The sequence below is a fragment of the Lactuca serriola genome, chromosome 5 (genome assembly GCF_051521515.1).
Source record: "Lactuca serriola cultivar US96UC23 chromosome 5, Lser_US96UC23_V15, whole genome shotgun sequence".
NCBI lineage: Eukaryota > Viridiplantae > Streptophyta > Magnoliopsida > Asterales > Asteraceae > Lactuca > Lactuca serriola.
Genome location: NC_136412.1, coordinates 363,423,516 through 363,495,604, shown reverse-complemented (window position 1 = coordinate 363,495,604; position 72,089 = coordinate 363,423,516). Strand labels below are relative to the sequence as shown.

Below are 72,089 nucleotides of genomic sequence, written 5' to 3'. Positions count from 1 at the left end.
GGCCCATATGTCATCCATGCACACCATAAGCCACTACCATGTGGACCAATGGCCCATATGTCATCCATGGACACCATTATACACTAACATGTTGACCAATGGCGCATATGTCATCCATATGTCAACCATGGACACCATAAGCCATTACTATGTGGACCAATCAACCATATGTCATCCATGGACACCATAAGCCATTACCATATGGACCAATGGCCCATATGTCATCCATACACACCATAAGCGCACTACCATGTCGACCAATGACCCATATGTCATCCATGGACACCATAAGCCACTACCATATATATTAACATGACCCGTACATCTTTAGTATATAAATTTCGGTTTAAACAAAAAAGCATAAAGATGTATAGTCTATTAATGTTTAGTCCTCGTATATAATTTTAAGTTAAAATTATACTATGAACACATCGTTAGTCTATGTTCTTTATTGACGTTATTTATATGTATATACCCTATCTATCAATCTGTAACTACTTTAAATAAATGTGGATTACTAAATATTTAGCGGTAATTAGCACAGTTCGAATTATTTATTAGCGGAGGTTCAAAGTATTTCACAATTCATCTCCCTCCAACCTACACACGTTTATGCTGCATATTAGGGTAATTAAGTTTATGGATTAGAAATAGGGTTTACATTTTCTGTAATCATCATCTACGACGGCTTATTGATCAAAATCTTTTTTCGTTATACGTTTGTGCACTGAATTTGGTGATATAGGTTGTCACCCATCTAAAATTTATATTTATTTAGTTTAGTGTTGTCGTGATGATCGATTGTTTTTTGTTCTCTGATCATCTTCATGTAAATTGGTTTTGATTGTATTCAATAGTTTGCATGCAAAGTAATGCCTTCATATATAATTTATTTTTATTGTTTGTGTCAGAAAGATGTCGACCTCGAAAGCAAAAGGAGCATCCGGTGTGAAGCCAACTAAATTCATTGCACCACAAGTTATGAAACGCAACAGGATTTTTGCTGTAAAATTCGTAAACAGACAGTTACAAGATGAAGAAATAGACTTCCCAATACCAACAGCCACATCCAAATCAATTGAGAAGTAGTTGTCAGATTTCACCTTCTTATGAGTTTCTAGATCAGTTAGCACATGTTCGTATCAAATTTCTTGCAAGTATTACTTCTACTTTGCGTTTTTTTGCTCAATTGATTTATTTTCTGTATTGAAATTCTTTTTCATATGTTTTGCGTGTTGTTATACAGGTTGTATTTTTGTGCTGCCCTATTTTGCATTTTTCATGTACTTCATGTTTCTATGACTCGATTAGAATACATCTAATTACACGGGTTCATTGAAGGTACTACTTTCATATGTACCTTTTGGAACATTGATATGCATACAACCTGTTTGTTTAAATGCCTAAGCGAGGGTACAGGGGCCATGACATCTTTATTAGTATTGTTATGATTTATCTGTATTAATATTGTTATGATTTATCTGTATTAATGTATTACATCTTTCATGTCATGTTTGTGTTAGTGCGTGTAGAGAAAGGGAGTGATGGAATGAGTCAATTATTTAACTTTCTATAGACATGAATGTTAATGAGATAATTATGGAGTTTATATATTTATTTTTCTTAATGCAGGTGCTTGCTGCTTTTTTTAGTTTCAAATGTTGGTGGAGTCAACAATTTACAATACCATTGAAAGGGTCAATGGTATTGTATATTAGCATGTAGGGATATCATTCTTAATTGGTTTCATTGGAGATGTTTGGATATTTTTTTGCTAAGGTGGTTTCATCAAAATTTGTGGGTTTTGATTGGATCGTATATTAAATTTGTTTGTTGTTCTATGCAGGTAATTTTTTTATTGGTTTGATGCTTTTTTGGTGAAGCCCTAAAAGTTAATGTCGTTTTGCTATATGTCCCCAACATGGAGTAGGTTTGGTTGCTATTAAATTTAGAAGTGTCAATTGATTTTTAGGTGGTTGCTATTAGTTTGATTCCATTTACATTCCTGCTACATGCTAATTGTATTTTATTTGTATTTGGCTCATTTGTAAAGGTGATTTTGATGATTAACGGTACAATGAAATTATGTTATATTTCAGAAAAAATGATGAAATAGAAGAATTGAGAGAGTTTCCAAGTAAACATAAAGAGGAAAACGAAGAACTTATGGAAATAATGAAAGTCAAAGATCAACAACACAACACAAAATTCAAGCAGCTTGAATGACAACTACAATCGGCAAATAAAATTGTTAAGACTTTTAAAGAACTGCAAAAATAGTAGATAATAGAGTGTTGATTTGTTTATCGCAAAATATTAATTTTAGATTAACCGCTTTTCATTTTCCATGTAATACATATTTATTGTTTTATTTTATGATATAAATGTTATTTGATTTTTTTTAATTTTTGTTTATATATATTATTACAAAATAATTAGGATTTAATTTGTAAATTAACTATCCATTCGTAGCTATTCAGCTTTGCAACGAAAATATTTCGACGTTATTTTCTATGGAATCTGCTATGGAATATAAACCGTGGATTTTGTTAGGAATTCATTACAATGGGCTAGAGATTTATCACTATGAATTTTGCTAGGGATTCCTCACAACATATTTAGCTAGGGATTCATCACCACGGATTTAGCTAGGGATTCATCACCATGGATTTTGCTAGGGATTCATCACCACAGATTTTGCTAGGGATTAACTACAACAGAATTTGTGACGAAATAACTACCACATAATTTGTGATGGAAACCTACTATGGAATACATGACGGAATACCATCTACCACAGATTTCATTTCGTTGTCACAATTGCGACGGAATTATCGTTTCCGTTGCAAACCCCTTGCTATGGCATTTTTAGGGACATAAATAGTACGTTGCAAATTCCGTCGCTATTCGTCTTTTGCAACAGAATTTTAGCTTTTCGAAACAGATTCCTTCCGTAGCAAAATTGCATTTTTCTTGTAATGATTATGTTTCAAAATGGGCGGAAGCATAATCGTTATCTACAAATAATGCTCGAGTGGTAGTAAAATTCTTAAAAAGATTGTTTTCTCGTTTGGTGTATCAAAGACACTAATAAGTGATCGGAGGACTCACTTTGCAACTGAACAACTCGATAAAGTATTACAAAAATATGGTGTACATCATAGGTTTGCAACACCATACCATCTTCAAACAAGTGAGCAAAACAAAGTCAGAAAAATGGGCATTAAAAAAGATTCTAGAATGATCGGCCGGGAGTAACAAGGAGTGGTCGGAAAAACTTGATGATGCATTGTGGGCATTTCGAACCGCCTTCAAAACACCAATTGGTATCGCACCCTATAGGTTAGTATTTGGTATAAATTGTCATTTACCGATGGAAATTGAACACAAGGCATATTGGGCTTTGAAGGCATGTAACTTTGAATTGACCGAATTGTGCACCAATCGCCTAATGCAATTGAATGCCTTAGATGAGTTGAGAAATGAGTCATACATAAACTCATTGATCTACAAATACAAGATGAAAACATGGCATGATGCTAGGTTGAAAGGAAACAAGGAGTGTCACACCCCCGACCACCGACGGAATCGCCGAGGTGCACGACGTAAACCGATAATCACAGTTATTGAACATACATTGAACAATACATAATAAAATCTTCTATTATTACCGAAATAAAAATTATATTGACAATTACTATGTTAATCGTGACACACGCCTGACAATCCGACATTTACAAAGGTATAATATAAATAACAGAGAGTCTTCCTAGCGAACTTTTCTGACCTGCTAAATGACTTGAGAATACATGCATTAAAATACATCAACAAAATTGTTGGTGAGTTCTACAGGTTTTGACATAAGTATTTTTATATCCAAAAGTGTTTTATAATTTTTTTTGGTTGACTAGCTGTTATAAATACTTACTTTTCTATCAAAATTATAAAATAAATGAGTTATAAAAGTGTATTTGGTCTCATTTAGAAACATCATGCGTTCAAATCCAAAAGTACAAAATTTAGCAAGATACATATAAGTAAGTTAAACTTATATCGAAAATACATTGTATATAAAGCTTTTGAATACCAAGTTATATAAAAATAGGGTATATTACCCTTGTGAAAACATAAAACAACCAATTTTACTCTTGAAGTCTCGTACAAGAAATGTTATAGTTTATATGTAAAACTCATAGGTTTCGAATTTATAAACTTTGTAAAATTGTGTCCTGGTATTATTTAAGTATTATCTTACGTAATTTGGGAACCGACACTTAACTAGTGGGGCAAACTCCTCCCACATACATATTGTGTTTTCGCACAAGAACAAACAGTTTAAATAAAGAACTTATTAGTTGTAAGTTATTAAACCTTAATCAATTGTGCCGTGATATTAATTAAGTGTTATAAAACTTAATTTCTGGTATTGACACTTATCGTTTTGGGTCACAAACTATTGTACCTACAATCTCTTTCAACTAGTATAAATGAATAAAACCACCGTATAAACCAAATGTCGATTCTATATAGTAACGAAACAAAACTGAGATTTTATGATGAACTTATAATCGAACTAATGACACCTACACTTTTTGCACCCTCTCTACAGGAGGGCATGCTTAAGTCCCTTACCCCGTTATAACACGTGGTAATATACAATGGTACTAACGTCAACGCCAACATTCGTCTCTTCATAAAAAGTTGTAGTTAGCAACTCCAGGCAAGCGGTCTAACCATACAAGATCAATAGGATGACACTTATACATGTCGTTAGTCATTCTCTGCGGATTAACGGTTATGAAAATAAAGGGTTTTCCACCATGACACAGTCTTAGTATACCCAACAACAAAACCCAAATGGCTTAGGAAACGAACCTAACTCATATGGCTCTAGAAACAACGTGGCACCTATAAGGAGATCCTAGTGTGTTGGATCCTAACAATGTGTCTAGGAATCCTAGTTCTAAGCTTCCTGTTATATGTTTGTTGAATACTTATAATTTTGTTGTTTATGAACAATATATGCTTGAATTCTTTTAGTATTTGAGATATGTAAGACTTAATGGATTTTCAAATTTCTGTTGTCCGTTATGACAAAATTTGGGTAGCATAACAAGTGCTTTTATAATATTTTTTAGGTTTCAATCAATGTGAAACCAACAATTCCCAAGATAATTTATAATTCGCGTGATCAGTATAATACAATATTTCACAAATAACGACTCTTAAGACTTTAAGTCGATGATGTGATTTAGTGCAATAAAAATCCATAACTTAGTAAATTGAGTTATATTTTTATAACTAATATAAAAATATATTAATAAATTCTCCATTCATTTTTACAAAACCTTATATATATATATATATATATATATATATATATATATATATATATATATATATATATATATATATATATAGACAAAACTAAAAAATTGGTCCTTGTGGTTTCATAAAAACTTTGGATAAGGTCCAAAAAGTTTTCAACTTGCATGGAAGGTCCAAAATAAAGAATTTTCTGTGATTTTGGTCCAAAAAAACTTAAAATGACTTTTTTGCCCTTTTAATTTCTTTTTTATATTTTTTTAATATTTATTTTAGTATTTTATTAATTAAAAATTAAAAACAAAAACCTTGGGCCCACCAACCAACCCCCTACCTACCTTCCGTTCTCTATCGTTTCCCTATGTATCTCTATTTCTCTCCAACCTAACCCACCAGTCTTCATCTTCAAAAATATCTCTGACGAGACCATCTTCCACCTCTGTCTAAGCCTTCACCGGCGACATCGGCTCAATATCCGGTTCCTCAGCCACCTATTTGCTTCCAGTAGATCTCTTATCAGTGATTTCTCCGGCCGACAATAGCTCAATATCCGATTTCTCTAAACGTTGCCATGATTACCGAAAGCTTTGTGATGAACGATGATTTCCTATGCTCCATTAGGTACGAACGCTTCAAATATGTTCATCAGTGGAATTGAGGTGGTGGAAGGAGAACTTCATTGGTGAAGTCTGGTCCAACGAAGGTATATAAACACATATATGTGATATTCCCCATTGCCACCTGTGATCTTCTTCCCTTTACCAGATGAACAAAAAAACCCCATCAAACTCCCTCTCAACCTCACTCAGTCGTAGGCAAGAAAAAAGCAAGCCAAAAACTCTGAACATTATTAAGAAGACACATCACCAGAGAGGTTAGATTGATTAGAAATTGGTGTATTCTTAGGTATCAGTGTATATGTGGTTCTGTGATTAAATTTTGTTAGGCTATATAATGTTAATCTATAGATTCAGGTACATATGATTCTGTGAAAAGGGTTTGGACGAATATGTAGTTGGTAACATTATGTTTAAATTGGTGATTTTGATAGGGTTTGATAAGAATTTGGTGTCTTTTTCCAGATAAGGGTTTATTGTTTCGGTAAGATGTAAGGTTGTGGTAATGGTTCCGAGTATAGTTATGTTGCTAGAAACTTTGAGTTGTCTACATGAAAGTGGTGCAGGTGTGTTTCAAATTTAAGTGCCTTTATGTATGTATAGTTTCAGTTGCAGGTCCACCAAGGAAGAAGAAGATGGGGGTTCGATTACTTTTCATTGCCTGATGCATTTGAGAGAGAGAGAGAGAGGTGCTTTTTTATTGGTGGGGTATGGTGTGATGGGGTAATGTTGGGTTGATTATTCATTTTGAATTATTTAAATACTTAGAAAAATATAAAATTAATTTAAAAGAGATTAAAATGGCAAAATTGTCTTTTCAAGTCTTTTAAGGACTAAAATCATAGGAATTGTTTTATTTTGGACTTTCTATGCAAGTGAGAAAGCTTTTGGACCCTATCCAAAGTTTTTTGGATACCACAGGGACCAATCTTACAGTTTTGTCATATATATATATATATATATATATATATATATATATATATATATATATATATATATATATATATATATATATATTAAAAGTTAAATTTAATAATTTTAACTAATAATTATGTAATTTCATAAACTTGGTCTTTCCATCAAATATGACAACGTACTTTCGTTTTATACGCGAATAATATTTTTTTGTCATTTTTATATCTTTCCATGCTCCCATAAGATACTTTAACTTGTACATATAAAATCAACATTTTTGTGACTTATAATATCAACGTGTGTTATTATAGCAATCTACTTATAATTTTGTATTTTTCTTAATAATTACATTCGTATTTCACGTAAAGTATAAATATATCATCTTTTAACAATCTACTTGAACTTAATTGATTTATTGGTGATTTATCAAATTTTTAGATTGTTGTTTCATAAACTTTTGAGCAATAATAAAGTATGATGCTATTTTGTATATGAAACTTGAAAATCATCAAACTTTAATAGTCACGCATATATTCACCCTCAAATATTAAAACCGTAAAAGAGGGGTCGTAGAAACTCACATTCGATGCGTGATCTCGATCCAGGTTCGTTTTGTGAAACTTATCGTTAAATACCACAATTCAACCCTTCTTGAGTTTAGGACAAACCACCGGGACAGTTTTGTAATATTTTAAACTAGAGGAATGGTTTGTGATAATTTAAATTCCAAGGAAACTACTTTTGAAACAACTTAAATTAAATGGGACTGTTTTGGTCTAAAAACAAGGAAGAAGGGTTGATTTGATTAAATAACTTAGACAATGGTTGATTTGGTAATTTAAAACAAACAAGGGCTGATTTGGATTAATTTATATTAATGGGGAAATTATTTGGGTCAAACTGATACAATCGATTTGGGGAAAGGGTCTTCCTCCTCGTCTGATCATAGCAAAAAGAAAGAAACATGAATGCAAGCAGATCAAGGAGGTAGGAGGGTGGTTCGATGGTGGCAATATTGTTATGCAAGGGAGGAAGCATCACCAGTGATTGATTGTTTTGGAGGAGAAAAAAAGAAAGAAACGAGAGCAGCAAGGGCTGTCATCGACTGTCGCAACCCAAAACCGATGACGGAAACGTTCCGGGGCGGAGGACGTCATGTAAAGTATCACAACCAATGTACATAGTAAGCATAGTAAACACAACCATTACATTACATAGGAATATTTACATTTGTTTGAAAGCAAAGTAATACATGTTTTATATATACATCAATATATCAAAAGTAAAGACGAGACTTCTATACGCTCCATCTTCTCCAAAAGAAAGGGGGTTACTTGTCTAATGTGAACCTGAGAATACAAGCAGTTTTAGAAATATCAACATAAAGCTGGTGAGTTCATAAGCAATTTGTTTCTGTGAAAGAAAATGTTCCTTTAAGTTTACGAAAAGTTGTATCCCAAGAAAATCCCATATTTTCTTATAAAAGAAGTTTGGTTATCCATTTGTTAAACAGTCTGTTTATGAAAAGTTAAGTTATCCCATGAAAAACCCTTATTTTCCTTAAAAGTAGGTGGTTGGTTATCGATCCGGAATGAAAAGTACAAGTATCTACCATACTTGCAATGTTAGTAAAGTTTCCCTGAAAGTTTGGTTATCCTTGGAAAGTGTATTAGTTTTAACACGTATATAAAACTAACAAGTAGGTTATGAACTAATACCTAAGGTTATTACTAATACCCTCTAGTAATCAAAAAAATTATTACTTTGAGGTTAGTTAACTAGGTTCATTATTACTTAAGAGTAAATCTCCATTATCTAAGTTGCGAGTTTCATAACCATACGATAAACTAGATATGGCGCGTAACGTGGCCAGTATCATTTATGACTTTTGTCACCCGTAGACCTGTCGGTCCCACTGTTGCTAGCAGCAAGGTGCGGGGTAGTCAGCCCCGTATAGATCTATACACTCAAGTCACGCTCTCCTTCTAAGAGATTCTGGTTATAGGGGCGGTCCTCCACTCGCGTATCTCTGTGGAGTGTTTCAGAGGACGTGTCTCCAATCTTAAGAATAACGAATTTACAAGTAATAATATGGAAAAATCCAGTTTTATGAATGGCATGAAATCCTTCGTGAAATATAAAATATAACATTTTATAATAAGTTTCACAATTAGTTTGAAAACTAGCTCTGCAAGTTAAACGGTTGGTTAATACGGATTTCAGTGTAAAAAGTATACTAAACATGTAACATTTCATAGGAAATAATAAGTTTTGAGTACAAGTTTCCTTGTACTTTTGCTTGTATTCTCCCCCTGAAAACATGAAAAACACGGAAAATGGTGTAGGGGTATGAACTCACCAGACGAGAAATGTGCCGGTTAGGATGCTAAGTATCAGTTTAGGGCTTGAACACGCACGAGGATCCTATGTAACATGAGGAGATACATAATTGTATCTAATTAGACTTTGAACTACTAATTAAGTAAGAAAATACTCTCCGAGGCACGAAAACACTTTATCTCAAGTGTTAGGAATGATCCGGGTTGCATCAAAGGGTGTGTAGGGCCTAAATAAGGAGTTTACTCTTCGAGTGTAAACCCTTAGGGGTTTTACGGCCCAAAGACAATATCTCCATGAGTTTAAGGCCGTAAACTCATGGGTGGTGTGTTCTTGGATGTTTAAAGGTCTTACAATTCACAAAGGAAGGTTCTAAGGTTGCATCAAAGGCTTAGGAAGTGATCGGGACTTGAATTGACCTTAGAAAAGGGGTTTACGGTTCTTGAAGGACCCTTGGGGAGTTTACTACGGTAAACACATGAGTTTACGGCCGTAAACTCATGCTTGGTCCATTCTTCATGTGTTTTGGTGGTTGCAGGTTAAGCATACAAAGTTCTAGACCCAAATATAATCAATTCAAGGTGTTAAGGGCACTTAAACACCCTTTGGAGGTGTTTACGGTTTTGGGAGACCTTCCCAAACCGTAAAATCAAGTGTTGCTCATTTGTGCATGGATTGGTGCATCACATGAAGAAATACAAGGTTCTAGGCTCTCATGGAAGCTTTTGGAGGTGTTTAAGGGGCAAATTAACACCTTAAAAGGTGTTTACGGTCTATGAAGGTGTGTTTACGGTCCAAGAATGTTCTTGGGCTGTAAACTCATGTTTGCTACTCAAATGACATGATTTTGGTGTTCGAAGCTCGTACATGCAAGTCCTTAAGTCTTTGCTAAACACTAGAAAGGATTTGGAAGAGTTTTGGGGCTTCAAAACCCTCTTATAGGAGTTTACGGTTTTGGGAGATGTTCCCAAACCGTAAACACAAGTTCTTGAGTGTTTTGGATGATTTAAACACAGATTTTTCATGCTTAACAAGTTAAACAACAAGCTAGGATAGATTACTTACGATTTTGGAGCTTGAAGGGGGGTTTTTGGATCAAAACTCGAGTTTTAGAGAGAGAGTAGAGAGAGAAAGTTATAAGGAGGTGGGAAAAAGCTTAAATGAAAGCCACTCATCCTTTATATAAGGCTTGAGATTGTGGCCAAGTGGGAATCCACCCAATACCGACGTTAAACGGGTTTTAAAATTTTACCCGATTAAATTGTCGTAACCCGACTTAGTTGTAACTAAAACTTTTCCAAATGAATATCGAGGGTGTTTTAACATGTTTCTAATGTGTTCCGACGCTTATGAAGTCAAAATAAAAGTACCATTCTAATTAACTTAATCCAAAAGTTAACGGAAAATTTTAATAAAACTAAATTTTATTAACGGAAATGGGATACAGTGACGGAATAAATTTAGGGTTGTGACATTATCCCCCGTTAGAGGGAATTTCATCCCGAAATTCAAAATTAAGATACAACTTATGGAATCGGAAAGAGATGAGGATATTTCTGTTTCACTGAGTCTTCGCGCTCCCAAGTGAATTCAGGTCCCCGCTTGGCATTCCAGCGAACCTTCACTATCGGGATGCGACTCTGTTTCGTACGTTTGATCTCTCTATCCATGATTTCGATTGGTTCTTCCATGAAGTTCAGACTTTCGTTGATCTCGATCTCATCAAGAGGGATTACAAGGGTTTCATCAGATAGACACTTTTTAAGGTTAGAGACGTGGAACACAGGATGGACGTTGCTAAGTTCTTGAGGTAGTCGGAGTTTGTAGGCTACAGGACCGATCCTAGCGAGTATCTCGAAAGGTCCTACGTACCTCGGGTTAAGTTTTCCACGCTTTCCAAATCGTATCATGCCTTTCCAGGGCGAGACCTTTAACATGACACGATCTCCAACCTGGAATTCCAGAGGTTTCCGTCGTTTATCGGCGTAACTCTTTTGTCTGTCTCGTGAAGCTTTCAGTAGTTCTCGGATTTGAATTATCTTCTCGATGGTTTCGCGGATGATTTCGGGACCAGTGAGAGCACTGTCGGGGACTTGACTCTTAGCTAGCTGCGTGTCCCCTACCTCGGCCCAGCAGAGAGGGGATCTGCACTTACGACCATAGAGGGCTTCGAACGGGGCAGCCTTGATGCTGGTGTGGTAGCTGTTGTTATATGAGAACTCGATCAAGGGTAGATGAGTATCCCACGACTTTCCGAAATCAATGACACATGCTCTCAGCATGTCTTCCAGGGTCTGGATAGTTCTCTCACTCTGCTCGTCTGTCTGAGGATGATAAGTTGTACTCATATCCAGTTTAGTTCCAAGAGTTTTCTGAAGGGACTGCCAAAACCTTGAGGTAAACATGCTATCTTGATAGGAGATAATGGACACAGGTACACCGTGCAGTCGGACTATCTCTTGGATGTAGATTCGCGTGAGTCTTTCCATCTTGAACGATTCTTTAATCGGGAGAAAGTGAGCGGATTTTGTCAATCGGTCGACAATAACCCAAATGGTATCGTACCCACTCGGAGATTTGGGTAATTTGGTGATGAAATCCATAGTGATCATGTCCCATTTCCACTTAGGTATTTCGGGCTGCTGGAGCAGACCGAGGGTTTCTGGTATTCAACCTTCACCTTGGCGCAAGTCAGACACTTGCCCACGAAGGTAGCGATTTCGACCTTCATGTTTGGCCACCAGTATAGTTTCTTGAGATCCAAGTACACCTTGTTCGAACCCGGGTGCACAGAGTATCTGGTCTTGTGAGCTTCGTTCATGACAACTTCCCTGAAACCTCCGAACTTTGGGGTCCAGATTCGATCCATGAAATAGTAGATTCTGTCACCTCTGATCTCAAGATTCTTATCCATTCCTCTCAAGGCTTCACTCAATACGTTCTCTAGTTTTAAGGCTTCCAACTGGGCCTCTTGGATTTGTGCGGATAATTGGGAATGGATGGTCATTGTCAATGTCTTCGCCTTGTTGCTTGAGCTTTCCTTTCGGCTAAGGGCATCTGCTATCACATTGGCCTTGCCGGGATGGTAGCGGATTTCGCACTCATAATCACTGAGCAACTCTACCCATCGCCGTTGTCTCATGTTTATGTCTTTCTGATCGAAGACATGTTGCAGGCTCTTATGGTCAGTGAAGATCGTGCACTTGGTTCCGTAGAGATAATGTCTCCAAATCTTCAGTGTGAAGACCACTGCTCCTAACTCCAAGTCGTGAGTCGTATAGTTAACTTCGTGTGCCTTCAGTTGTCTCGAGGCATAAGCAATAAATTTTCCTCTCTGCATAAGCACACAACCTAAGCCCTGATTAGACGCATCGCAATAGACAACGAAATCCCCTGTCCCTTCGGGCAGGGACAGAATAGGTGCGCTTCACAAGGCTCGCTTCAACATTTCGAATGTAGTGTCCTGCTTTTCACTCCAACAAAAGGGTACACCTTTCTGTGTCAAAGTGGTTAGGGGTTTGGCGATTCTGGAAAATTCTGAATGAATCTGCGATAATAGCCGGCGAGACCCAAGAATTGACGAATTTCTGTGGGTGTCTTCGGTGCCGACCAATTTTCTATCGCCTTGATTTTAGACGGGTCCACGTGTATACCCTCCTTGCTTACCAAGTGGCCAAGGAAAGCTACCTTCCGAATCCAGAATTCGCACTTGGAGAATTTCGCGTACAACTTTTCCGATCTAAGAGTTTCCAACACTATCCTCAAGTGTTGTTTGTGGTCTTCTTCGCTTCTGGAATAGACATGTATGTCGTCAATGAACACTATGACGAACTAGTCCAGAAAGGGGCGACACACCCAGTTCATCAGGTCCATGAACACTGCCAGTTTGTTGGTTAGACCGAAGGGCATCACTACGAACTCGTAGTGACCATATCGAGTCCTGAATGATGTCTTGGAAACATCATTCTCGTGAACTCGTAGCTGATGGTACCCTGATCTAAGGTTTATCTTTGAGAAGTAACTGGCTCCCTGAAGTTGATCGAAGAGGTCATCTATTCGAGGAAGAGGATAACGTTTTTTGAGGGTCAATTTGTTCAACTCGCGGTAGTCTATACACATCCGAAAGGATCCATCTTTCTTCTTCACAAACAATACCGGGGCTCCCCAGGGTGAGGAAATCGGTCTGATGAACCCTTTATTAAGTAGCTCATTGAGTTGGCTGGATAACTCCTGCATTTCTGCTGGAGCTAAGTGATATGGAGACTTGGCTACAGGATTTGCTTTGGGAATTAGGTCGATGCGAAACTCGACTTGGCATTCGGGAGGAATTCCCGGGAGCTCTTTGGGAAAGTCATCAGGAAAGTTGCAGACTTCGCGGATGCTCTCGAGGTCTTTAACTTCCTGTTTCTCATTGATTACATGAGCTAGAAATGCATAGCACTCCTTTCGCAGAAGCTTTTGTGTAACATCCCAAAAATACGAGCCACAAATTTCATTTTTAAAACATATACTTTGCAAAACATTAGAAGGAAAACATTCACCGATCATATCATTTCATAAAGATGTTGCGTGTCTGGAAATCATTTTATAAAACATAATAATGTCAGAGTACAAATCCCCAGGAAGATCTCATAGTGCGGAATACAAAGCATGTATGTGATGTGACGCTACCGCGCCAACTCCTTCCCCTTCGAAGAAGAGGTACCTGAAACCAAAACTGAAAACTGTAAGCACGAAGCTTAGTGAGTTCCCCCAACATACCACATACCATACAATCATATAACATACATATATTGTCAGGCATATCTGGGTGCCCGACCTACCCCTTCGGTCCTCTCGACTGGATACAGACTAGTCTGTCTGGGAGCTGCCCTCCCCTTCGGTCCTCTCGACCGGATACTGACTAGCATATCTGGGTGCTGGTCTCCCCTTTGGTCCTCTCGACCGGATGCTGACTAGCATGTCTGGGAGATGGCCTCCCCTTCGGTCCTCTCGATCGGATACTGGGGACTATTTCACCCCTACTACTACCACATAACACATGTATCACATAATCTATCTAGCATGGTTGGGCATGACCGCCCCTTCGGCCCTATCGACCGGTATTCTGGGGGACTACCCCCTACTGTCACTAGCACATAGCATCATATCATACTAGCACAATAACATATCACAGGTAGTAACAACCCTAGATGAATATCACAGAGACAAACATCTATCATACAATTCCTACTGGTGGGTCGGCATTGTGGCCGTAGACCCACCGCTACTGGAAGGTAACTCACCTCAAAGTAGCTGCCGATCTGCGTGGGAACTGACTGTCTTCTGCTGCTGCTGCCCCGGAAATCCTCTGGCTATAATTCCCACAAAACACTCAGTCAAATACTGCTAATCAACTTCAGGGTAAAATGACCATATACCCCTAACCAAGCCAAAAGTCAAAGTCAACTTCCAGTTGACCCGACTCGCCGAGTTGGCTCGCCCACTCGTCGAGCCCCTATCCATTCGATTGACCATAATCCCGTCTCTACTCATCGAGTTAGGCATTGACTCGACGAGTTTTCTTTCTAAACCGAAGTCCAATAGTCCTTCATCCTACTTGTCGAGTTGTATGAACACCTCGTCGAGTTCATCTTCATCCGAAGAACATTCTATGCTGAGACTCGCCGAGTTGTATGAACAACTCGCTGAGTCTGTTCTTGAGGCAAGAAGATTTTCTTGGACTCGCCGAGTCAGGGCATTGACTCGCCGAGTTCCTTCATGAGTGAGTCTAGCTCCCGACTCACTGAGCCACCCCCTCCCCCCCAAGACTCATGACTCCACTCAGTAAGCACAAAAAGGGGAAAACTGGGGGACTCGCGACTCGACTCGCCGAGTCCGATGAACGTCTCGCCGAGTCTACCACATGCAACTACTATATACTCGATTTTGCTTGGATCCAGCTCATTCCATACGTAGATCTGGGTTCTTAGGGCTTGATTAACACGTAAAGTTTCCAACTTTACATGTAAATAAACACCAATGAAGGTTTTAGGGCTCAAAATGCACTAAAAGAGCAGATCTAGGGCTTTCATGCAATATGGCTCCATAAAGGTAGTAGATCTGAGCTCCTGGAGCTCAATTATGCCTAGATCTAAAGGTTAATCAACTTATTACAAACCCTAATTCATAAACAAGCTTGGAAATGGCTCAAGAAGGACTTTAATGGAGCTATAAGGGACTATAAGAATGAAAACAGAGGGAAACTGAGTTATACCTCAAGGAAACCACTGACATAACACCAAGATGTCTGGCCTCCTTCTTCTCTTCATGATCTACTCTTCTTTTCTCTCAAAATATTCAAGAAAACACACCAAAGCACTTCAATCTCACAAGGAACAAGGGTTGGACGATATAGGGAGCTCTGAGGGTGAAGGGGGCGAGCTTGGGGGCGCATAAGGTGACTTAAATAGGGTGCAAACCCTTGAAATTAGGGTTTCATCAGACAGCGGGGACTCGCCGAGTCCAGAATATGGACTCGCCGAGTCGCAAACTTAAAAGTGCTCCATCTCCCGTCTCTACTCGGCGATTCGGGCCTACAACTCGCCGAGTCCAAGGCTAAAAATGCAAAACACTTAGATAAATTTTACATACCAGGAACCAGGTACTACATTTTGAGCTTTGATGCACGAAATGATGCGAAGATCGGAACTGAGTTTATCGCCGTAGATCATGAGAGTCTGGCCAGAGGGGAGATTGAGACGGATGGCTTTCTTGTAACAAAGGATATCAGCATGATTGGGACTCAACCAATCCATGCCGATGATAACATCAAAGCTCTTTATGGAAACTGGCATAAGGTCGATGGGAAAAGAATGATCGTTAAGGGTAAGGGTATAGCCTATGAATATATTGTTAGCGTTCTCTTTCTCACCGTTAGTCATCTCGACGGTAAACGTTTCGGTAAATGGTTGGGGATTATGTTTAAGGAGACGTTTGAATGAATGGCTAACAAAACTTCGCTCAACACTAGAATCGAAAAGGATACTAGCATAAGAGTTGTCGAGAAGGAACGTACCCGTGACGACAGTGGGATCGGCGACTCCCTCATCTCGCCCCATAGATAGGACTCTCCCAGTGTTGCCAGTTGTTGCTACCTTGGGGTAGTTCCTCTTGAAATGCCCGACTTCACCGCAACCGTAGTAGGCCTGACTGACACCCATTCTAGAATTTTGATTGGTTGATTGGGTTGGTGCTTTGCAGAATCGAATTGTATGCCCCTTTTTACCACATTTGGAGCACGACAGTTCACGACGTCGACCGGGGTTATGGTGGAAGTTACACTTGTCACATCGAGGAAGGGTACCAACATACCTACTGGTAGGTGTTTGAGCTGTAGAAGCGACGACAGAAACAGCAGCATGAGTAGTAGCAGCGTGGACTGCCACATATTGCTGCTTCTTTGAGGGCTCTTGGGAAGATTGACCCTTTTTCTTCTTCCAAAATTTTCTTTTCTCACCACTCCTTTTTGCCGGATCAGGAGCGGTGGCCACTTCATCAAGATCATCCCCATGGTCGATCAGGGTTTGCGCCAGGCATTTTGCGCTGTCGTATGTGTTTGGCTTCGTAGCCAAAACATTACCCTTGGTTGGCTGGGTCAATCCCCATATGAGTCTTTCAATCTTTTTACTTTCCGAGGTAACCATTCCCGGACAGAGAAGCGCTAGGTCTTCGAATCTGGAGGTGTAAGCGGCGACATCGGAACCCTTCATCTTAAGGTTCCATAGTTCATGTTCCAGCTTCTGCATTTTGCCCCGTGGGCAGTATTCGGCAAGTAGAAGCTCTTTCATGCTCTCCCAACCCATAACATTGGCTACAGGTAGGGTTAAGGATTTGACTCGGCCATTCCACCAAGTCAAGGCTTTATCGGTGAAAGTACAGGCGGCGAACTTCACCTTGTCAGTTTCAGAACAGGCACAGATTTCGAAAATAGACTCGATCTTCTCAAACCATCGAGTTAGAGCAATAACACCTCCAGTGCCATTGAAAGGTTTGGGTTTCACATTCATAAAATCTTTGTAGGAACACTCCTTTCGGTGTCCCTGACTACCTTCCTGGTTTTGAGGCTGAGTACCACCTCCTGGCCCGCCTGAACCACAGGGGTTCATTTGTGACATAGCAGCAACCACAACAACAGTAACGGCTGCTTGGAACATGGCGGGATCAAATGGAGAGGGAGGTGGTGGAGGAGGATTGTTGTTCTTTGAGTTAGGTCTTTTCCTTGGAAGCATCTTGATCTAAAATGATCAGGAAAGAGAGGATGGTAAGTCCTCTGAATTGAATCAAGAGATATGGAACAAGAGATATCTCATTATGACAGATAGAGTGTTCTACTATGCGATAATATATAGAAAAGCTACCAAAGCAAGGGAATTTATCGCTAAGGGGAAGGAGTAGTAACACTTGAACGGGGATTTCTATAACAAAGTTGGCTCTAGAAAATACTCCCATAGTATTTTATGTTTAGCTGCGACGATGACTCATTTCTTGGATATTAGGTAAGTTTTAGGCCTGCTGCACACCACAGTCACTCCCAAGCACATGTTGGCCATGTATCGAATGAATATAGTTGATCAGGCTATATAGACCCTAGACACGACTACATAACTGCCCAGGTTTAACCGCAGTGTACAACACCCAATTACTTATGTTTTGTTCTACTCAGGGTTACGGTTTCTGGCGTTTAGGTATTCTTGTATACTTGGAGTAAAAATACTTATATTTTTAAGGTATACTTTTAGTTCAGAGCACTTCGGCCCTTTAGTGTTTATAGTTATATACCATGTAAGGTTCGGTATACTTAGTTCACTATAAACAAGGGCTCTGATACCAATCTGTCGCACCCCGAAACCGATGACGGAAACGTTCCGGGGCGGAGGACGTCATGTAAAGTATCACAAACAATGTACATAGTAAGCATAGTAAACACAACCATTACATTACATAGGAATATTTACATTTGTTTGAAAGCAAAGTAATACATGTTTTATATATACATCAATATATCAAAAGTAAAGACGAGACTTCTATACGCTCCATCTTCTCCAAAAGAAAGCGGGTTACCTGTCTAATGTGAACCTGAGAATACAAGTAGTTTTAGAAATATCAGCATAAAGCTGGTGAGTTCACAAGCAATTTTTTTATGTGAAAGAAAATGTTCCTTTAAGTTTACGAAAAGTTTTATCCCAAGAAAATCCCATATTTCTTATTAAAGAAGTTTAGTTATCCATTTGTTAAACAGTCTGTTTATGAAAAGTTAAGTTATCCCAGGAAAAACCCTTATTGTCCTTAAAAGTAGGTGGTTGGTTATCAATCCGGAATGAAAAGTACAAGTGTCTACCATACTTGCAATGTTAAGTAAAGTTTCCCTAAAAGTTTGGTTATCCTTGGAAAGTGTATTAGTTTTAACACGTATATAAAACTAACAAGTAGGTTATGAACTAATACCTAAGGGTATTACTAATACCCTCTAGTAATCAAAACATTTATTAGTTTGAGGTTAGTTAACTAGGTTCATTATTACTTAAGAGTAAATCTCCATTATCTAAGTTGCGAGCTCCATAACCATATGATAAACTAGATATGGCGCGTAACGGGGCCAATATCATTTATGACTTTTGTCACCCGTAGACCTGTCGGTCCCACTGTAGCTAGCAGCAAGGTGCGGGGTAGTCATACCCGTATAGATCTATACACTCAAGTCACGCTCTCCTTCTAAGAGATTCTGGTTACAGGGGCGGTCCTCCACTCGCGTATCTCTGTGGAGTGTTTCAGAGGACGTGTCTCCAATCTTAAGAATAACGAATTTACAAGTAATAATACGGAAAAATCCAGTTTTATGAATGGCATGAAATCCTTCGTGAAATATAAAATATAACATTTTATAATAAGTTTCACAATTAGTTTGAAAACTAGCTCTGCAAGTTAAACGGTTGGTTAATACAGATTTCAGTGTAAAAAGTATACTAAACATGTAACATTTCATACGAAATAATAAGTTTTGAGTACAATTTTCCTTGTACTTTTTCTTGTATTCTCCCCCTGAAAACATGAAAAACACGGAAAATGGTGTAGGGGTATGAACTCACCAGATGAGAAATGTGCCGGTTAGGATGCTAAGTATCAGTTTAGGGCTTGAACACGCGTGAGGATCCTATGTAACATGAGGATATACATAATTGTATCTAATTAGACTTTAAACTACTAATTAAGTAAGAAAATACTCTCCGAGGCGCGAAAACACTTTATCTCAAGTGTTAGGAATGATTCGGGTTGCATCTAAGGGTGTGTAGGGCCTAGATAAGGAGTTTACTCTTCGAGTGTAAACCCTTAGGGGTGTTTACGGTCTTAAACTCATGGGTGGTGTGTTCTTGGATGTTTAAAGGTCTTACAATGCACAAGGGAAGGTTCTAAGGTTGCATCAAAGGCTTAGGAAGTGATCGGGACTTCAATTGACCTTGGAAAAAGGGTTTACGGTTCTTGAAGGACCCTTGGGGAGTTTACTACTGTAAACACATGATTTTATGGCCGTAAACTCATGCTTGGTCCATTCTTCATGTGTGTTGGTGGTTGCAGGTTAAGCATACAAAGTTCTAGACCCAAATATAATCAATTCAAGGTGTTAAGGGCACTTAAACACCCTTTGGAGGTGTTTACGGTTTTGGGAGACCTTCCCTAACCGTAAACTCAAGTGTTGCTCATTTGTGCATGGATTGGTGCATCACATGAAGAAATACAAGGTTCTAGGCTCTCATGGAAGCTTTTGGAGGTGTTTAAGGGGCAATTTAACACCTTAAAAGGTGTTTACGGTCTATGAAGGTGTGTTTACGGTCCAATAATGTTCTTGGGCTGTAAACTCATGTTTGCTACTCAAATGACATGATTTTGGTGTTCTAAGCTTGTACATGCAAGTCCTTAAGTCTTTGCTAAACACTAGAAAGGATTTGGAAGGGTTTTGGGGCTTCAAAACCCTCGTATAGGAGTTTACGGTTTTGGGAGGTGTTCCCAAACCGTAAACACAAGTTCTTGAGTGTTTTGGATGATTTAAACACATATTTTCATGCTTAACAAGTTAAACAACAAGCTAGGATAGATTACTTACGATTTGGAGCTTGAAGGGGCATTTTTGGATCAAAACTGGAGTTTTAGAGAGAGAGAGTAGAGAGAGAAAGTTATAAGGAGGTGGAAAAAAACTTAAATGAAAGCCACTCATCCTTTATATAAGGCTTGAGTTTGTGGCCAAGTGGGAATCCACCCAATACCGACGTTAAACGGGGTTTAAAATTTTACCCGATTAAATTGTCGTAACCCGACTTAGTTGTAACTAAAACTTTTCCAAATGAATATCGAGGGTGTTTTAACGTGTTTCTAATGTGTTCCAATGCTTATGAAGTCAAAATAAAAGTCCCATTTTAATTAACTTAATCCAAAAGTTAACGGAAAATTTTAATAAAACTAAATTTTATTAACAGAAATGGGATACCGTGACGGAATAAATTTAGGTTTGTCACATCGACGATCGCGGATAGGGGCTGATCCAACGGCCTCTTAGCTATTCCTCCCTAGTCCAATCAGCAGAAAACATGAAGGGAAGTAGGCAAAAGGGGGCAGAGACCCTTTGAGGGTGTTTGTGTTGGATTAGGTGTCTAAGCCCATAACTATAATTGGTATGTACTTGACCCGAGAGTAGCATGGTCCATTTGGGTTGCCTTCACCAGAGCAATTTGATAGGATGGACTTTTGAGAAGAGGTTATTTATGATTTATTAATATATTACAAGTATAATATATTAATATGAAACCACGTTATTTAATTAGTATTGATCAAGAATTAATTTAGTGATCAAAAGAGACTAATTAAATTAATGGGGACTAATTGTGTAAAGGAGTTATATATATGGTTTGGGCTTATGGACTAAGTTTATGTAAGGATCCATACAGAGTTAGTCAACATGGATCATGGATCATGGATAATAAGCCCAAGTGTATGGATTAGGGTTTACACCCTTGGATTCCTACACTATATATATCATACCTCTTTGGCCTAAAATTGGTTGAACATGTATTCTTGGAGAAGCATAGCCGAATTTTAGTGCTCCATATTCTCTCTCAAAAGTACTCCATTTGTTCATGGTGTTTGTGAACCATTTGAGGCATCACATTTGAGGTGCTAAGTTCTTAAAGGCCAAAACTACAAGCTACAACAAGAGGTAATTCTATAACTCATTTATATGTCGTTTATGTCAATTGTATGCTAGTTGTAGGCTTAATGCTTTGGAAACAATATTGCATGTATAATTAGAGAAAACATAGATTCAAAGCATTTAGGGTTGTATGTGCACCATAGGATGTTGTAGTATAAAAAACCCAACAATTTAGTTGTTGTTGTTTGATAGAAAGAACGAGGGAGGAAGGAGATGCAAACATCGACATGGAGGGGCAACAATTAGCGTGTCCGACGAGCCCTTCACGCCTCGTTCTTTGTATTTGGTGGCTGTACGAACAAAGGAGAAGTAGCAGCGAGCAAGGGGGTTTTGGTAGCTCCGATCGACAGGAAAAGATAGAAGAAGGTGGTGGTTTTCCAATGGTGATTCATGAAGGGAAAAGGAAGCCTGAGATAACGAGCACTGCCGTCTGTTGTGGTGAGGGTGGTTGCTCCGACAACTCCCTTGTGGTTTCTTCTTTCTGATCTGATGGCACACCCATAGAGGGAAAGCAACATCAGTAAAAAGGGTGTTCGTGGTTGCTAGCTTTCTTAAATGAATTTGGAAAGGGGATGTGAGGATGGTGGTCAGTAGCCTCTTGGCTTCACTGGAAGATAACACCTCCTTGTGTGTTTTATTGGCAGCTAATCGGAGAAGAGGAAGAGGGGGAATTGAGAGTTTTGAGTGGGGAAGAAGATGTGAAGGACTAAGAGAGGGACATATGAGTGTATCAAATTATTGACCAAATATAAAATCTGATTTTCAAGGATTTTATTAGATTGTAATTGATTTTGGTAAAAACAAAATCAGATTTTAAAGATATTTTATGTAAAATCAAATGCATTGCATTTTTGTGATGTAAATCCCGTTTCTCGATTCGTGTGCCATCAAACCGTTTCGTGAAATTTTTCTAAAAATTCCTGCTTGTTGTCTCTGTCGTTGTGATTCCCGAAACGCAGACAAAATTCAATTTCGATTTACCAAACTCCGGGAAACAGCTTTTACAGTTTCGTGATTAATTGGCTCAGATTCGACAAATTTTTATGAATCTGATTTTGGTCGAGATGAAAAATATTATAAAAATGAAACAAAATAATAGATCGTAGTCTGAATTCAAAAACATGCTCAGAAATAATTTACGAGGCTTGTAGCTATCTCAAACGAAGTAGTGCAAAGTTCGTTTCAGGAAAATCAAATAAATACTGATGTTTATAACTTCAAAGTGGCGTAACTTTCTCATACGATCTCCGTTTTGGACATTCTTTATATCCACGAAATTAGGAGAACATAATTTATCCAAATTTCTTATCCATAACTATCAAATATACTTAATGCAAAAACTTGTTTTTAACATCACAAATAAATTTAATTTTTGGTGATATTCGATTCAATCTTCAACGATAGATGGTTTGAACAGTTTGAGATGTTCCAAAACTAATTATGAATATAATATCTTTAATATACATTATAAATATATACTTACACACAAATGATCATTAATACATAGTGGTTCGTGGTGGTTTGACCGTCGAACTCTGACCGATTTTTACCAATTGTTACAAGGAGTTTGAAGCGGGTAAAAAGGTCCTCCTTTTCAATTCAAGGATGAAACTTTTTCCCGGAAAATTAAAGACATGATGATACGGTCCGTTTGTGGTAAAGCAAGTATTTCTCCATGGAGCTATCGAGCTAATCAAAGAAGATGGTACCACTTTCAAGGTTAATGGACATCAGGTGAAACATTATGAAGAAGGAATGCCAAGTGAGGAGAAAGAAGGATAATATGTGTACTTGGGGCTAGTCGCCACAACGTAAGGTGGGAGGGAGTCTGGCTCATGACTCCTCAAAAAAAGAAGCGCTTCCGGGAGGCAATCCGTGATATTGAGTTTGCATTTTTCTTTCCCTTTTTTATTTTGCTTTTTGTTTTCTTTTGTTTTGTTAAAAAAGGACTTTCACTCTTGTCTTTCTGTTACTAATTAATATTGTGAGCGCAAGCATGGAAATAAGTGTGGGGGCGTGGTGGTATTTCATGAAAAAAAAATTAAAAATATGGATAAAGCCAGCACCACGGTGTGCATGAGTTGTTCCCATGTCGTGATCAGCTAAAATTAATCGATTATCGGTAAATTTTCAAGCAACACGACGTGTTCCCCTTAAACACACCGTGACGTTCACTTTTAAGCAGTAACTTAACATTTAAACCCTTAGATCAAAAAGTTTTTCACATTATACTTTACTCCACTCCTACACGTCGCGATTGCCCCACCATGAACATTTGCTTCCAAATTCCTTCAAATCTTCATGTTTTTTCTTCAAAAAAGGAAGATCTTTCCACTTGAAATCGTTTATCTAACACAAGTAGGTGTTTTTCCTGCACTAATTGGGTGTTTAGACAAATTTTGAGGATTTTTATTGGATTTAGGGTTTCAAATGTGGTTTGATTTTGGGGTATTTTCGTTCGAAACTTACATGAAAATAATGAATCATGTGTATTTTGATAACCTAAACAAACCCTTGAAATTAATTTGACATTATCTTGATGGAGTTCATACGTTTGAAACCTGATTCCTGACCCTGTTTGTCAACCGTGGCGTGTTGGTCAGCAAACACGTGGTGTTGGCCTTACAGAAAGCCTGCATGTTTATTATTCTTATTCATGTTTTGCTTTTGGATAGTTTTTGTTATCTAGTTTTTACAAAAAATGCATAGAGGGCGACGAAATCAACAACAAGACCCTAGGGAGCATCAGCACCCGACATTCCCTTGGTTCAATTTTCACGAGGTGGTTGTTCCCCCGGTTATGGTGGAATAGAAAAACCGGTTAGCCAAATTACAAGAGCTGGATTTTTATGTATCCAATGAAGTGGATGAGGATTGGTTACATGAAGTTGGAATGGTGGAAGCTCTTGAACCATACTTGACCAAAGTGTTTGTTAGGGAAAAAGTAAGAGTTACATGCACCGCTTGGAGGCGACTTTTTCGAATGCAAGAAGCTATGTTTGAGGAGTTATGTATGGAGTTCTTGGCCACCGTTCCATTATGAGGCGTACCGACATATATGATTCGAAATTTTTCACTTTTTGTTTGGGTGGCGAGAGAAGGGGATGTAGCTTGGTGGAACTTGCATGGAGATTGGATTTGTACGACCAATTTCTAGTGATGATTGAGGGATTTGATGTTTTTATTGACCATTTCCATAACACCTTGCATTGTTTTCCTTGATGTAGATGATTAGCTACAATATCTGGTTAAATAATACATAGTTTCACCAGTCAAAGATTAAATGCACTCAATTTTAAAACATTGACAGTATAATGAATTTATTATACATAAAAAAGATAAAAAAAAAAAAAAGAAGCAAATGTGAGCCCATATGAGGTTTCAGTAGCCTATTTTTGAAACATAATGAATTAAGAATAGTTTTTGGTTCTAGAAATCAAATATGCTTTCTTTTCCAAACTATAATGTAAAACAATCCAATTATGATGAGATTAAAATTTAATCTTGAAGATCGATTAGATCTTAAACAGGTAAATAAAGATTAAACAGCAAGAACACGAAAACGATAAACAACTCAAGAATGAATCAAATGTGTCGAATGATTATAAAATAACCCTCAGAAGAGCTCGATCAAGAACATCAACTGTAGAGGGTTAGAAGGTTTACAAGAACGATAAAGAAAATTAAAGCTATCGTAATTCTCTATAATAAACCTAACAGGCTCTCGGTTGGACAGGCCCAAACCGGAGCACAAAATAAATGGACTAACAGCCGAGCCCAATGACGCAACATTAAACAAATCTTCAACCCAACAATCTCCCCCTTTGCGTCAATTGGAGCGAGATCTTCACTTGTTACTTGGGCCAGCAGCGGTGGCAGGTACCTTCTTCTTTACAGTATTAAACAGACGCGTGATAAGAGCAAGTATCGTCTGCCTGAATCTGATGTACCATTGGATCATGTCGTTGAAGTATTTAACATCGTCCGCTGCATTCTCTTTACACCTTCAGATGATCGACAGCACGTGCTCTAGACAAGCAGTGGTGTAAAGATGTTTGTCTGCTAAAGCAAAGAGACATTTCTGTCCTTCTGCTCTAGTGAACATGACCGAATTGCGCTTCGGGTCGATCTTGCCCATCTTCATTTGATTGAGATCACTGGCCGATCCCACAGGAGCTATCTTCGGCTTCTTCTTAAAGACAGTGGCTACCTCCTGATCCATTAAGGCTACCTCCATGATATAACATACTAACATCCTTTTGAGATGGTCTATAATCGGACCATATTCAGCTTCATTCGTCAAGAGGATGTTATGCAAAACGATCCAATCATGAGGATTTAGATTCCGTAGATCTGCTAAGGATATAAGATGTTCGGTTCTAGCAGACCCTCGAATCACCTTAAACCGAACATTGATGAACCTCCCTTCGGAATATGGCTTCAGGACCCGAACATTAACGATCTTCTGAGCGCTCCATGTCTGATACTGTGGTTGAGCAGCCTTTAGATAGAAATCGATTAATTCCCTATCAACCTCAGGATCAGGATGAGGGACTTCAAAAATGCTGGAGAAGGCGTGGAAGATAAACGCCTTTCGAGTCAAGGGCATATCGAACTGCGAATCGACAGAATTATAGCAGTCGAAGGAGATCACCGGTTCGAGCCATAGGATGCTAGGAGTATCTATGGCCTCCTTTATCATTCTCTCCCGAGTCCAGGCAGGGAACAGAGTCTTCCTGCTCTTAAGGAGATCGTGGGCTTCTTTCTTCTTGCGTTCGGCTTCTTGAGCTTCTCGCGCCGCATGAATATTATCACTATCAACATTCCGACTATTTTTGCGTTTAAGCAAGTCAGCAATGGTTTCTTTATCATCTTCATCTTCTTCCTCTGCTATGTTCTTTCCTTTATCCTTCACACCCGAACCCGAAGTTTGACCAGTCGGAGGTGGTTCGGTTGTGTGAGCAGCTTTTGAGGAAGGAGGTGGGTTCGATCCGGACTTCACTTCTCCCCCTTGTTTCGGATTAGACACGAAACTAGGTAGCCCTTCTATTTTGCTGAGGAGGTCCAGGGCAGGAGCAAGTTTTTCAGCGAGGGTTCGCCTCACCGAGTGATTGAGAATCGGATCGTGTGCTTCTAGGATGTTGGATAGGGCAGAGTGTACATCCGAAACACATGTTTTGATAACCTCCCTTTCGGATCGAAGAGCTTCAATCTGTTGCTAAGAGTTTGAAAGCTGAGCGCTTTTGACCTTGAGGGCGGTGGTTTTATTAGCAAGAACGTCCATTAACGAGTTTTCAGCAGCGAGATCCTCTTGAAGTTTAGCGAGGCGCTCGTCAATGGAGGCACGGAGGGCCGAGTTGTCATCGCTGATGGATTGGCGAAGGGTAGCGAACGATGTCAACTCCGTTGAGACGAACGTGGCCAATTGTTGAACGATTGGTTCCAGCGTTGTCTTGGTTGCAGCAGCACTCTCCTGTAAGGACTTTAACAGGGAAGAGGCTTCAGAGAATAGTTTATCGACTTTTGCGGTCGCTGCCTCACATGCTTTTGTGGAGGCGTCGATTGCTGCAGTGGCAGAGGCGACAGAATCATGCTGAGCCCTGGAGAAGGCATCAACAATCTTCTGAACAGCGGCTTCAGAGAGAGAGGACTGAGTGTTGGAGGATGAAGCAAGAAGCAAGTCAACCTTCTCATTTAGCTCCTTAAGATGCTTCTTTGTTACTGGAGCATAGTCCTCTTCGTCGCTTTGAACTTGAAACGGACTAAAGTAGAACGAATCGAAGGTCATATTTTCTCCTCCAAGAAAAGGGTTATCTCCGTCAGAGGCATGACCGGGAGATGGTGGTGGTGGTGAAGCTGGGGGTGTGGTGGTATGAGTAGGTTCAGGTTGAGTGTTGGTGGGGGTAGTTTCGGTTGGTGGTTGAGTATGGATTGGGGTAGGTTCGGGTGGTTGTTGGGTTTCGGTTGTGGGTATTGGTTCGGTTACAGGTGGTGGTTCGGTTGCATCGGTATGAACCCCCGTATCAGATACGTTGGTTGGAACCTTTGCGGTTGTTGTTGTAGTTGTATCAGTGAAAATGGGTGGTGCTATAGGGAAAGAGGTTGGAGGAATAGTGGTAGTGGGGGTTATGGTGGGAATGGAAGTAGGGATTGTTTGAGTGGGTGAAGGAATGGGTGAATTATGGATTTCCATGTCTGGGGTAGGAGATCGGGGTGGGGTGTTGCCTCTTGGAGGGGTTTCGCCTCGTTGAGAGCCGTCCGAATCCGAACTTTCACCTTCTGAGTCACTCGAAGAGGAAGGGATGATAAGCTTTCGCTTCGGTTGAGTTTTCCGCCTCTTCGGCTGCGGGGATGTTGCAGCTTTGGTTGGTTTCCTCTTCCTGGAAGAAGGACCTTTAGCAACTTTGGTCACTTGCTTCCCTTTATCCGCCTTTTTACCCCTATTAACAGGTTTGTCAGCATCATGGTTGGACTTGAGCATTTCCTGTGTGAGTTCCCTCGGTCCTGACTGTTTGAACTCCTTAATAGTCCTGATGATCCTGCTGTCAGATGGAACATCGCTGTACATTGTCTCCGGAATAGAGCCAATGAAAGAAAACTTGGATGCATCAGAGACGATGATCTTCGTGGTATGAAAAGTACTGATCGAAGACATCAATGCACCGGCAGCAGTAGGGACATCAAACTTATCCATTGCCCACTTTGTGATGAGAATCCAGAACCGGGCATACGACACCTCAGAATGTCGTGAAGAAGAAGAGAGGCTCTGGATGAGTTGTTGCCAGAGAACAAACCCATAGTCAAGATTGACTCCGTTGTAGATGCCATACATAACCGACAGGAACAAACGACTAGAACCATCAGATCCTGAGCTCCGTTCTGATAAGCCCTTGAAGAGGACTGTGAACATGCCGTTCCATTGTGGCGGCAAGCAGGATTTCTTAAACTTTGCGACAGAGGTGAGCACCTCCGTATACCCTATATTGTAAAACATGTTGTAAAGATGCCCAATCGGAATCGTCTCCGGATTGATTCTTGAAGGGTCAGCAGCAAACCCTAGCAGTGTACCAAACCTTTGCCTTGAAATCGAGGTCTTGTGATCAGACACCTCGAAGAACACCCTGTCGACTGCTTTGTCGTAATGTGCAGTCGCATACACCTGCGATAGAAGCACCATGGGCACAGACTCAACCCTAGAAAGTGCAGGAGCGATTTGTGAGTACTTCAGGCACTCGATGATCGGAAACATGTAAGAATCATACGCCTGAGGTGTTAGGTCAATCACCAGACACTGTTGAGGACGAATGGGAAGGATGTGGGAGGTGGCATGGACGGATGATGATTCTGCCATTGTTGAAGGTAGGAAGAAGAAGATGAACAGGAAAGCTTTAGGGAAATTTTTGCTCTCTTGGAAATCCGGATGCAGTAAAGAGGTAAATGGGAGTGGAGACTGCCTTTTATAGTGATTGTAAGGAGAGAGAAAAATCTGTTCAAATCTTCTATGGAAATACGAAAAGGTTTCCTGGAATGACAGATGTGTGACAGTTAAGGCATGCGATGATCACGTAGGAGAGAGAGTGTCAGATTCCTAGGAACACGCCGCCCAACAAGCGCCATTTCAGAACAAACTGTTTCAAATCCTCACGCGCCATTAAGTGCCAGAGAGAAATCGCTTGAAATTCGCACACGCGTCCATTATATCAGTAAAAGAGTGGGCGTTTCAAATTCACACGCGCCCCTTTTTACCGCCGGTTGAAATTCAATCCTTTGATTTCCCGCCTGAGTCAGCAACCCTTTCATCTTATCTGTTGAATAGCATCTTTTGAATAAATTGCCCACGTGGATTATTGTTGATCACGTCTTAATAAGTAACCACCAATACAATAAAACAGCCTGAAATTATTAGTACCAGATTTTTGGAAAATCAAAGATTTTCGTGCTAAGAGTGTAAAAAGAAAAGAAATAAAGCAACTCTTTGTAGGAATAAATGTGATGTCACTAATGACACGAAACAAATGATCCCGGGCACGAATCTCTTCCTTCAAGGTCAAGAGAGACCTTAAAGTGTTAATGTGGATTCCCGTTGAATTACGATCAAACACTTATTAATAAATGTTGAAAGGCTTCTTTTAATTAGGCTACTTAAGGGTGGCTTTCGCTTTGATGCAACAATTCTAATCTTGAAATAAGAAAGAAAGTGATCAAAGTACTTGTGAGACCGGTGTAGTCTGTTGAACAAGTAGGTAGGAATTAATTTTAAATTGGCTTGGAAAATATAAAATCTCGAAAAAAAAATTAAAAACTGGATCCCAAGGGAAGAAATGTTATGGTGTTTAACAATTTCATAGGAATCACACAAAATAAATTTTGAGATTTCATGAAGGTACATCCGTCAATTCTTTGGTGAAAACTTGAGCAAATTAATTGTTCACCGTCAATTCAGATTTGGTGTTGAATTTTGGGTTTCACTCAGCTCGTAGTGGCACGAAACTAAGATCATAAACACAGTTGTTGTGTAACCATAAACCTCAGTGGTAATTTCTGAGAGTCTCAAGGGTTACGTTGATGAAACGAATGTAATGGAGAAATGTAATAGAGATGGTGTAAGAAAATAAAGTACCTCAGCTGCAAAAAGGACCAAGCAGAAAACTCTTATCTCATGGGAGAAGAGAGTGAGGTAGCTCACGATTAGAATAAATGCGGTAGCCTAATTGGGAAGACAAGGTTTGTTTATACCAGGTCATTAAGGCTATTATTCAAAATCTTATGAGGCTTGGGACACATACAGCAGCATGCTTCTAGGGACACTTAACTAATCCAGCAATTTTTATCCCCATAGACGAACAAACACACAAAGAAAATGAAAAAAATATTTTTGGAGTTTTTGATATATAAAAAAATTAAAAGAAAATAAAGAAATAAAAAAATTTAAGCAAGAGAAAAAAAATAAGACTTAGAAAGAGAAAAAAAAACTTTGGAAAAATTTGGTAACCGAACCCGAGCGTTCGGTTGGTTTCGGTTGAGAAACGATTGAAAAACCAAACCCGAGCGTTCGGTTGGTTTCGGTTTAGGGAAATTTTGAAAAACTGAACCCGAGCGTTCGGTTGGTTTCGGTTTAAGAAAATTTTGAAAAACCGAACCCGAACCTTCGGTAGGTTTCGGTTTTGGAAAATTTTGAGAAACCGAAGAATTTAGGTTTGCAATAAGAAAAAAACTTTTGACAATAAGATAAACAACTTTGTACAAGAAATTTACAACCAAGAAATCTACCTTTGTAGTGATGAGCGAGTCAGATGATTTAACTGAACCTGAACGTTCGGTCAATTTCGCTTCTTACGTTTGAGGTTGAGAGGTAGTTTGAGGTACTGACTCTGATTCCATCATACCTAGCCCTTGTAAGATTCTGTTGAATGATGCTTCAGGAAGAGCTTTGGTAAAGACGTCAGCCAGTTGATCAGTGGTTCGAACAAAGTGTACTTCTACGTTTCCATCTTCCACATGATCTTTGATGAAGTGATACCTCAGTGCTATGTGTTTGGTTTTAGAGTGTTGCACTGGGTTATGACAGATCCTAATTGCACATTCAGAGTCACAATATAGTGGGATCTTCTTCATATTGAGTCCATAGTCTCGAAGTTGACTCTGGATCCAAATCACTTGAGAGGTGCAGGATGCAGCGGCTATGTATTCAGCTTCGGCAGTAGACAACGACACACACGTTTGTTTCTTTGATTGCCAGCTAACCAACTTCCCGTCAAGGAATTGACAGCCGCCAGTGGTGCTTTTTCTGTCGAGTCCACATCCTCCAAGGTCTGCATCTGAGTAGGCTTGAACGAAGAAGCCTGAGTTGGAAGGATACCATAGACCTAAGGAAGCGGTTTGCTTAAGATATCGTAGGATGTTCTTCACTGCAAGCATGTGAGGTTCGCGTGGGTTTGCCTGAAATCTGGCACAGTAACACACAGAAAACATGATGTCAGGCCTGCTAGCAGTAAGATACATCAGTGAGCCTATCATTTGACGATAGAGTGTGATATCAACAGCCGGTTTGTCTAGGGATGGAGTTAGCTTGGTGCCGAATGTCATTGGGACTTTAACTTTGGATTCTCCCATCATACCAAACTTTGCTAGGAGAGTCTTCGTGTAAGCTTCCTGATTGATAAAGATGCCTTCGGGTCCCTGTCTAATATTTAAACCAAGGAAAAAGTTAATAGGACCCATTGAGCTCATTTCAAATTTAGTCTCCATCAGCTTTCTGAATTCAGCTGTTAGGCTGGGATTCGTTGAGCCAAAGAGGATATCATCGACGTAAATTTGAACGATCATAAGGTGGTTACCTTCCTTTTTGCGAAAGAAGGTTAGGTCAACCGAACCTTGTTTGAATTTAGACATCTTTAAGAATTTAGTAAGCGTTTCATACCAGGCTCTCGGAGCTTGTTTCAATCCGTATACCGCTTTATCCAGAATGTAGCAATGATTTGGATATTTTTCGTTCACGAACCCAGGAGGTTGCTCCACATACACTGTTTCTTCTAGTTCTCCATTAAGAAATGCACACTTGACGTCCATTTGGAAAACTTCAAAGTTTTTGTGGGCAACATAAGCAAGAAATATTCTTACAGATTCCAGCCTAGCTACAGGAGCGAAAGTCTCTTCATAATCAATCCCTTACTCCTGACAATATCCTTTTACAACCAGACGAGCTTTGTTCCTTATAACATTACCTTCCTTGTCCATTTTGTTCCTAAAGACCCATTTAAGACCAACAACCGAGGCATCTGGAGGAGTTGGAATGAGGCGCCAGACTTTGTTTCTTTTCAAATTCGTTCAGTTCGTCTTGCATCGCTTGAACCCAATCGGAGTGATCAAGAGCAGTGTTAACTGTCTTTGGTTCAACTTTTGATACGAATGAGTTATACATGCAAAATTCAACTTTGGAAAATAAGGATGTCTGTTTTGCCTTGAGTTGTGATCGGGTCAGAACCTTGTCAGAGACATCACCAACAACTTGAGAGATAGGATGATCTCTGGTCCATTTGGTAAGAGGAGGGTAGTTTGGATCAAAGGTTGGGCCCAGTTCAGCATTGATCATTTCTTCTGGCTCGGATTGGCTTTCGTATTCGAATGACATATCAGCTTTCTCCCCCTCGATGGATGAGCTTTCAGGAGTACTTTGAGAGATTTAAGGTGCAGATGTTTCTCGTGGTGCTGGGTATTCAGGCGTTGATGCACCTTCAGATGGTGAAGCACTTTCGGTTGGAGAAGTACTTTCGGTAGCAGTTGGAGAGCTTGGCTCCCCCTCAATATGTGAGGTCGGCTGAGTTGATAACGGTTGATCCTCCCCCTCGACTGAAGCATTGTTTGATGGAGGTTCATCAGAATTCGATCCTCCTTCGTTCATTCTCCTGGCAGCTTCTTCGACAATTTGCTTCATATGGTCTACCTTGTTGTCTGCTGCGCCTGCTTCTGAGAGAGTAGCTTTCTCTGGTTCGTCAAATAGCTTCATAAACTTTTCGAATAGATTAGCAATCGAGACTGTGACTTGGCCAGTTTGAGGAAAGATTTCCCCAGCTGTGTCTTCTTTGGCTTGTAGCTTTTTGACATAGCTATCGTCGAAAGTCACGTAATAAGTCTCTTCGATTTTTCTCGAACGCTTGTTCAGAACTCTGTATGCTTTGGAAGTGAGAGAGTAGCCCAGAAAGATTCCCTCGTCGGCTTTGACATCAAACTTGTTGCGGTGTTCCTTAGAGTTAAAAATGAAACATCTTGAACCGAACACGTGGAAAAATTTCACATTGGGCTTTCTGTTGTTGAGAATCTCGTAAGGTGTGAGCGTGAATCGTTTGTTGAGATATGACCTGTTCTGTGTAAAACAAGCAGCAGAAATAGCATCAGCCCAAAAATAAAGAGGTAAGGAAGCGAAACTTAGCATTGTTCGGGCAGCTTCACACAGAGATCGGTTTCGTCTTTCGACAATTCCGTTCCGTTGAGGTGTGTAGGGAGTTGAGAAATTGTGGCTTATTCCCTTTTCTGCCAGAAATTCTTCAAATTCTCTATTTTTGAATTCCAGACCATTATCGCTCCTGATGTTGCGAACGACCTTCTTGAGCTGTACTTCAATCTGCTTGATGAACAATTTCAGCTTATGAGTCGCTTCAGATTTGATCTTTAAAAAGAACACCCATGTAAACCGCGAAAAGTCATCAACAATAACAAGAATATACTTGTTACCACCGATGCTTTCGATAGATGATGGACCACATAAATCAATATGAAGTAATTCGAGTGGTTCAACAACTTTCGTGTTAATTATAGATGGATGACTTTGACGACTCTGCTTCCTATTTCACATGCAGCACACAAATGATCTCTGTCGAACTTGAGCAAAGGAAGACCTCGAACATGACCTCCTGTGACAAGTTTGTTGATATCTTTAAAGTTGAGATGAGAGAGTCTTCGGTGCCACAACCAGCTTTCGTCAGATTGTGCTTTTGATAACAGGCAGATATCTAGGTTTCCTTTGATGGGTTTGAGGTTTAGAGGAAACATTTCACCCTTGCACTCTGATTTGAGAATAACTTTCTTCGTCTTCTTCTCAATAATTTCAGAACCTTCATCGTCGAATGAGACTTTGAGACCTGCACCTCCAACAAGCTGAGATACACTGATGAGGTTGTGTTGTAGTCCTTCCACGTATGCCACCTTCCTTATAGTGAAATCACCATTGGTAATCATTCCGTATCTCTTTATGGTGCCGAAGGAGTTATTTCCAAACTTGACGTTGCCACCATTTGCAAGGGACCTGTATTCCCTGAGTTCTTCTTTCCTCCCTGTCATGTGACGCGAGCAGCCACTATCGATGTACCATTCTTCGTCAAACTGCTCGTCACTTATAACCTGCAAAAATTAAGCAGATTTAGGAACCCAAAGTTTCTTGGGTCCTCGTGAGCCTTTCACAGGTACAGGAATAGTAAAAGAGATGTCAACAAGATATGTTCGTTTTATTAGAGTTGTTTCATCTTTCTTTTTGATGGTAAAAACTTTGATTTTATTAGGATTAGGTGCGTTCGGTTTAGACTCTGGTTTGGATGCAGGAACCTTCTGTTTGCCTTTTTGTTCAGCTGACGGATGAGATTTTTGAGAACGAACAGAATGAACTTTTGAGTGAGATGGAGATGAATTGGAAGAATTAGAAGAATTAGATGAGTGAGATTGAGAGGGCTTAGTTTGAGATGACTTCTTGGCTGGAGACTCTAGGTGACCCTTTTGCTTTTGATCATTGGTGGGACTGACCTTAGAGTTTTGATCTCTTTTGATTTCGGAACCGAACCTTTGCTTTCGGTTGGTTTCGTTCTCTGAACCGAACCTTTGCTTTCGGTTGGAGTCATCCTCTGAACCGAACCTTTGCTTTCGGTTGGTATTCTTTTCCGAACGAACCTTGGCTTTCGGTTGTTGTGGCTCTCTTGCTTTTTAACAGGGTTATTCTCATACTTCAGGTTCTTGTCTTGATGTGAGAAATATGCGTTCTGGGATTGCCAAAATTGTTTCCTTTCAGAGAGATTCTTCCTGTATCTCTGGTTCCTTTGACGTTTCTGATTCCTCATCTGCTTCGGTTGATGATGGATATTGGCTTTCATTTTTGGTTTCTCTTTGGCTGGTTCACTTTGAACTGTGGAAGATTCACTTTGAACTGAGGAACTAGAGGGAATGTCTTCTTTTTCCAAACTTCCATTCTCTTGAGGAATGTCTTTCGTACCACTGGTACTTGGCACATCGAAATTATCTGGCTTGTTCAAGGGTTCTGGTACGTATCGTCCTTTACTTTTCCATGAGGCCCTTTCAGATAACCCTACCGTTTCATCAGCATTATCGATTGGAGCTGACCAGAAGAACTCATCGCAGCCATCAGCATTGTCTTCGTTTACAATTGCTGTGAGTTCAGCAGTCTGATGTTCGGTTACTCCTGTGACCTTGTACACTTGATTTGGAGTTGTCCTGACCTTTTGATATACTACTGCTTTCTCTGCTAAGATCGGGGACTTTTGTTGGGACAATCGAGCGAACTGCACTGAATTTTCTGAAATTAGATTCTTGTGGTTTTCAGGTTCGCTTTTCACAAATTCTGAGCAGTCAACCGTGTCCTCTACAGAAATTTCACTCATATTGTCATCCTCATTAAGCTCAGATGCATTTTCAACATTAATTTTGTTTTCTGAGCTCAAGTTGGCGTTTAAAGAGTCAAATTTTTGTATGGTTTCGGTTCTCAGCTTAAGTCTATCATTTTCATCCAAAAGGTTTTTAAGCATGTCCTTATGGTCCTTGGATTTAATGAAAGATTCTATTTTGTCCAGTCCATACATATAGGTCGGATTGACGTCATCAGATGATATCACACTCTCACAATTATAAGCTTCAGCATCAATTTCATCCTTCTTAAACTCAAGGAAGGGCAAAATCATGCGATGAATCTTTTGTCCTATTTCACAGTCCAAGTGAAGCTGGGTAATATTAGTGTAAAGACGTTTTGCAATCAAACAAAAAACATTTCGCTGTTTCAACAACTTTAAATTGTCTCTTTGTAAATAAATGTTTTCATCTTTTGTTTTAACTAATTCTGACTCCTTCAGCTCGATCCACATGCGCCGCTCCTCACTCTTCGAAGACACCCTGCTTAATTGATCAGTTAGGTTAGAATTGGTGACTCGAGTTTGAGTTAAACTACTATCTAGATGAGAAATTCGTGAATTAACACTTTTTAGTTCTTTTTCATATGAGGATTGTGGTACTTTAAATGAAACAAAAACCGATTGTACCTTCTTGATCAGTTCATCGAGTTCGTTGAACTGCACGCTGAGCGGTTTGGCTGTAAAGCACATATCCTGCTGCTCCTTCGGTTTATTGCTTCCACCATCAGTGTTGTATCCCCTCATCTGGGATACTTCGAACACCATCAAGCACCTTCCTCCACTGCTCTCCTCTTTTGCCACACAAGCCTTTCCATGAGAAGGCTTCCTCACTTCATCGTCTTCAGAGTCGGTTGACCAAACTTCCACGCCACCGAACTCGTCATCAGCAACCGAACCCTGCACAATTAGAGCATTCATAGAAGGGTTAGCGGTAGATTTCTTCTTCCTCATCTCATCAAGCTTTTTCTGCAGCAAAGCTTCCTCATCCTTTTCCTCATCCTTTTCAGCCATCTTTTTGAGGACACAATCCTTAGCATAGTGGTTTTTCCCTCCACAGTAGTAACAGCTTACTCCAGAATCACCCTCTGCCTTCGGTTCCTTCTTAGACTCATCAACCTTCAGTTCATCTTTAACCTTTTCTGAACTATAACTCCCCTGCCAGTTTCGGTTTTTGTTGCTGGGGAATCTCTTCTTAATGAACCTCTTGGGGTTAGATACCATCATAGCATAATCCTCAGCCGTAAGGTCATACTCCTCCAAGTTGAGGTCTTCGTCCTCCATCACAGCTTTACTTTTTGACAGGAGGGCCAGTGAACCTAGGCTTGAGACAACATTCTTTTCCTGCAGCACAATTTTCTCCTGAGACTTGAGAATACCCACCAGTTTCGCCAACGAATATGATTTAAACTGCTCATGGGCTTTAACTGTAGACACCACTGCTCTCCACTCTGATCTTAGACCATTTAAAAACGTGACCTTCTGCTCGATAAGCTTCCTTTCGATGTCATGTTTGATCATCCTGCTGAGAAGATGATTGAAGCGATCGAATGTTTGGGTCACAGTTTCTTCGGCTCCTTGCCTGAATTCTCCAAACTCAGATCTGCAACCCTAATCTTGATTCTTCAATAGTCTTCAACCACGGGCTCTAGGATATATAAATCAAGCACTGAAGTAATGTCTTTAAACTTCATTTTCGAATGTAATCCCAAAGAATCTTCATGAAAACCAAACCCGCCATAAAAACCCATTTCAGAACAAAGAAACTGAATCACTTCTTGTCTTTGAAGAGCTCCCCCTCCAAGTCACAACGATCTTCAAATAAGCTAATGATATAAGCCATCAAAAAATATCATGTAACAACCCAAACTTTAAGATTCGTAACGCCACTTGATTGAGAAAATACAAGAAGTCGGAGATATAACAAGTCCTTAGCAGAGCTCGATGAAAAACTTCCGCTGTAAAGGATACTTCTCTGTAAAAGCTTTAGCAGAGCTCGATGAAGAACTTCTGCTGTAAAAGCTACCTTCATAATTCTACCACAAGCTTTATAAAAAATCTTCAACTTTGAAAAGTCACAAATCTAATTTCGAATGGCCATACCAAATTCTCCCCCGATTTATAATAAAAAACATGATTATAAAGCCTTCAAATGGTCATGAGAATGATCTTGAATGGATAAAAATTTACTAAGCTCCCCCGTGACAAAATGATATTAACGATGAAGTATAAAATCCGAAAAAGTCGTGAAAATTTGACGTTATCACGAAAAACGACTTTCCGAACCGCCAAGACTTGATGGAATCCATAATTTTCTGTTCACAAAAAAATATGTGCATCCCTCAAATTTGTGAACTTTTCTGAATATAGGGCAGAAACTGTCATTTGCTGAAAGTCAGGGGACTGAAATGGAAATTCTGCATCAATATACCCTTTTATTTGTAACAAAATCTAGAAATGGACCAATATTGCCAAGTCACAAAAAATTCATGGACCAGAATTGTCAAATATTTGAAGTTGAAGGGATCAAAAATGAAACATTAAGTCTTCTTTCCCATTTAGATGCCGATGAATGCGACTGGAACGGACAGTAACTCGCGATTGAAATCCAAATCTTTGAAATTACCAACCCCTTCGTTCATGGCTAACAAACGAACCCAAGTTTGTTCCATGTTCGTCTTGAGCACAAGCAATCGAATCCAAGATCATTGATACAAAACCAATACCATGTTCGGTCCGAGCATCATGATGCGAATAAAAGTGAAACCTTAGCAAAAATGAATCACAGGTTCGCTTTCGGTCCTCCCCTCTTTCGTTCCAAGTCCATCGATTATACCCCAAAGAGAATCCATGTCAACGAATCCTATCACAGGCGAACGTTCGCAGGTTAGACTTTCATAGCGATTTTGACTTTTTTGATTTGACCGTCGCTCATCCCAATTGAGTCCCCGAATCATTCCGATTGAGCCCTAATTTCCATTTTCATAGTTCGCATCTCACATCCGATTTTGACTTAAGCCACGATTCCAAGACTCATAACGCAGTGAACCAAATGTTCTTCTGTTTCTTCTTTCAGCTCCTCAATCCAAGATAACTTGATTTCAAGTCAATTAAAAAAAATTGATACGGGAGAAATCGACTTGATAAGATGAAGAATATGAACTCATTCTTGGATTAAAACTAGAATCAAAATCTTGAAATCGAATGGATAATCGTGAATCAAGAATACAACATGAAGGAGAAACGCGATTCACATATATGATTAATCAAGAAAAATCGATTCTCTGAAAATACAATCAATGAAAAAGATAGAAAGAAATTGATAATCAACATCGATACAACATTCACTCAATTCCGGGAAAATCAAATTATATCAATTTGTGATTACAAACGAGATTTCGATGGGAATTGATATCGACGACAGAGTAAACAACGGACACAAGGATATGTCAATCTCGAAATTTTGGTTTAGAAATTGAAACAAATCAGAAAGGTAAGCGAAAACTATGGCCCATATGAAAAGAAATTGATTCACGAGGCAGTTGACTGATTAAAAAAAATCAAATCCAATAGAGAATTCGAACAAAATACGATTTGGATTGAAATAATACCCAGATGAACAGTAGATGAACATTAACCTGAACAAACATCTTGATTCCATACCGCCAAAACACCAAAATCTTCAATAACTTGTGCAGAAAATCATCAAATCAAGAACCGATACTTCAAAAATCAACAGATCTTCAAAGACCCGCTCTGATACCAATTGATGAGATTAAAATTTAATCTTGAAGATCGATTAGATCTTAAACAGGTAAATAAAGATTAAACAGCAAGAACACGAAAACGATAAACAACTCAAGAATGAATCAAACGTGTCGAATGATTATAAAATAACCCTCAGAAGAGCTCGATCAAGAACATCAACTGTAGAGGGTTAGAAGGTTTACAAGAACGATAAAGAAAATTAAAGCTATCGTAATTCTCTATCTTGTATTCTAGATCGTTAACCTAATTATGCATGCAAGCATATACTTATATAATAAACCTAACAGACTCTCGGTTGGACAGGCCCAAACCGGAGCACAAAATAAATGGACTAACAGCCGAGCCCAATGACGCAACATTAAACAGATCTTCAACCCAACAAATTAAGTAACACATTAAGCCTTGGAAAAATATATTTTGGTAAATAGATAAAGAAAAAGATTACCTGAAATGGCTTCAATACAATAGTAAGCACACTAGGAGATTCTAACAATGTCAGTTCCTTTCTGGTTTTGTCATAGGATTTTCACCTTAATAACCAAATTAAATAGTAGGAAATCAATACAATAAAGTGAAATAGATGTAATCAAGAAAAAGATAAGTGAACCAATCAATACCAACCTGTTGCATTTGTACTTCTGTTCACCATCCAAAATCTTAGTACATGAAAATTTACCCAAAACCTCTTCCAAAGTTCCTATATCACCTTCTATTTCAGCAGTCAGATCCATTATCCTTTCATGCTTCATTGATTTGCCTCCACAGTTAGTGCACATGGTTTATATATAATCCAACATAAATAAATACAAAAAGTGTAGTAAGTAATTAAATTTATTTCTCAAAAAACAGCTTCGACGCAAAAAATTATTACAATGGTTTTGGTATCTCCCTTTTAGTGACAGGCAACTGGTCCTTAAAAATCATACTTCATAAAAAAAACATACAATGAATCAATCATATATGTTTAATGCGTTCTTTTTTTTCCACATATATATAAGTATGTTTACTTGGAAGGGATGCCCAAAGTTATTTGACTCCCGGTATCAATAATCGGATGCCATGGGGGCTAAACTGACTTGAACAAGGTGAATCACTACTATCACTATAACATTCACTAAAAACAAAATCTGCTCCATCAAAATATCATACATCTGCCCCCATTCGCATATGGGGGAGTGGAAGAAAGGCTAGTGTATTAGAGCCCTTTTTTGTTTTTGTTTTCCAGATACATTGAGTCTGGAATCTTTAGAGTCACATGTGATTGATGCATGCAACACTCTAAATTTTCAAACAAAAAATTTCAGTTTTAAAACCACATAAAACACAATCTCACATTTCTCACAACCCAAATGTATAAGTTGTTCAAAACACAAAACGAAAAAATGTTTGATAATATCCCAGAATCCTCAAAAATGTAATCTCTAGATGGTGTGTATAATCATGCCGACGCCTTCCCGCGATCCTGAGATGTACGTGAAACACATTTTACACAAACACTGTAAGCACGAAGCTTAGTGAGTTCCCCAAAATACCACATACACAAATAATAAGCCTCTCACGGCTATAGCCCGGCATGGACCCTTCGGTCATGCATCTTGGTGAGGACCCTCAGGTCTCATGACTCAGTATGGACCCTCCGGTCAAGTGTCTCAGTGAAGACCCTCCGGTCTCACAACTCGCTTTGGACCCTCCGGTCCTAGCTCAGTAAGGCACAGAATAATATATAGCATAAATCACAAAGACAAAATACATAATATAATTTAACTCAGTATAAGCACATAAGACCCTCTGGTCACACAATATTACTACTCAAGTAAGTATAGTGAGAAGACTCACCTCGCCTAGTAAAGCAATATATCCCACACTTGAACTACTAGTCTAGACTCCGCCCCTCCATAGCCTCCAAAATCCACAGCTTGAGCAAAACCCTAAAGTCAACGGAAGTTAATAGTCAAAGCTGACCCTACTCGTCGAGTACTACTCATGAACTCGTCGAGTTCCTCAGTGCTCAGTAAATCACGAAAACCAGAGTCAACTCTCCGAGTCCATGTAGAGTCCAGAAAATCGGGGAAAATCCTAACCACTCGTCGAGTTGTCCCACCAACTCGTCGAGCTTACTCTGAATCCAAAAACGGGAAAACCCGACTCACCTCGTCGAGTTGTCTCATCAACTCGTCGAGTTGTAACGTGTCCAGACTATTGGGGAAAAACCCTAACCAACTCGTCGAGTTGCCTCATCAAATCGTCGAGTCCCTTTAGTCCATTCTCTCATTCAGACGTTTTTAAGAAGAACTAAGGCCCCAAACTCTAGATCTAGCCTTCTAAGGCTGAAGTATCACTTAAAGCTGCAAGCTTTACGTCCTTACATGGCATCTAGGGCTCAAAATGCCAAAACAAGTTCTATAGAGGGTTTAGGTAACGCCCGTGTTTCTAGGCTAGACATTAATGTTAACGCAATAGTCTAGGTTAACCTTTGTAACCCATTTTGAAATAATAAAAATGTATTATTTGAGTATTATGTGTTTTATGCTTAATTGTTGTGATTTAAATGAATTAAGGATAAATATGAGCGTAATAATAAAATATTATATAAGCCCAATATATTTGAAGGAAGTTGTAGTGGTCCTGACGAGGATTCCGGAATTATATAGAATGCCAAAATCCGAGTTATAACGAAGAAGTTATGACCTGTCGAAGTTTCACGACAGAACCAATACGACACTGTGTAACGTAAATAGTGAATTTACGATAGAGCGAATTTTAGCTTTAGCGATATAAACGAAAGTCGCAGAATAAGTTAAATCGAGAGTGTGCATAAAAAGAAAGTCTAAATCTGACTCCGTATGAGGAAGTTATGATTTTTCTAAGTTTCGACTTAGCGGTATGCAACCCAAATCTCGAAATTGAGATCGAGTGATTTTTGGCCGAAAAAATCTAAACAAGAATCGAAGATCTCATCGATAGTAGTGTGACGGTAAAAAGACAGACGAAAACGGACGTCAGATGAAGAAGTTATAAATTTCTAACGGAGTTTTCCTGTCCCGACCTACTAAAAATATAATATTAAAAATAAAGTCAAAATTAGTTAACGGAGTCTAAACGAAAGTTGTAGAGTATAGTCTCACCTATACGTGGATATAAAGAACGTCAAAACGGAGCTCGTATGCGGAAGTTACGTATTTTTGAAGTTTGATAAATCGGAGTACGCCCAGCGTACCCGTGTTCATGGGCTGAGTTGAGCCACGTCGCCCTACTCCATCACTTGAGTGCCTCGGGTCCGAAGCCTTGACGTATCCGATCTGATCCACTTAGTACGCCCAACGTACTAGGTGTACGCCCTGCGTACATGTCGACGAGCCAGTACGCCCAGCGTACGAGGATGTACGCCCAACGTAAATCGAGGGTTCAGCCCCTATAAATAGAACTCAAGGGATGCCGGATTTTATTGCTAATTTTCATTTCCCTCACCCCTAAACTTTCTTTCTACGTGCAAGTTATACCCTTGAAGCCCCGGTATTGTCCCGACACCTGAAGCAAGTCTCGAAGCCCCGAAGATCCCGAGAAAAAGAGTTTTTAAGTCGAAACTATGCCCGCGTGAAGCTCGGTTTTTGAGAACATCCCGGTTTCATCGAAGAATATTACTTTAAGAGCTGTAATGCTGTCCGAGCATTGTCTTATCAAGTGAGTGTGTAGTTGCTTTTTTCTAACACATAGATATGAATTATTTCTTTATAAAATATGCGCTATGTGTTTATATATTATCTGTTATTAGGAATGAGTATTGAATAAATATATTATACAGGTTTTAAGTTGTGTATGAATGTATATATATATATATTTTTATCTACAAAAATGTTGGATAAAACATAGGTAGATAGTTGATGTGTGATTAAATAAAATGATGAGAGGCCTCGATGTTGTTTCTGATTCAGTCATCTAGCGGAGTTTAGATGACGACCACAGACATTTCTAGATAGTCTAGTAGAACGCTGGCAGGCTCGCCACCTGTAAGTGTTATTGAACTTGGGTGTTCAATTGTTGTACTCCATCCCCCACATGGTTGCCTTATTTGACATATATTGCTGAGGAACCCCCGAAGCATGTGTTGTCGCCCCGATGAAAATCCTTAGGCTAGGTCCCTTATGATAGTTGTTTTAGGGACGTAAAGTGAGGATAACGAGAATGGGTAATTGGGTTATTGTTGGTTGATGAAATTAATATAATTATTTATTGTGGGTTGAAATCCCTATATGCTTACCAGGCTCCCAATCCCGACCCACTCAGTTTTATTTGTATTACAGGTTGTGACGCGAGAGCATGAGTTAGATGAATCATCAAGTTATTTTCTTTATAGTCCAGTAGTTGTAAATAACTCTTGTAAGGTTTATAATGTGCCGTTTATGGTTTTGGTTTATATCGGAAAATCAAAAACTCACATCCACAAAATTGAGAAAATATATTATAGATGGAATACATGTACCCGTTGAGAAGACGGTGGTAAAAAGATTGGAAAACAACACTCGATGATCAAAAAATAGAAAAGGTATAAGGAGCAAACTTCGACTTCATAAAAAATTTAGGGCTTAGATGTGGTTGATTCGCCCTCTTTTTCTTCTCAACGTGCGGCTTATGAATGATATTATCGGAAAATAGAAAGTAAATATTGTTTTTTGTTTAAAAGCGATGAAGGTGGTGGAGAAGATGTCTATATTTGAAAGTATCGAATGATGGAGTAGACTAAGGACTAAACTTGCCAACCTCTACAGTGTGGAAAAACTCTAAGCAACAAAAAATATATTACTATACTATATTAATAGACATTGTCACTAGTGATAGTATATTTTGTATGTTTTAAGATTTTGCCACAATACTTTTTATAGTTTGACAATTTTAGTTCATATTTTATATGTTTCAAGATTTTACCACAATATTTTGTATAGTTTGATAATTTAGTCACTAACACGTTGTAATTAGAGATTGACTCATGTCTTTTAATATTTGCCACTTTAAGTCCCATTATTTTGTATGTTTCAATATTTGCCACAATATTTTCTATAATTTGACAATTTTAATCCCTGGTATGTTGTAATTAGAGATTGACCACATATCTATTAATGTTTGTCACTTTAAGTCCCTTTGACCATTTTGGCATTCTTTTTGTCCCTTTTTTCGTCTTACTACTTATATTTCATTATGAATTTGTTACATAATATTTCTCACTTTTAATCATTTTGATCCTTTTTTACCTTCATTTTGTCCCTTTTCCATCTATCGATTTGTGCTTTTGTTTTGGACTTCATTTTATCATCTTTTTCTCATCGTCATCATTTGTGAATAAAACAAAATGCATCTCATTGCCATAAATGTGACTCGTGGTTCACCACGGGCTCACCCACTAATTGTTCATAAATAGCATATGTATTAATATATTTATATATATAATTATATAATTTAATAATAGTAAAAAAAATACGATCAATTTTAAAAAAAAAAAATTATAAAGCAAAAAAATCATAAAAATATCAAATCAAAAGTATGCAAAGCTAACCCTTATTATATATTTTATAAAAGAGGAGTCACAGAACCGACTGCGAAGCATGAGACACGAAGGCGGGACAGATGTCGATCAGTACGGTTGACTGGTTGATCTTTGTACCTTCGATTTAATGGAGATTCGAAATTCAAAATTTCACCCCCGGAACGTTTCTTCTTATCAGCACTCTCGCACTAGCTATATATATACACACATACACTACCTAGAAACATCCATCTTCTTGGTCAACTTGCTCAAACTATGGTGACTCCTAAGTTTACAAGAGTACAAAGTATGCGAGAGCGTGTTCAAGAAACTGTCTCCGCTAATCGCAACGAAATTGTCTCTCTCCTTTCCAGGTAATCAATTCTTTAGTTTTGACTTTTGACCGAGTTTCCTAGCTCACTCATACTCATGGCCATGGTTGCCTTGCGTTGCGTATTTAATAGAGTATTAATTCCTGTAGGTACGTGGATCAGGGGAAGGGTATTTTGCAGCCCCATCACCTCCTCGACGAGATTGAGAATAGCATTGGTGATCATACTTCCCGCCAAAAGCTTACAGATGGTCCTTTTGGCGAAATCCTCAAGTCCGCACAGGTAACGCACAGTGTTCAAATTAAAATCTACCATGCATTAATTTCTTTTAGTTTTCTGATTCTGTTTTCCTTGTTTCCTTAATTTATCTTTGTTTATCATGTTTCTGTCTGTAACCTTTACTTCATTTGTTTGATTATAGGAAGGCATAATTCTTCCTCCATACGTAGCTTTAGCGGTTCGTCCGAGACCAGGTGTTTGGGAATTTTTGCGTATAAATGTTAACGAACTAAGTGTAGAGCAGCTGAGTGTTGCTGAATACCTTGTTTTCAAGGAGGAACTTGTGGATGGACAGTGAGTAATTAATAATTATATATGTTATATATATGTAGTAAGTAAGTTATGGGGTGGATGTAATTATAGGAGTAAGAGCCCTTTCGTACTTGAGCTTGATCTTGAACCATTCAATGCTACATTTCCTCGAATGTCACGCTCGTCATCCATTGGCAATGGAGTTCTGTTCCTCAACCGCCACCTCTCTTCAGTTATGTTCCACAATAAGGATTGTATGGAGCCGCTTCTGGATTTCTTTCGTGCCCATAAACATAAGGGATATGTAAGTTCAATTCAATATTAATTGGTTTTGTTTCCATAATTCTGCTAGCTAGTTACGTTAATTAGTGTCTTTTTAATTAATTAAGCTTCGATTACTTTCCTGATCACGTACGTACCATCAAATTAATGATTGTAAGGATTTTGCAGGCAATGATGTTGAATGACCGGATACAAACCATGTCTAGACTCGAGTCTTCTATGGCAAAGGCAGAGGATTATCTCTCCAAACTACCACCTGATGCGCCCTACTCTGAGTTTGAATATGTGTAAGTATATCGACCAAAGTTAACACAAGACTAGATCTATATATAGTACTGACCATTTAACTTTTTGCAGATTGCAAGGAATGGGGTTTGAAAGGGGCTGGGGAAACAATGCTGAAAGAGTTCTTAGTATGATGCATCTTCTCTCTGACATTCTACAAGCACCTGATCCCTCTTCTCTTGAAAATTTTCTTGGAAAGATACCAATGGTTTTCAATGTTGTCATATTATCCGTCCATGGTTACTTTGGGCAGGCGAATGTTTTGGGTTTGCCGGATACTGGTGGCCAGGTACACCCTCCCATGCATTGGTGATTTTTTTTTATGCGATTGGTGATTGTTGCGAGAGTGTTGTGAAGTATATATATATATATATATATATATATATATATATATATATATATATATATATATATATATATATATATATATATATATATATACTAATTAACAGTTGTATTCTTCTGAAATACAGGTTGTATATATATTGGATCAAGTGCGTTCCTTGGAGAATGAGATGTTACTAAAATTAAGGCAGCAAGGACTTGATATCAAACCTAAGATTCTGATCGTACGTATTATTATTATTATCATTATTATGAGTCAAGTTTATACTCGGCAGCTGTAGTTTCCCTAATTCTCATTTTAGGTGACTCGCTTGATACCTGATGCCAAAGGTACTTCATGCAACCAAAGGTTGGAGAGAGTCAGTGGAACTGAACATACCCATATATTACGTGTTCCTTTTAGGACTGACAAAGGGATTCTTCGTAAATGGATATCAAGGTTTGATATATGGCCTTACATTGAGGCGTTTACAGAGGTAAATTGAATTGTCATATATAATTTTTATATATGCTGGGTCAAATGTTGGTCATAGTTTTACCTTTACCTCCCTGTTGGTCAGATATAGTGTTGGAACATTACCTGCACTACACCAAAAACACACACAAACGTGCTGTGTAAAATTAAGAACAAATGGCGCAATTGGAACAAATTTTCTGTGTTTTTATTCCTTCCCAAAACTCCTTAGGGACATTTGAAACTCCATATCCCCGTCAAAAAGCTAAACAAGTATATCTACTTATACTAAATATGAGCTGAATAATAGCTACTATCTAGCCCACGTTTCCATGCTAAACTAAAGCCACATGCCTTTTATTTTCCACTAGACTCGGTCTACATAAGACCAAGTCAGATTTACTTTGTAATACTCTAAATGCTTCTTTATTTCATTTTATCTTCTAAATAAAGAAAACACTAGACCCATATGACCCATTCGAATAATTGATCCGCTGCCCAGGTTAACCCATGCATCAAGATTACCCAACATATAGTTGTACTTCCATGGGATGATACCACATAAAGGACACCATCTCTTGTCCACATTTTGTCTGTTTCTTACTTATTCGTTCCACACAAACATGAAGAAGAAAGAATATTCTTCTGACTTTTACAAAGGTTATTGTGTTTGTTTCATTATCAGGATGCAGCAAGCGAAATTGCAGCCGAATTAAAGGGTGTTCCAGACCTGATAATTGGGAACTACAGTGATGGCAATCTGGTTGCCTCGTTGCTATCTTACAAAATGGGAGTAACCCAGGTGAGGGATTCTGTTATTGATGAAACTACTACCTGTCGCACATTAATTTCTAAATTCAATATTCAAACTGTTGATATATGATGTATATGCAGTGCAACATTGCACATGCATTGGAGAAAACAAAGTATCCGGATTCTGATCTATATTGGAAGAAATTCGACGACAAGTACCACTTTTCTTGTCAATTTACTGCCGACCTTCTAGCCATGAACAATGCGGATTTTATCATCACCAGCACATACCAAGAGATTGCAGGAACGTACGTTCCCTGTTGAACTTTTTAGGTGTTTTGTTCATTATATTGTGTGATCTCCTGAAATAGGAAATTTTGCTCATATATACGAACGTCAGACCTTCTGAAGTAGATGTATGTGATACTTGTGTGTGTATCATAGATAAGAAAAGAATAAAAACATAATAGTATCTGCCCCTCCCCTGCTACCTAATGCAGCACGTATAAATTCTATAATTGAAAATTGCATACTCTTCATGCATAAGTTGTTAACTTTATATAGATTTACACGACCTTTATCTTTGTTTTAATTTCCAGCCATTATTAATTTGAACTTCACAAGTTCCTGCTACCCTATGATGGTCTCACCTGTTGGACCATCAATTTGAAGTTTGAAGTCATCGTTGTTTAAGCTTTTTCTTTTGCTTTGTATTATGATTTTAGATTCTGAATTCTTTTCAGGAAGAATACTGTTGGACAGTATGAGAGTCATTCAGCTTTCACTCTTCCAGGCCTGTACAGGGTTGTTCATGGTATTGATGTGTTTGACCCAAAGTTCAACATCGTGTCTCCAGGGGCAGATATGACCATTTACTTCTCATATGCTGAAAAAGAGAAACGACTTACATCTCTGCATGCCACAATTGAGAAGCTGTTGTACGACCCTGAGCAGAATGATATCCATGTGTGAGTCTGAATGACTTTTGTTAATTTTTATGTTGAGATGATGTAATTTTTATGTGTGTGTGTGTGATAATCAAGTGACATGCATGCATATGTGTGTTTGGATGCAGTGGTAATATAAGTGACCCGTCTAAACCCATGATTTTCTCGATGGCGAGGCTGGACCATGTGAAAAACATCACGGGTTTGGTTGAGTGCTATGCCAAGAATGAGAAGCTGAGGGAAGTGGCAAATCTTGTTGTGGTTGCTGGATACAATGATGTGAACAAGTCCAGTGACAGAGAAGAGATTGCAGAAATTGAGAAAATGCATCATCTTTTTAAGCAATACAACTTGGATGGTCAGGTCAGATGGATATCCGCCCAAACCAACAGAGCTCGAAATGGAGAACTGTATCGCTATATTGCTGATGGAAGGGGCATTTTCGTCCAGGTTTTATAATTTAATTCATATTGATAGTAATTGGTTATATATATATATATATATATATATATATATATATATATATATATATATATAGAGGTTGAATTTAAATTGTTTTTTGAAAAAGTAAATTATAAATAGTTTATTGTAGGCTGATTTTTAATAAAAGTGTTAATAGGACCTCTAATGAGGTCAATTTAGCAACACCCTTAACTAACTATATATGGTAATATGGATGCATGGGGATCAATGTCATGCAGCCTGCTTTCTATGAAGCTTTCGGGCTTACAGTGGTGGAGGCAATGACTTGTGGACTCCCAACGTTTGCCACATGTCATGGTGGTCCAGCTGAGATTATCGAAGATGGCGTGTCTGGGTTCCATATCGATCCATATCACCCTGATAAGACATCTGCAATAATGGTTGAATTTTTTCATAAGTGCAAGGAAGAACCCACTTACTGGGTCAACATATCTGATGCTGCCCTCAAAAGAATAAGCGAACGGTAAATTTTAGATTACATTTAAATCCATCAAATAATTCCAAAATTATAACTTTTGTTTTGAACCCACCATGTGGTTCGGCCACACCCATATACCAGAGCCATAGATTTTTTCTTGGAGGTACTTAAATTTAAGTTTAAATTTAATACAAATTTTCAGTAGAATTTTATATTCCTAATAATGATAATCAAGATTTCTACTTCTGAAAATAAATTTAATAATTATATATCAGATGAAAAATAAATTTGATAATTATATATCAGATGAAGATTTTATTTTTAATAATTATATATATTATTTTATATATAGGTACACATGGAAGATCTACGCAGAACGGTTGATGACATTGGCTGGAGTTTACAGCTTTTGGAAGTACGTCTCAAAGCTCGAGAGGCGTGAAACCCGACGATACCTTGAGATGTTTTACATTCTAAAGTTTCGTGAACTGGTGAGATTTTCATCCAATTAACCCATGCATGCATGCATTCTTGTCTACAAGAGAAAAAGTAACAAACAAAATCCTTGTACAAAGCCCATATGCATTTAATTAAGCTCCATAAGCATATATCCCCAATTTAATTATCAACTGAAAAACATGTTACGTGCACTTTGTGCATATTATAGAAAGCTAAGATTTTAGTAGCATATTTAGATATGTTGTAAACAGAAACCACTTGACCATTTTGGGATTTAACGCTTGTATAAATTATATACTTTTACAACTTTGGTCGGTTTTACTGTCTTAAACAGGTGAAGTCCGTTCCGCTAGCTGTTGATGATTAATTATGATCAGCCTTAGGAGTTGTTGGGTTAGCTGCCCGATCTATATGGGAAGGGGATGTGGCTTCCATAAGTCTGTGTACGCAACTATCTATGTATATATGCCAGTATGTATGTATTACGTTGTACAAGTGTTGTTATATTATATGCATACTTAAATAATAATAATAATAACTAGGAAAAGAGCTATGCTTTCGCATGGCTTGGAAATTTAACATAACTGCAAATAACTCATTTTCATTAAAAAAAATATTGTTAAGCATTTGTAGGGTTTGGAATATGAAGGTAACAAAGCCGAGGAGGTGTAGTCAAGGAGACAACTCCCGAGGAGCGTGATTGGGCCCAAACAAAGGAACTGAATTTTGACATGCATTTGGTTGGCAAGTAACAACAATTGTTCGGTGATGAAATTCAAAGGCCAAAGGAATTAATATTATCATAAATTTGAACATGCAATAAAATTCACCTCTATTCTGACATTAATAAACAAATAATAGTAGATAAGTGTTTTTATGTTGTGATCTTCCCACGCAACCACCCATTTCTCAAACTCAACTCTCAACGTCTCCTCGGCCAAAATGTGCCCTTCATCACTTTCTTTTCCGTGTCGTTTTTATTTGTGTAAGCCGCAATGTTCATCTTTCCAAGTTTGTACCCGTACCTGTTAGGGCTCCTTTCGTGTTGTAAGTTTATTCAACATGGTATATGAAAAAAGAGCACATAAAATGACCAATTTGCCCTCAGTCAATCTTGCGCTACCGTGAAAGTGAGTAACGATTAAAATATGCTTAAAATGTTGAAAATAGTCATTGCATCTTTTTTAAGGGTCAAGAATGTACTATTTTGACTTTAAAAAGTCAAATTTACCATGTCACAAATTGAGAATATGTCTGAAGTATAAAACGGTAACATCAACATTTTACTATTTTGTGATACCTAGAGTCACATGTTATATAAAAAAGTAAGGAAAATGTTAATATGCATTTTCATATTAGACAGATTTCATATATGGTAAGCTAAATAAGGAATTTTGAGTAGCAATGGAACGGAAGATCACCTTCAATTTTAAGATTTACTTTTCTAACTTCTTCTTCAAAGTTCTTATTGTCTAAAATACTCTTTTTCTTGGAAAAGCAAAATTCAGTACAATCAACTGTTTGTAATGTTTGTAATGATCAGTGTGTGGAATTTGGTAACTTTAGCTTATAGCTTTGTAAACCACGGACCAGCATTTCAGACTGGTGCTTAGATAATATATAACATAGTATAATGAAAGTATAATGTAAGTAACAACAATGTACTTGCATTTTTTTGTGGATAGTGTGTGTGTTGACTTGAGATTGTGAGAGTTTTACCTTACTGCCACTACAACTAATGGGGTTGAGATCAAGTTGTATAACCCAAATACCATGTTTGGCTGCTAGGTGGACGGAATCCAAATATCCAATCCCGTTGGAATCGTTGTTTCATGTTTGCGACTCGTTGTTCTTCTCCAGACCAATTTACCTCTATTTTTACTCTGTAATAGCCACAACCAGATTGGCCAAATCTCAAAGGCCATTGACATGCTATCCATGATTCCCTCCTGTTTTTACCACCCACTGTATATAGACCAACCTCAGTTTCCGGTCCAAATCCCCTATAGAAGACATCAGCCATCACATAAAAATCAGAAAGAAAAAGGTTCCAGTCAAAATCAATTACAAAGTATCTCAATACTATGCTGACAAATTAGATAATTGCTTCCATTACCAGATCTATTGTTGCAGGCCCCTGTTTTACACAGCAAAACAGAGCAAAGACGGAGAGTATTTTGAGGCAATTTTCTGATTTTATCTTCCTATTTTGAAACTGGAACGTTACATGCTACTTAACCTACTAATCAGCTAGAAATGTGGAAACCTGAAACCACTTGATTACTACTTCCTAAAGAAAAGGGAAAATGGCCAACATGGCCTTTTGACAGCTTCCTACGAAAATAAACTGAAACAAACACAAATGAAATAAACATAAATGGTCCCCAAACTTTCTGGATTACACCAACAAGATCAACCTAACATCTATTACCAGATTAAAAAAATGTCATATTGAATGAATACATGGCTTATTGAGATCGCTAATAACGCTATAGATAACACCAACCTTCCTTTTTATTTGGTTGATCATTGGAGTATGAATCCATGTTTCCTAACTAAAAAAAAAAAGATTACTTTGAAGGATGACGAAAAGAAGGAAACACGTTGAATTAAAAAGGGATATAATTGGATTGAATAACTGCTTTGATGTTGTCAGATGTAAGTGACAAATCGATTACGATACATGGTGTAAAGGCGGCGTTTATCTGATATCATAAATTTTAAACAAAAAAATATATTTTCATGGAAGCAGGAAGAACCGAAAGGGAGAAGGTAGATGAAGACGAACCCTCTCATCACATCCGACTGCTTTTTCCTCCATAGGTCTGACAATATGGACAAGCCCCTATTATCACCAGCAAAATCAATATAATTAAACCATCAGGTTCAAGTGAAACCATAAGAAAACATGGATATTGAAACAGAAGGTGTGTTGAAGTGGGGAAGAAAGCAATAAACCCTAAGGTTCTTCGATTGAGATTTTGTTTTCTATCGCCTCCTTCTCCGGCGATCACCAAAGCAGTTCCATGAGTAGTTTAGGAAAACAAAAACGTCTCCCAAGAGTCAGAAGCAACGAAGGATCAAGGTGGACAGAAGCCGTAATCGAGGATATGGAGAAGATGGAGATGAACCGGAGGGTACAATCGGCAGTGATGTGGTTTTAAGTCTGAGTCGAACAGGGGCGATGCTGGTGGTGAAAGTCGGTGGAAGAGATGGTGAATAAGAGAAGAGACTGGAAGGATGAAGACAATTAAGTCGATGGCGATTGATAGAGTCGATGAATGAGAGAAGAGACTGGAAAGCAACTAACGACATAAAATACCCGTATAGAAAAACCAATCTCAAACTGCAACAAAAGGTATAATTAAAGGACCATTTGTGTCATGCCTTAGGAACTTTAGAGAACAATTTTAATATATATATATATATATATATATATATATATATATATATATATATATATATATATATATATATATATATATATATATTATTATTATTATTATTATTATTATTATTATTATTATGGATGGGAAGAAAGAAATATGTGGATTGAATGTAATGGAGAGAAGCACTTGTGAATACGGTACTATTCATAAAGCAGAAAGAGGGATTCTTCGAGTGAATTTGATAGGATGATTCATGAAGAAGCAGTTGTTATATCTTTGGATGCTTTTTATCGTGTACAAGGAATTGATGCCATTGTGTCTTGTGCACATGACATGGCGGTGCAGGGGTGGAACACACGGAACACGAATAATATATAGGGGGGGGGGGGGGGGGGGTCAAAACACGACCATGGCCAAAAAAAAATTCAAATGTGATAAACTATACAAAATAAAATTATCTAATGGTATTAATGGTTCAATAGCAAAAATATATACCCTAAAATAGTTTACTTTGTTTCAAAATTGATATTCTAATAACAAAATATATATGTATTTGGAAACTAACTAAAATATATAAAAGGAAACCTTGAATGAACTTGCCAACCATCGAATAACAATTTAAAAGAAAACAAGCAAATAAAATCAATGTGCAGAAGGAAGGACATTCTAGACACAACTTCCAACAAGTACTCGATTAAAAACAAGTTTGAAAAGATAAGATAAGACTGAGATCCATCAACAAAAATATATAAATATAAACAATACATATATATGAGTACGAGTCTTAAAAGAAAAGTCAAAGGAAAGGAAAGTAACTCCCAAATCATGATGGAAAGAACACATCTTGTAACATTGGTGGCCTGGCCGGTGGTGTGGATGAGGCAGTGTGGCAGGCGGCAACGATAGTGGAGAACGAATGCTTTTCTAATTTGCACATCGTGTAACATTTCTACAACCACTTTTCTTCTATTATACCTCCTATTTCATCGCATTGATTGTGACCGAAGATTATAAGATGATAATGTTTACTTGTTTCTTAGCCGTTGATTTACATTCCATTTAAACTCTTATTACCTTATTTCATCTCTTATTCGTTGATGTACATTCCATTTAAACTCTTATCACCTTATTTACAAAATCATTGGAGGGGCCAATATCAATTTAATTGTCAAATAACAAACTAACTTATAAACTCTTTGGTATTTTTAGTCTAAAGACAGGGGTCATGGCCCCTCCCGGCCCTTAAAGGCATCTGTCACTGGGAAGAAATCGTTATGAAAGTGAGGATTCATAAAGGCATCCGCCCCTAAATAACAAACTAACTTTTAAACTCTTTGGTATTAGTAGTCTAAAGACATGAGTCATGGCCCCTCCTAACCCCTAAAGGCATCAGTGTAACACTCCAAATCAGGTAAACCATTTAAACCCCTTTAAATAATTCAGTTGACAAAAATGGACCATTTTAGTATGTTGGGCGTACCCTTAGGCACGCTTAGCGTACCATGGAGGAAGGATCGCGGAGGAGTTTCGCGTATGTGGGGCGTACATATAGGTACGCGAGGCATATGCGACAGAGGGCCAAACCCTAATTTCCGGACTTAAGACCTATATAAGCATCCTTATCGCATTTGAGCCTCACCCTAACTAGCCTCATTCACCCTCAAACGTCCTTGAAAACCCTAAAATCATTAGAGTGTGTGTTCTTGATATTGTAAGTGTCTAAACACCATCCTTTTTGGTGTATTAGCTACAAGGAAGAGGAGGAAATAAGCTTGAACGAAGAAGGGCTTCTGGATCTTACATTTTGAGCAGTCTAGGAAGCTTAAGGAGGTAAAAGGCTTTCACATTGGTCAACATTTTCATTTCTAGAGCTAGGGTTTTCTCTTTAGTCCCTTTTTGTGTTATTGGACCACCTCTTGAGAGTTTGAGCAACTCCAGAGCTTAGGGAGGATAGATCTGAGGTCCTTTGGTCCATTCTTAGCATAAACATGGAGTCTTACTGGGTGTTTTGACCTCATGCATGGATTAAGACTCTTGGAAAGGCCTTAATGGGTTGTTATGAGCATATGGAACATGCAAAGTCATAAAGTTGCCAACTTTATGCCTTAGGACATCTTAATGACTCAGATCTAAAGATTGGACGTTGGAACATCAAGTAATAAGCACTTAATGGAAAAAGGTGCTTAATTTGTTTGTTCGTTGGGCGTAGTATAGTGTACGCAACGCGTATAGCTCTGGGACTCAGTACGCTAAGCGTATAGGAGTGGTACGCAGGGCGTACGCACTCTAATGGACTTGGATTTGTTTTGGGCTTGAAAGCCCTTTGGGCCTTAATCAATCGTTGGGTCTGGTCATGTTTTGAGTTAATGGGCCGATTTATCTGTTTTGGGCCGTGATTGCTATGGTTAGGCTTTATTGGGCCATGAGACCCATTAATGATTTTTGGACATGGACTTTGGGCCCATTAGCAATGGGAGACTTTTGGGCCATTATGATAGGACTTGGGGCTTGGGTTCTTTAATTGGATTATACTCAACCCTAACCTTGGGTTAATGGTATTATTGTTTAGTATGGGTGGTTATGAACTGTTAGGAGAGCAGCTTTCGGATTCAACAGATAGAGGTGAGTCGCTTCACCATACCAATGGGTTGAAGGCACCAAGGCCGACCCATTTAGTTAGTGGTAGTTTTTATTGTAGATTCACTACTGACATGTATGATATGCTTGTATATGAGAATTTGCTAGTACTTATTGACTAGATATGTGAAGACCTCGAGGGGAGCCCGTGGCAGTTGGATATGAGACCATGTGGGGGAGCCCATGACATTCTAGGTAAAGACTATTAGGATTAATATCCTCAAAGATCTTTTAGATTAAAAAATAAGTAAACAAGAACACAACGATGATTCAATGGATGTCGAATGATTAAGAGTCACGCCTCAGAAGAACTCAATGAAGAATTGCTACTATAGAGGCGTGATTAGGGTTACAGCGTAATAATCAGCGTTAACTAAAATACGATGCATGCATGCACCTTAAATACTCTAACCCTATAAATAAATACGAGTGGACAGGCCTAACTCGTTTACAAAATAAACTTAATCAAGAAGGCCCAAAGACGCAACACTATAATCCCAACAGTCTCCCTTTTTGCGTCATTTGAGGCGAGGAAACTTTAATTCTTGATTCGCTTCTAAACTTCAAACGCTTCCGAAATTATGTTCAGCAATGCCTTGCGAACCTGGATATACCAACAAATCATATCCGAAAATCATTTCTTATCTCCTGCACTGTTGCCTCTGAATTTACCTTTCATACTTAGAACATGCTCGAGACAAGAGGTAGAGTACAAGTGTTTATCATCGAGGAAGAATCACGCCTTGTGATAATCAGAGTCATTTCGTTCCCGTGGCTGGAACACCATATACCAACCTTCCTTATAGATCTTTCCCAGTTTCAGCTTCTCAAGATCTTTAGGATACTCCTTGGGAACTGCAGAAGGCTTCTTTTTAAGAACTGCAGCTATCTCAACATCCATGGTTCCAACTTCTTGAATATATGAAACGATCAGCAGTTTGAGATAACTGACAACAGGTTCGTACTTCTATTCTTCTCGCATCAAAAGATTGTAGAGCATGATCCAGTCATAAGCATCGATACATGGCAAATCTACGAGAGTGAATTCATGAACTTGACTATCCGAACCCTTGACAACTTTGAACTTCGCATTTGGAAAACTATGACAACTGTCAATTTTCGGTCAAGTCAAAGTCAACTAAAGTCAACAAGTCAAACCGGTCAACCCAATTTGCCCATAGGTACTAGAGTTTACGTTATGTAATTTCTAAACAACTCTCTATTCTAATGAGAGATCATAAATCGAAAAGTGCGTACATCTAGATCTCCTTAACCTAAAACGGTGGTACGTGGAGAGCCAAACCGATAAAACAATGTTACATACTCATCGGGAGTATGCAAGATCCTTAAACAAGGCTTAACGGGGTTTACGGACCTTGCATTGCGAAGCCGGACACTCAAAAAGGTCACCAATGAAACCTTTCTCAATCGTTTTCACTCCATCTCTTCTTATCAGAAATCTCTCCCAAATCCCTCTAAGTATGTGAAATCTCTCCCAGATCTCTCGTTGTATGAGAAATCTCTCCAAGAATGTCCAATCTCTCCCAAATCTCTCTAAGTATGTCAAATCTCTCCCAAATGTCTCTTTGTATGTGAAATCTCTCCCAAATCTCTCTTTGTATGACAAATCTCTCCAAGAATGTCAAATCTCTCCCAAATCTCTCTAAGTATGTGAAATCTCTCCCAAATCTCTCTTTGTATGTGAAACCTCTCCAAGAATGTCAAATCTCTCCCAAATCTCTCTAAGTATGTGAAATCTCTCCCAAATCTCTCTTTGTATGAGAAATCTCTCCAAGAATGTCAAATCTCTCCCAAATCTCTCTAAGTATGTGAAATCTCTCCCAAATCTCTCTTTGTATGAGAAATCTCTCCAAGAATGTCAAATCTCTCCCAAATCTCTCTAAGTATGTGAAATCTCTCCCAAATCTCTCTTTGTATGAGAAACCTCTTCAAGAATGTCAAATCTCTCCCAAATCTCTCTAAGTATGTGAAATCTCTCCCAAATCTCTCTTTGTATGAGAAATCTCTCCAAGAATGTCAAATCTCTACCAAATCTCTATAAGTATGTGAAATCTCTCCCAAATCTCTCTTTGTATGAGAAACCTCTCCAAGAATGTCAAATCTCTCTAAGTATGTGAAATCTCTCCCAAATCTCTCTTTGTATGAGAAATTTCTCCAAGAATGTCAAATCTCTCCCAAATCTCTCTACGAATGTGAAATCTCTCCCAAATATCTCTTTGTATGTGAAATCTCTCCAAGTATGTCAAATCTCTCCCAAATCTCTCTAAGTATGTGGAATCTCTCTCAAATCTCTCTCAAAATCTCTCTCAACTTTCTATAATCACTCGGGGCATCCCGACCCTCGAATTTGGCGAAAACAGCCCAAACGGAAGTCTACGCGAAAAACGGACTTAAGGAGCCGAAACCCCTCTTAGGACCCGAAAGCCCTCTTAGGAACCGAACCCTTCTGAGCCGAAGGCTGCTGAACCGAACCCGAAAGGTCCTCTCGGGCCCGAACCTTGCATGCCTCACCCGAACTCGAACGTTCGGCACATTTCGGGTCTGACCACTTTCGCTTCTGATGACCTACCGAACCTTCGCTTCTGACCTTCGGACCGAGCCCTCGGACTAAGCCCCTCGCCTTCGCCTTCTTCTTCTGGCTCGCATCTCGCTTCCGGCTCAGCACCAGCCAGGACCGAACCTCGGCCTAGGACCGAGAGGTCTCGCTGGGAATGCTTTTTCTCCCGGTTTTCGACTAAATTCGCGTTTTAGGCCCGTTTTAATTGTTTTAACACGAGATTTTCACTCAAAACTTTATTTTAACATATAAGGACCCTTAACTATTAATTAATCACATTTTTAAGGATAAAACCTTATCCAAAAGAGAGTGGGTGAAGTACAAAGGTAGAGTGTTGACTTTACTTATTTCTATGACACAAGCAACCACTCCCATACCCACTCCATGTCACTATTCACCACCAGCCCATCCCTAGTCACTTCATAGGTCCTTTCTCATTATTTTCAACTATTCCCACGTTCTTAGGGCTGGAACATCCATCCTCTCTCCTCACACTTCAATCATTCTCTCATTTTTACCAAGAACCACACTCCAAACTCTCTCATCTTTTTCTCTCTAATTCGAGAATTTCAAGGCATACTCCAAGACTTTTCTCCTACAATTAGTAAGTATCATCATCTTTCTTATGATTATTACACATCCTCCTACTCAAAATCATAGATTGCTTACACAAACATCATCACATTCTTGTTAGATCTTCGAATCTTCAAGTGATTCTTCAAGTGTTCTTGGGTTGAACATTTCTCTTCTTCAACACTTACCTACTGAAATCACTCAAGGTGAGTTCATACCCCTACATTTTTATGTTTCCTTAAGTTTTCAGGGGGGGGGGGGGGGGAATACAAGTTAAAACACCAAGAATATAACTAAAATTTTCTAACAGCTTTCATCAGAAAAGTTGGACTCCATTCACGGACTGTTTTGGACAGCTTAAACATTTTTGTTTGAAAAACTGTTTTAGGTGTAAGTAGTTCCAGTTCTTAGCTTTAAAATGACTACTTGCACATCTCCATACGATTTTTCTACAATTTATGGTGATTTTTACAAAACTGCCTATCATTTCAAACACCAATCCGGACCAGTCTGTGATTATGGACTTTTTCACCCAAGTTGGAGGTCATTAAAAATCATGATAAAAATTATGAGTAAACTAGACACATTTTGGGAACTCTCAGAATTTCCAGATTTAGTTTTCAACTTCGTATGATTTTTCTATGACTTTTCAAAAACAGTGTAGAAAGGTTGAAAATTAGTTAACAGCTTATAACTTTCATAACACTTTGTATTATGTTGAGCAAAGTGTATAACGATAAGTTCTAAATATTGAATGTGTTTTCCTTGTTAGTTTATCATCATAAACTGAAACATAGTCATTCATGATAATATTATTCATTCATTTAGAACACGTATATTAAGCTATAATGAGCATAGTTTATGGATTCATAGCATTAAGGCATTTTCATAAAAGAATTCTTATACATTACAAATGTTTTGGATAAACTATAATAGGTATAGTTTATGTATCATTTACTTCTCAAACTTATTTACCAAAGGTTTTCAGTTTAGTTCACGTAAATCTGTTAATGAATAAATTTGTGAGTCATTCCCTTCGGGTTACTTCCAAAGTAACAAAGTCAAAAAGTCCTGTAAATTGTAACCAGAGTCTCTTGTAGGGAGAACGTGATAGTTGTGTATAGATCTATATTGGGTTTGACAAACCCACACCAGAGCTGCTTGCAACAGCTAGACCGACAGGTCTGTGGTGACAAGTGTCATTTATCGGCGACGCCTGAAGAACGTCGTATTACGAGGCCGTCTATGTCAAGTATGGTTATGATAGCTCACATGTGGTATTAACAAATCATAAGATTTACGGGTTCTAACTTTAAATTAGCGAGTTATGTCTATTTAGCTCACTGAAATTACTTTAAGTATGGAAAAAATACTTATACGCTTTCATATCAAAAAGGGTTTTATGTCGATTTAAAATCACTTTTTACATCAACAATTACATACTTTATTGTATACTTTCGGTCTTGGTATTTAAGACTACACATCATTCATTACGGGATTTTTCTCACATCAGAAAGGGTTTTATGCCGATTTAAAACCACTTTTATATCTTTAAGTATGACAAATATTTGTTCATTTTCGGTCCTGGTATTTAGGACTACATAACTTTTGTAAGGAAAATATTGGATTTTTCTTGGTAACATACATCTCTTTACAAAGATCGATTTTCAAACTCCTACTGTCAAAAGCTTATGAACTCACCAACCTTTGTGTTGACACTTTTCAAAACTACTTGTATTCTCAGGAATTCAGTGAAACAGGAAATCAACCACGTTTTGAGGATGGGACGATAAATCGTCGAACAGTTCATTTTGTATCATAATGTAATTGATTTGAATCATGTAAACATCTACTTCGGTGTAACTTTTTCAATTATATTTATGATGGTTGTATTTACTTTGAGCACTATTATACTCGTTGTTGTGATACTCTACATGAAGTCCTCCACCCCCAGACGTTTCCGCCATCCTTGGTTTGGGGGTGTGACAGATTGGTATCAGAGCATTGTTTATAGTGAACTCAGTATATCGAACCACATAAGATATACAAACTATAAATGCATTGGGACTAAAGTCTCTGATTTAAAGTTTTGAAAACAATTATACTTTTAGAAATAAATAATTTTCTAATTAAAAGTATACATGCATGCATACATACTAAGGTCAGCATTGTTCTAGAACAAAACAAAAGTAATGATTGTTGGATATCACAGGTAAGCTCGGGGATGTATGGTCAGTCTTGGGAGTGGCATAGCCTGATCAACTATGCTGGTCCGAGGAGTGATTAGCACATGCCCAAGAATGGTTGTGATATGGCAACAAGTCTAAAAACTTACCAACACTACCACAATGAAATACCATATGGGTATTTTGCGTTATTATAATTACTTATATGAAAACTAAATAGATCCTTAATAATAGATCTATAGTCCCTAAGTGGATACCCTAAGATATTACATAACTTAGAAATCATAGACTTAGAATTTGTGGTCATTACCTTACTTCCTTTTCCTTGTTTGGATGTGGATCTAGGGTAGGATCACTTATTCAAAGGTCTATCATATCTTGTTATATGTAATTAGTATAAACTATGTCATTATAGAAGTAACCAATAAGGATCACCCCTATAAGTGATTAATTATAGAGTTAGACGCCTAGTAATTATCTCTTCCACTCTTATTCTCGCAAGTACAACATAGCAAGATCCTACTTACCGGAAGACCCCTACTTTCCCAATCCGAGCCCGAGAAGTGGTGAATGATTATGAGGAGAATCAGAAGCAGAACCGGAGGTAATCAATCCTCCATGCATAGCAAGGGTTTCCGCGAACCGTTTCGACTACATCGAACCTGTGCCCTGTTGGGCAATCGTGATCGAGGGTTGAATGTCGATAGCAATGGCAACAACCACCACGTGGAGACCAACGAGGGTGCTATGACCTCAACCACGGGGGACCGACTGACAGAGCCCTCCCGACGATGACCCGACAGATTGCGAACATCGGGGATTAAAGCAGGTAGACTACAACCCGAGTTCGGAATTTGCGCGCTACTACAGGCCCTACTGTCTCACGTACCCATGACTCGGAAAGAGACTACTATTTCGGAGACAAACTCTCTATTTAGGACCTTATCACCACTCAGGCAGAGGCAAGAGAGTAACGGGGTAGACGCACAACATTCAAAGAGAGGAGGATTGCAGCCAAGCATCGATTTGCAAGGTGCATCGACTTTGCCTCATGCATCGCAAGGGACAGATCGTCGTAAGTAGAGTTCATACCGCTCACCAGACCTTGTAAATTAGGTTCGTGAGTATGCGTTGGTGCTACTCTATTCTAGGCGTAAGCATGACACTGTGAGTTAAGCGATTATACTAAACAAGAGACCTAGTTGCTATCAAAACTTTTCCATGCACAGATGTGAGGTAAACCTACATCTAGGTCAAAAAATTTCACCAAAACCCGAATAATAAACAGTCGTATTAACAAGATGGGCTTAGGACATACCTAACAGACTCGAAGGTCTACTTAGCCTTAATTATATAACTAAGCATACATCAATTGGTCATAATAAGGACCTAGCTTGGGTCAAGTATAAGGGTTCACTTGGATACAGAACTACTAAAAATTCATGGGTTTACCATATAAAGACTCCCGTTAAGAATTGTTTTCAGAACGCCCTTAACGACCGAATTACGTTACAAATCGATATAAGATAAAACTTAGTTAGAAACTCGCGACGTATAGCCATTCTAAAAACTCATTATCATCTCACCCTTAAACATTTTGTTGAGAAGTTCCTTCTTCATAGACTTATGGGTGCGATCATACCAACACTAATACACCGGGTCCCATCAAAACTCCTCAGCCAAGCGTGTTTGGACACACATGATTCTAAGATGAGTAAAGCTTAACGCCCATATGAAACCTACTCCTACCCACTGCTGTAACTCCATTTCAAGAATGTTAGCGGAAACACTAGGAATAGTACAGTAATGTGCAAAAATTTATATGCGTAAATATAAATCGTAAAGATGCACTTAAGATAATCATTTCCACTAACGAAGACATTTTTCATTGTGAAACAGAGCTATGTCTTCACCAAGAGGCAACCAACCAACTAGTAAGGTGCCAACCCTGCAGATAGACGCTGCTACTTTTCAGGCTGCAGTTACGGCAGCCGTGACAGCCGTCATGGCGCAATTTGACGCTAACAACGCCAGCAGGAGTGGAAGCGGTACTGACAATACAGATTGTGGTAACAATCAGGAGCACCAACAGGTGCCTGCTAGCAAAAATACCTCGGGCCACAAACCTACGAGCAAGAAGAGAAAGTTTTGGAACATGAAAGAGCGCCACCAATCTCAAAGATCCACTAAAAGACAACAACCTATGGCCACCCCCACCATTACAACAGCAGTCACGACACATGCCTCGACACTAGCCACGGGGTCTGCCACCGAAACGTCGGCCAGACCATATGAGGGATCACTCCCAAAGTGTGTCAAGTGTGGTTTCCATCACCATGGGGCTTGCCGAGAGATGCATTGTAAAAACTGTAACAGGAAAGGGCACACCGCCCGTTTCTGTAGGACCCCGACTCAGTACATCACTTCAACACCCATTACCAAAGTAATTCCAGTGTGCTTCCTATGTGGCGAAGTGGGACACTTCAAGAGAAACTGTCCAACTGAGAGGAATGACGGGGAAACCAGAGGAGTATAGCAAACGAACCAGCAAGGGTAATAGGGAACCATATTAGGACTTTTGTAATGTTCCAATGACAAAAACGTTTAAGTACCATATATTTGTAATGAATTTGGTATGCTTGATAAAGTCACCGTCTTTCTAAAAGTAGTTAAAATACTCTCTCGTTCAAATTAAACCAAAGACATTCATATATGATCTTAGGATCATTACCTGTAAGACGTGATGACTTTGACATACATCGGGGTTAATTATAATCAAAATACTGAAGTCTTGAAACAAATAATTCCATCCTGACTCCTATTTCGTGTCTAGTAGTAAGAATTGAGTGGGGCCACCCACTCGACAATTTCACCAACATCAACTTACATACGACGTTCATATACCGCTCAATCGTAGGGAGACCTGTCAGGGATCATGATATCATGTATCATTGCTGGCTATCGAAACACACCCACTACCAGTGCTAGACACTATGGTATGAAATCATCTACAATAATGATAACATCAAACAAAATGAATCACCCTGAAAAGAAACACAAGATACTCTATCACTCTAGTGATCTTTTCTTGCTAATACAGCTTAACTCGTGTTATCTAAAAAGATATTGCTGTCATCATCTAATTTTCATTGATATAGCCCTCATCTTCCCGATTTAACGTCTACAAAAGGACCCTTCACATAACCCCCCGAACATCGAAACCTTCGTCTCTCATAAACATCCAGCACGAACCTCCAGATCATCTCTAGCTGTGGAACCCCAAAACACGCACCAGAGGAGTGTTATACTTCCCGAAACCTAATCACAAGTATTTACAGGAGACCTTTGGGAATGTCGCATTTAGCAGACAAGGTTCAAGCAAAGAAGCTTGGGACGGACATGGTACGAGTCCTGCTAAGAGCTTCGGGCCAAGATTGCCCAGAGGGATGAGTAAATGTCCTACCATCCGAGAAGGCCTAGTCGCGTAAACCAAACCCACATGTTACCTACCGAGCTACAAAAACTATCAGGTCCAAACCTGTCGAACTACTCAACAATGAAATTGAAGAACCAAGCTTCTCACCTTGGAAAGCTCTGGTCTTATTCTTCAAATAGAAAGGCAAATTGCTCATGGTTCCATCGACTTTAGAGGCCCCGACAATATCTCCAGTAGAAACCTTTACTATCTGCCTCACATAAACGAATAGGCCGACCAACCATAAGGAACGAGGTACCTTTTAGGGATTGGACCTGAGATCTGAATATCACCAGTCGCGAGTATTGGAAAAGGATGTTTGAGGACAACCCTCCAAATTCAATGCGGACGCTACAAGTCCGTAGTGATACCCCTCGGATGGGACCAACCCGCTCGCAGTATTCATAGGTTATGCCATTCTTACTAGGATCCGTTAGTCATTGTCATTGTAAGTGACTTGCTTATCTACCCTCGCAGTAAGAAGGAAACCAAGGAGAGCAACTACAACAAACCGCGAAAGCAATAGGATCAGAGAAGCTTTACCCGAAGTTCTCTAGATACGAGTTTTGGAATTAAGGACTCAAATTCCTAAGATACATCCTTATCAATGTGGAAATCCTTAAGGACCCTTTCAATTGATCAAAACCGTTGAGAAACAGTCAGCACCAAAGGCGTCAGCAGGAATACCCCAAAATTCCAGGTCTCGCTGACCTACCGTCTTAGTTCCTTTGGAACTTCTCGTAAATTACAGAACCCCCTTACGACTTTGACCCTGAAGGGAGCAACCCTCGACTGGGAAGAGAAGCAAAAGGAAGAAACCTTTAGAACTCCAGAATAAGAGACCAAATTCCTCTGGAAACCTCACTCTGGGCAGGCTTAGTACGCTTCAGAAAGCATGGAAAGCAAAAACCCCAGATAATTATGCCTTTCGAGATTCTAGTAAGAATCAGCCTTGTAATCGCAACTTCAATCTACTCCCGCGAGCTTAGTAAAGTACATTCTACCCGACACATCCCGAACTTGCAGAAGTATTTATCCGACGAGACTCTTGTAATCCCCCTAGACGAGATCGAGTTCCACAAGAGCCTCATCTTCGTGAAAGAACCATAGTGACCATGGACCGAGAGGTTAAGCGAACGCAGCAACACCGCTTCCCATTAGTGGAAGTTCGCTGGAATACTAACCAAGGACCCGGAGTCACTTGGGAGTGCGAGAATTAGTCGATTAGGAAGTATCCCCACTTCATGGTTCAATTATTCGTGCCTACTCCTTGCCTAAATTCAAATTTCGGGACGAAATTCCCTCTAACGGGGGGATGACGTGACAACTGTCAATTTTCGGTCAAGTCAAAATCAACTAAAGTCAACAAGTCAAACCGGTCAACCCAATTTGCCCGTAGGTACTAGAGTTTACGTTATGTAATTTCTAAACAACTCTCTATTCTAATGAGAGATCATAAATCGAAAAGTGCGTACATCTAGATCTCCTTAACCTAAAACGGTGGTACGTGGAGAGCCAAACCGATAAAACAATGTTACATACTCATCGGGAGTATGCAAGATCCTTAAACAAGGCTTAACGGGGTTTACGGACCTTGCATTGCGAAGCCGGACACTCAAAAAGGTCACCAATGAAACCTTTCTCAATCGTTTTCACTCCATCTCTTCTTATCAGAAATCTCTCCCAAATCCCTCTAAGTATGTGAAATCTCTCCCAGATCTCTCGTTGTATGAGAAATCTCTCCAAGAATGTCCAATCTCTCCCAAATCTCTCTAAGTATGTGAAATCTCTCCCAAATGTCTCTTTGTATGTGAAATCTCTCCCAAATCTCTCTTTGTATGAGAAATCTCTCCAAGAATGTTAAATCTCTCCCAAATCTCTCTAAGTATGTGAAATCTCTCCCAAATCTCTCTTTGTATGTGAAACCTCTCCAAGAATGTCAAATCTCTCCCAAATCTCTCTAAGTATGTGAAATCTCTCCCAAATCTCTCTTTGTATGAGAAATCTCTCCAAGAATGTCAAATCTCTCCCAACTCTCTCTAAGTATGTGAAATCTCTCCCAAATCTCTCTTTGTATGAGAAATCTCGCCAAGAATGTCAAATCTCTCCCAAATCTCTCTAAGTATGTGAAATCTCTCCCAAATCTCTCTTTGTATGAGAAACCTCTCCAAGAATGTCAAATCTCTCCCAAATCTCTCTAAGTATGTGAAATCTCTCCCACATCTCTCTTTGTATGAGAAATCTCTCCAAGAATGTCAAATCTCTCCCAAATCTCTCTATGTATGTGAAATCTCTCCCAAATCTCTCTTTGTATAAGAAACCTCTCCAAGAATGTCAAATATCTCCCAAATCTCTCCAAGAATGTCAAATCTCTCCCAAATCTCTCTTTGTATGAGAAATCTCTCCAAGAATGTCAAATCTCTCCCAAATCTCTCTACGAATGTGAAATCTCTCCTAAATATCTCTTTGTATGTGAAATCTCTCCAAGTATGTCAAATCTCTCCCAAATCTCTCTAAGTATGTGGAATCTCTCTCAAATCTCTCTCAAAATCTCTCTCAACTTTCTATAATCACTCGGGGCATCCCGACCCTCGAATTTGGCGAAAACAGCCCAAAAACGGAAGTCTACGCGAAAAACGGACTTAAGGAGCCGAAACCCCTCTTAGGACCCGAAAGTTTTCTTAGGACCCGAAAGCCCTCTTAGGAACCGAACCCTTCTGAGCCGAAGGCTGCTGAACCGAACCCGAAAGGTCCTCTCGGGCCCGAACCTTGCATGCCTCACCCGAACTCGAACGTTCGGCACATTTCGGGTCTGACCACTTTCGCTTCTGATGACCTACCGAACCTTCGCTTCTGACCTTCGGACCGAGCCCTCGGACTAAGCCCCTCGCCTTCGCCTTCTTCTTCTGGCTCGCATCTCGCTTCCGGCTCAGCACCAGCCAGGACCGAACCTCGGCCTAGGACCGAGAGGTCTCGCTGGGAATGCTTTTTCTCCCGGTTTTCGACTAAATTCGCGTTTTAGGCCAGTTTTTAATTGTTTTAACACGGTATTTTCACTCAAAACTTTATTTTAACATATAAGGACCCTTAACTATTAATTAATCACATTTTTAAGGATAAAACCTTATCCAAAAGAGAGTGGGTGAAGTACAAAGGTAGAGTGTTGACTTTACTTATTTCTATGACACAAGCAACCACTCCCATACCCACTCCATGTCACTATTCACCACCAGCCCATCCCTAGTCACTTCATAGGTCCTTTCTCATTATTTTCAACTATTCCCACGTTCTTAGGGCTGGAACATCCATCCTCTCTCCTCACACTTCAATCATTCTCTCATTTTTACCAAGAACCACACTCCAAACTCTCTCATCTTTTTCTCTCTAATTCGAGAATTTCAAGGCATACTCCAAGACTTTTCTCCTACAATTAGTAAGTATCATCATCTTTCTTATGATTATTACACATCCTCCTACTCAAAATCATAGACTGCTTACACAAACATCATCACATTCTTGTTAGATCTTCGAATCTTCAAGTGATTCTTCAAGTGTTCTTGGGTTGAACATTTCTCTTCTTCAACACTTACCTACTGAAATCACTCAAGGTGAGTTCATACCCCTACATTTTTATGTTTCCTTAAGTTTTCAGGGGGGGGGGGGGGGGGGAATACAAGTTAAAACACCAAGAATATAACTAAATTTTTCTAACAGCTTTCATCAGAAAAGTTGGACTCCATTCACGGACTGTTTTGGACAGCTTAAACATTTTTGTTTGAAAAACTGTTTTAGGTGTAAGTAGTTCCAGTTCTTAGCTTTAAAATGACTACTTGCACATCTCCATATGATTTTTCTACAATTTATGGTGATTTTTACAAAACTGCCTATCATTTCAAACACCAATCCGGACCAGTCTGTGATTATGGACTTTTTCACCCAAGTTGGAGGTAATTAAAAATCATGATAAAAATTATGAGTAAACTAGACACATTTTGGGAACTCTCAGAATTTCCAGATTTAGTTTTCAACTTCGTATGATTTTTCTATGACTTTTCAAAAACAGTGTAGAAAGGTTGAAAATTAGTTAACAGCTTATAACTTTCATAACACTTTGTATTATGTTGAGCAAAGTGTATAACGATAAGTTCTAAATATTGAATGTGTTTTCCTTGTTAGTTTATCATCATAAACTGAAACATAGTCATTCATGATAATATTATTCATTCATTTAGAACACGTATATTAAGCTATAATGAGCATAGTTTATGGATTCATAGCATTAAGGCATTTTCATAAAAGAATTCTTATACATTACAAATGTTTTGGATAAACTATAATAGGTATAGTTTATGTATCATTTACTTCTCAAACTTATTTACCAAAGGTTTTCAGTTTAGTTCACGTAAATCTGTTAATGAATAAATTTGTGAGTCATTCCCTTCGGGTTACTTCCAAAGTAACAAAGTCAAAAAGTCCTGTAAATTGTAACCATAGTCTCTTGTAGGGAGAACGTGATAGTTGTGTATAGATCTATATTGGGTTTGACAAACCCACACCAGAGCTGCTTGCAACAGCTAGACCGACAGGTCTGTGGTGACAAGTGTCATTTATCGGCGACGCCTGAAGAACGTCGTATTACGAGGCCGTCTATGTCAAGTATGGTTATGATAGCTCACATGTGGTATTAACAAATCATAAGATTTACGGGTTCTAACTTTAAATTAGCGAGTTATGTCTATTTAGCTCACTGAAATTACTTTAAGTATGGAAAAAATACTTATACGCTTTCATATCAAAAAGGGTTTTATGTCGATTTAAAATCACTTTTTACATCAACAATTACATACTTTATTGTATACTTTCGGTCTTGGTATTTAAGACTACACATCATTCATTACGGGATTTTTCTCACATCAGAAAGGGTTTTATGCCGATTTAAAACCACTTTTATATCTTTAAGTATGACAAATATTTGTTCATTTTCGGTCCTGGTATTTAGGACTACATAACTTTTGTAAGGAAAATATTGGATTTTTCTTGGTAACATACATCTCTTTACAAAGATCGATTTTCAAACTCCTACTGTCAAAAGCTTATGAACTCACCAACCTTTGTGTTGACACTTTTCAAAACTACTTGTATTCTCAGGAATTCAGTGAAACAGGAAATCAACCACGTTTTGAGGATGGGACGATAAATCGTCGAACAGTTCATTTTGTATCATAATGTAATTGATTTGAATCATGTAAACATCTACTTCGGTGTAACTTTTTCAATTATATTTATGATGGTTGTATTTACTTTGAGCACTATTATACTCGTTGTTGTGATACTCTACATGAAGTCCTCCACCCCCAGACGTTTCCGCCATCCTTGGTTTGGGGGTGTGACAGATTGGTATCAGAGCATTGTTTATAGTGAACTCAGTATATCGAACCACATAAGATATACAAACTATAAATGCATTGGGACTAAAGTCTCTGATTTAAAGTTTTGAAAACAATTATACTTTTAGAAATAAATAATTTTCTAATTAAAAGTATACATGCATGCATACATACTAAGGTCAGCATTGTTCTAGAACAAAACAAAAGTAATGATTGTTGGATATCACAGGTAAGCTCGGGGATGTATGGTCAGTCTTGGGAGTGGCATAGCCTGATCAACTATGCTGGTCCGAGGAGTGATTAGCACATGCCCAAGAATGGTTGTGATATGGCAACAAGTCTAAAAACTTACCAACACTACCACAATGAAATACCATATGGGTATTTTGCGTTATTATAATTACTTATATGAAAACTAAATAGATCCTTAATAATAGATCTATAGTCCCTAAGTGGATACCCTAAGATATTACATAACTTAGAAATCATAGACTTAGAATTTGTGGTCATTACCTTACTTCCTTTTCCTTGTTTGGATGTGGATCTAGGGTAGGATCACTTATTCAAAGGTCTATCATATCTTGTTATATGTAATTAGTATAAACTATGTCATTATAGAAGTAACCAATAAGGATCACCCCTATAAGTGATTAATTATAGAGTTAGACGCCTAGTAATTATCTCTTCCACTCTTATTCTCGCAAGTACAACATAGCAAGATCCTACTTACCGGAAGACCCCTACTTTCCCAATCCGAGCCCGAGAAGTGGTGAATGATTATGAGGAGAATCAGAAGCAGAACCGGAGGTAATCAATCCTCCATGCATAGCAAGGGTTTCCGCGAACCGTTTCGACTACATCGAACCTGTGCCCTGTTGGGCAATCGTGATCGAGGGTTGAATGTCGATAGCAATGGCAACAACCACCACGTGGAGACCAACGAGGGTGCTATGACCTCAACCACGGGGGACCGACTGACAGAGCCCTCCCGACGATGACCCGACAGATTGCGAACATCGGGGATTAAAGCAGGTAGACTACAACCCGAGTTCGGAAACTGCGCGCTACTACAGGCCCTACTGTCTCACGTACCCATGACTCGGAAAGAGACTACTATTTCGGAGACAAACTCTCTATTTAGGACCTTATCACCACTCAGGCAGAGGCAAGAGAGTAACGGGGTAGGCGCACAACATTCAAAGAGAGGAGGATTGCAGCCAAGCATCGATTTGCAAGGTGCATCGACTTTGCCTCATGCATCGCAAGGGACAGATCGTCGTAAGTAGAGTTCATACCGCTCACCAGACCTTGTAAATTAGGTTCGTGAGTATGCGTTGGTGCTACTCTATTCTAGGCGTAAGCATGACACTGTGAGTTAAGCGATTATACTAAACAAGAGACCTAGTTGCTATCAAAACTTTTCCATGCACAGATGTGAGGTAAACCTACATCTAGGTCAAAAAATTTCACCAAAACCCGAATAATAAACAGTCGTATTAACAAGATGGGCTTAGGACATACCTAACAGACTCGAAGGTCTACTTAGCCTTAATTATATAACTAAGCATACATCAATTGGTCATAATAAGGACCTAGCTTGGGTCAAGTATAAGGGTTCACTTGGATACAGAACTACTAAAAATTCATGGGTTTACCATATAAAGACTCCCG

At 38.7% G+C, this 72,089-nt stretch overlaps 1 protein-coding gene and 1 long non-coding RNA gene across 4 annotated transcripts; one reads left to right on the top strand and one right to left on the bottom strand.

Moving 5' to 3' along the window:
- The first annotated feature begins 45,093 nt into the window (after window positions 1–45,093).
- On the top strand, window positions 45,094–50,830 carry LOC145055756 (sucrose synthase 3-like). Its single transcript, XM_079004149.1, has 15 exons — window positions 45,094–45,278; window positions 45,386–45,518; window positions 45,658–45,809; window positions 45,879–46,071; window positions 46,218–46,336; window positions 46,407–46,623; window positions 46,808–46,903; window positions 46,982–47,155; window positions 47,819–47,935; window positions 48,028–48,194; window positions 48,630–48,854; window positions 48,962–49,283; window positions 49,535–49,779; window positions 50,087–50,225; window positions 50,528–50,830. Exons 1-15 carry the CDS (start codon window positions 45,181–45,183, stop codon window positions 50,558–50,560), a joined length of 2,430 nt encoding a protein of 809 aa, XP_078860275.1. The 5' UTR covers window positions 45,094–45,180; the 3' UTR covers window positions 50,561–50,830.
- A 132-nt stretch (window positions 50,831–50,962) lies between these two features.
- Window positions 50,963–53,504, bottom strand: LOC145055757 (uncharacterized). 3 transcript variants are annotated; one of them, XR_013685333.1, is made up of 4 exons: window positions 53,152–53,504; window positions 52,982–53,038; window positions 51,913–52,196; window positions 50,963–51,218 (listed from the first exon to the last, which is right to left on the bottom strand). It is a non-coding gene; the product is annotated as an uncharacterized LOC145055757 (long non-coding RNA). The 3 variants fall into 3 exon arrangements; XR_013685334.1 differs by having other exon boundaries at window positions 52,310–53,504; XR_013685332.1 differs by having other exon boundaries at window positions 52,982–53,503.
- Between the last annotated feature and the right edge of the window lie 18,585 nt (window positions 53,505–72,089).

Bases quoted from the DNA above. Each gene is read 5' to 3' on its own strand.
- LOC145055756 (XM_079004149.1), top strand. From the start codon at position 45,181: ATGGTGACTCCTAAGTTTACAAGAGTACAAAGTATGCGAGAGCGTGTT. The intron at 47,936-48,027 runs GTGAGGGATTCT...ATGTATATGCAG, and splicing joins ACAAAATGGGAGTAACCCAG to TGCAACATTGCACATGCATT. The intron at 48,195-48,629 runs GTACGTTCCCTG...AATTCTTTTCAG, and splicing joins TACCAAGAGATTGCAGGAAC to GAAGAATACTGTTGGACAGT.